The sequence below is a fragment of the Topomyia yanbarensis genome, chromosome 2, assembly GCF_030247195.1.
Source record: "Topomyia yanbarensis strain Yona2022 chromosome 2, ASM3024719v1, whole genome shotgun sequence".
In the NCBI taxonomy this organism is placed as follows: Eukaryota; Metazoa; Arthropoda; class Insecta; order Diptera; family Culicidae; genus Topomyia; species Topomyia yanbarensis.
In genome coordinates, this window is record NC_080671.1 from 179357420 (window position 1) to 179421284 (window position 63865).

Genomic DNA, 63865 nt, shown 5'->3' on the forward strand with positions numbered 1-63865 from the left:
TGAAAATATTGTAGGTGTGAATTTCTAATCTACCCGCCCAGACAGGTGGGGGACTGTTTTATATCACAATTTGTTATGATTTTACTATATCACACACCTGGCATAATAGATAATGAGGGCTCAACTGATATGACCAACATCGCTTGAAGAAAGTTACTGTTATGCTTGCTCTTCGGAGTTGCCTTCCATCAACTATGCGTCTCCACCATCAGAATAAACTGTATACGTTCTAAACACATCTAATGGGATTCAAAAACCACCAGAAATATGAAAACTCTCTCAAAAAATCCACAAGCTAACTCTATTGAGCGGCCCAACTTGCGCGCGCTTTTCAGTTTTTTAGCATCAACGGTGCCGGTGTGTGAGCAAATCGCTTAGCCGGCGCGAAGCTACGCTCGCAATACTCAGCACGACTGTGTACCAGTGAAGACCTGCAACACTCGCTGGTCCAACTGTTTGCCGGGGTCCGCTCGTATAAAAGCGTTAATTGAACGTTCTAGCGCGGATAGTGCGAGTTTGTTTTTTGTCCGACACTGACAACGAGGCTCCAAACGTTGACGAACCGTTCATCCGTCCATCCGCGCGAGTCACCTACGTATATTTGAGAGAATAGTATAACGATAATAATTACGGGAAGTCACGAAAAAAAGTGAGTGAAGGGGGGATCCATCCAAGGACAGAAACATTTGACCGTTGGTTATCGCTATTATGCACCTAGTTAGGTGATGTTCTACAATTAGAAAAAGAAAGAAAAAACTGCGGAATTTTTCTGAGGCGCAGTGCGTTATCAGCGAGAAACTGAAGTGCTGGTAAATTTATTAGGCAGGAGAACAATTGTCAACCGAATCGGTGTGCGGGAGGAGGTGCCTTCTGAAGGCTGATAAGAGCAAAAGTAGATCATTGTTGCGAAACATTTGTTCAGCTAATTGGTGTTCAGAGTTCGGATCGTGTAAGTGGAGTGTGAAATTGTGTTACCAAACGAAAAGTTCTCCAAGAAACAGCATACAGAATCGTGTAACTAAGGTGAGTGGATGGTCTACGTGAATATTTTTCATGCAAAATATCGAGAGATGTGTTACAGATAAGTTCAGTGATTTGGAAAATTTAAACCTAATTGTTTGCTATCGTCGCCAAACATAGTGCAAAAAGTAATAGGCATGATGCACCTTAATAAAAGTATTCTTGTGACGTTCATTAGGTATAATAAATTGTACCTCCAACTTTCTCTTCGGAATGTGATAGTACAATTGCCTTCGGTATAAAATTGAAAATATGAAATTTAAGTTTTTTACACATCTATACAATTTTGAGCGACGTGGATATCTTTGATAATAACTGTAGCTAATCTAACTGAAAACACAAAACTTTTGTTGACTACTAAGTCAACAGTTTTACCTGAAAGTGCTCGGGTAAAATTGTCAATAAATCACATAACCGCAAATAATTTCCCATTATAAGTTGCCAATATCTGATGTTTGAATATTCAACACTCTATTTGCGTCTATAGTAGGTCGGTATGACAATGGATAATATATGGAACATGCATGTTGCTGTTCTATGTTCTTTGCAAACTGTTCTGATGTTCATATTCTCTTCCCATATATATTTCATATTACAACAATACTATACTGATAAAAATGTGTTATGACCAATTTTAAACTAAGAGGAGTTTAAAACAGTACTCTTGCATAGGTATTTCAAAAGAGCAATGGAAACGATAATACCTAATTAGCACGCGAATATTCATAGCCACATACGAGTGAGCTATTGAACATGTAATCAGAGATAAAGGACTATCCCTTCAATTCGATTTATCACTAGCACATCGCAGTAGGGCATTAACCTTAGTTCAGGGCCGGCGAATAATGTGGGTAGTATAGGTAACATCACCCACTCGAAAAACCGAGTGGGTAATTACTTACTCGAGATTTTGGTCGAATTAATTTGAAATCTGCACACATGTGTCACGGGTACACAATACGTGCGTTTGAATTCCTCGATGTACCACGATCCCATCTGTACAAACACACCACAAGTGATTTTGTGTGAATGTAATGCAAGCGTATGTACTGCGAAAATGCGTCAAATCCCCAGTAATAAACCACTATTTTTATGCTCCTTACTACCCACTCGGGCTAAAAGACCGGCTCTGGCTTAGTTTAATTCAATCGCTATTGTCACCATAACCCTTTGTAACTGCTAGTCTGCTATCTCCATTCAACGTAACGGTCAAATGGTCACTTCCCTCAAGCACGAATATTTAACATTTTCTACGCCATTTTATGTATCAAATGTATCGAATGCACAAGTTTAAATACAGCCCATCCATTATATGACGAAAAATTATCGAAATAGAGTGACAACGAGCCAGTTTGCACCATAAGGGACTATTCATAAATTACGTAACGCGAAAATTGCCAAAAATCGACTCCCCCTCTCCCCATGTAACAAATTGTGACAAATTTCTTTATCTCCCCTCCCCTATTACGTAACAAATTCTTCGAATTTTTTTTGTTCAGTAAAAACATGTTACGTAATGATCTAGCTTACTCCCCCTCCCCCATATGTCACAACTTCTCGAACCCCCTCCCCCGTTACGTAATTTATGAATGGTCCCTAATAGACGATTACCGTAAAACGGGGTATCTTTAATCACCGGGGTAAGTTTGATCAAATGACACTTTTTTCAATAACGTACGATAATATGATTCCCTCGAACAAAATCAATGAAACAAAAAATAAACCGTATCCTAAACATGTTCAGCATCTATCGGCAACGGTTATTTCGTCATTTAATGTACCTTTTATAAACACAAATTCAAATTGAAAATGATACAACTCTCATGCATCGTTTCAATCTGTTCAAACAATCCCTTGCATATTAATGAAATCAATCAACTTCAATTGAACTGATCACTTTTTTAGAAACCGTAAATATTTTTGTCTAATAATTCATTTAAAAAATCCGATATTTTTGTTGTTAATTATTTAATTTCGACTATTTTCCTAAAAAAGTTCGATAAAGGTCAGCTGTTTCCTTCTAGACAATTTTGTTCTCGCTCGAGACGCCACAATATCGTGCCATGAAATTGCCTGCAGACATGCAATTTACACAACATTTCAAGCGTTATCTCTCATTTCGATACACATATTTGGCTGATCAAAGTTACCCCGAGAACAAAACATCAAAATTTGCAACAAAGTAATTTTTATAGTAAAACTAAATAAAATACCTAACAATTCGGACACTTTCAATCTATGGAAACCAGTACTTGTTTTAAAAATACAAACAGTTACATCTACTTGAGTTGAAGATAGTTATCGGAAAAACTGGTGAAAAAATGATCAATGTTCCCCCATTTTAAGGTTCCCTACATTTTTCAATTGCTACCAAGCTTCTTAGCCTTTTTACTACAATGCTTGCAAATAGTATGCATCTGTCGATACAGTGAAGTAATAGTAAAAGGGGGATTGAGCAATCAAACATTCCACTAGAAGCTTAAAAAATTTTAAAATGCCTTTTATCTGTCATTAGGGTTTCATGCCTCTTGTAGAAGAGTCTTACTAAACGAAGGTTTGCTAAAGCGACAATATTATCAACACTGTGCAGTATCTACCAAGCGAATGGTATTGGTCTAATTCACGACATTGGTATTGGTCTATTCACGACAGTAGAAATCAGCACTTGATTGACCCTCTAGCAATGAACCGTCAATCTTACAAAGTACGTAATTCTCAAGCACTCTATACAGATGTTCCTCGCGAGGTGAAATTCTCACATTGAAGTTTTTAAAGGATAACTAGACATGAGTGTAAGGTCACTGAGAGCCAGTATATACTCATTCCAAGATCAGTCTGCTTCTTCATCTCGTACAGAAAAGCGCACCACTTGCGAACAGTATACAAACAAAAAATACAACCCACGCCGCGTCGCTCTAACGTGTACGTGTGTCATATAGACACAGCAAAGTTCCGTTACCCCTAATTACGAGTGGAATGAGTGAACCACAAAATAAATTTAGCCCATTACGGGAGAATACGTCTTAGACCCACAGTGCGCCAGGTGGAACAGTTGATTAAGGTAAAAATGGAACTCATTTTTACAGAAATTTCATACATGCAGCTACATCATACGAGACAAGTAATACTAATAACGTTCAACTCCTTATCCGTGGCGTAAAGCTTCGCAGCGAAGAACAACAAGCAACACGACGTCGAATGTGAAAACGATTACAATACAAGATTCATGTCAAAGTATGAAGAAGTGGTATCCATCTCCAACGACACTTGGAGGAACTTTTTCCCTGGCATTCTCAACGGTGTTCGGGTGGTGCGAATGTGGCTGAACCAAACTATCTCGTCTTACGTGACATTCGAGGGCGGATCAACTACAACAGATGTTAACTACATAGAAAGAATCCTATACACATACCATAGACAGACGTCTACATGCCAGTTCTGTAACCGGACTGTATACTACTGTAAAGCATGCACGAAAACAACTAAGGAAAATTCTTCTACTACAACCAACACCACCAAACAGCCTTCGACATCTACTGATACACTACAGATAGCCAGCAAAAAATGCCGGACAAACATGTAACGGTGAAAATTTAAAATCGAATTAGTTTTTTTAATGCCAAATGTCTTTAAAATACATGAAATTTTAGACAAAGATTGACTTTTTTGGACATTGGGGCATTTTTGCTTTTGTCATATAGAAAGATTATGCAATCACTCTAAACATGGCCAACTTAATCCAAACCTATTTTTTTTACTAAGGTAGGTTTTCTATATTTTAAAAGGGGCGTAGCTAGGGGTATGCGGTGAGAGGTTGACCCCCCCCCCCATTACACATTACCCTTTCCAACCCCCGCCGCCCCCGTCAAGTTCCCCCAACCAAGCCTTCCACAGATCCCCCTCAAACGACCATCCACCCTCTTCAGACCCACCCCTCTCTCACACCAATCACCTTCACCCAGTGTCAGGATAGGTAGGGTGGTTCGGTTGTGGGTTATTCACACCCGCATGATAAAATAAGTTAACCGAAAGACAACATCGACTGTTATAGAATTTTTTTTTTGATCGGAATTTCGGTTTTGGAGTTACGGGTTGAAAAGTGATATATAAAGGAGTACCACCATGATGACCAAATGATGCAATACGTATTGAAATATATGCAACATTACTTGAATTTGCGGGTCTAGATCATTAATGACCAATCGAAGTACCTTTGACCACATTGGACGCATATGACGGTTCTTGGTGCCCCGGGGAACTTACCGAATTCCTAAGTTAATGTTCCAAATATTTCTCAGCGGATTCTCGACCGACTTTTACAAGCTTGAATGCTATGACACATTACTTCGATTTGCAGATCTAGATCACTGATGGTCAATCAAAGACTCTTTGAAGTTATTGTCCACTATCGTCAATTCCGGAAGTCCCGGGCTTCGGGCATATTCCTGAATTAGTCATATCGGTTATTCGCTGAAGACTGAACCGATTTTCACAAACCAAGCATCAAGTGGAAGGTATAAAATGCGATTTGCTGCACCTTCGATTAACCTTCCTCTTGATGAGGGTGGTCAAAAAAATCTGTGATTAAATGAACCGCTCGAGAAACACCAAAGAGCCATTTCAACTCATTTAGTCTCAAATAAAACGCACAATATCCCCATCAGCGAATACTGGACTTCATACCGCTCGACTTTCGGTTCCGAAGTTACGATTTGATCTGTGCAGTCACATATAAAATCTAAATTTAAACCGGTATCGCCATCGTACATAAAATGTAAGAATTTTATGACAATGGGAGTCAAATGAATTACATTTGCAGGTCTATGTAACTGATGATCAATCTATGCCTATTTGGGCACATTGACAACCATCCACAGTTCCGAAAGCCCCCGAGGTCTTTTTCCCAATACTACTACAACACTCATTCGGAACATTGGCTTCGTGTTTTGACACGTTGTGCAACCGATTTTATATGTAGAGTACCATTGCAGGTGCTATGGTACTATTCCACTGTAAATGTTCAGTGGTGCGAGTAGCACCTGACCAAACCTATTTGGATTGGTTTAAACCTATTAAACCACATTAAAAAGGATTCGCAATTAAATTGTAAATATCCAGCAATGGAATCATAATTAAGATATTGTCCGTGCTTTTCCAAAGGAGACGCTACGATTATTTTTCCTCGCAGCAATATTTGTAGCCCCTATCGGCGCAAGAGTAGTCGCAATGTATTTCTTATGACAGTTTAATAAAAGGCGTGTGCAATTTTGTATAAAAACCTTATTGTAAAGTAAACATACGAAAACCTGAAACTTTATGAGCACAGTTTTCAGTCAGTTTTATTGACAAATTCAGTTAAAGTTAATAATTAGCACATATTAAATTTGGGCAATACATGTTTTTCGTCATTTTTCAGCATTTATTATTAAATGCGCCAATTCAACGTACAATAAATGAGAAAGGAATTATTGCACCACAAGTTTGTTTTAAATAGGTTTTTATTCTTGTCAGTGAAAGTCAAATGAGAAAGGCTAAAGAATTATAATTGTATTGTTAAAAAGCAATAAATAAAAAAATATCGCTTCAAATCAACAACAAAAATCTTCGAACATGTAGTCGTTTTGGAGATATTAACAGTAACATAATAGACAAAACATAAAGAACCATTACATATTTTTTTTAAATTCGTTTATTTTGCACGGCTCAAGGCGTTAGCTTCACGGAGCCGTGGGTCTTTTATATATTTACATGATGTAACAAAATAAAAATAAAAAACAATTAATACTACCCTACGAGTCTATCCGATCCCGTGCGCGCGACTTGCCATTGCGCGCGGAGATTCGTTTTCGTGTCGGTGAAATATTTGTATCCACGTCAACTGTATCATGGGGGTCAATCATATCTCTGTCGTCGTCGCACATGTCCGGGTCAACAGCGGGGTTACTGCCTTGATGTTCGCGATCAGGTGTTGTTCCTATCTTTTACCCTTTCCGGGTCACGAGCGTGAACCCTTCGTCATTGCTAGTAGCTCCCTCATTGATGGTATTAGCTGTTGAGTTTGTGGTACTTGACGCGGCTTTTGCAGATGTCATTATTGCTTGAACAACAGCCACAAATTTGGCAACCGTTTGTGGCTCAGGGAATGATATTGGAGAATGAGTGTTAGCATTTCTTTCTGTAGATGAGCTTTTCTTAGCGGTTTCTGGGCAAGGTTGTCCATAATGTGCCGTTTGTTCACAGAACTGGTACGTGTTAGTTTGTCCTTGGTATGTACATAGAGTTCGCTGTATAATGGTATCACCCCCTTCTGTTTTGTACTGCAGGGTAAAGTAGGAGGGAATGGGTTGGTCTACCCGCATTCTCACCACAAAAACACCATTTGCAATACCTGGAAAGTAGTTCCTCCACGTGTCTTCCGTAATGGATTCCACTTCTCCGAAATACGACATGAATCTTTTAATGGCCACTTTGCAAGTACGTGGTGCCAAATCATGTAATTTGACTTCCACGTTTCCGTTATCCATATACACAGGGATTTTTTTTTATTTCGATTATAGAGGTTTTAACCTTAAGGTCATTCGCCTCTTCGGGTTAGAAAAATCTCTTATGAAAAATTTCTGACCCTATGTGCGGGGTCGGGACACGAACCCAGGTGCGCTGCGTACAAGGCAATCGATTTACCAATACGCTACGACCACCCCTACACAGGGATCTTGATTTTAGCAGTATCACAATCAAGCACGTATTTCAAGTTGTTTTGCGAAATGAATCTTTTCGCCTGGGCGAATTTGTTGAACGATATCAGCACCGCGTGTCTGACGTGCTCCAACTGGTTGTAGCAGACTTCCGACAACCGAAGCTGCATTTTCACCTTCAGCAATTGTTCTACAGCACCAATACTTGGTCTTATGCGGAAAGACCGGAAGTCAATGACCACCGTGTTAGCCCGAAGAATCACATTTTGTTGATGAGGCTCAGTCATCTTGATAGATCACCACACTAGAATGATAGTAACGGTTCCCTTTGTTCTCAAGACAATGCACACAAGAAAAAAAGCAATTGTTTGCGCTGGCTTGGGTAGCAGCAGAGAGCACACTGGTATTGTGACTGATGCCTCCTCTCAACCACCAAGAGAATAGACTGAACCATCACATATAGTATTCATGAATATGAAATACTAAATTACACCACTAGCTAGGTGGACTAAATAATGTTTTTGAATATTTTTTTCAATAAACCTAAAATACGAATTCCTTTCCCCTAACTCAAATTTAATACACTCGAAGAATCGGATTTGAACGCACCTTCTGTAGCCGAAATGATCTTTCGATGATTGAAATTCGTTCGTTTTATTTTTAATGTAAACAACATAAAAAAAGAAAATGTATCACTTATATTTCATTCAAAATCATAAGATGGGGCAACCGGGCAGGATTCAGTCGAAACCACTTTATTACTCGCACAATCCCAAACGTCCGAAATAATCACTTCGCGCGTGCTCTTATATCGTTCGGTATTTTCACAATGTGAATGCCGCACGAATCAGCTTACGTTTCTTGCATAAGGTAAAAATGTAATAATATACCCCACTCCATAAGAAAACCGGCTATATTCAAACGTTAAATACTATTAGCTCCACTTCTACCCTTTTATTAGTTAGAAATTTTCAAATGATCTTTCTCACTTTTGAAATAGTTCATAGAATAATTACCATTACACAATCGAAGATGTTTAAATTATAGTTTCTCTCTTCATTCGGTGCAAAAACTTTCAATTATGTATAGTATAGTATCTAATTTATTAGTATTCAATATGGTGCTGAAGTACACCTTATCTCGATCAGAAAGCAATAGAAAAATTACAACAGAAGAGAATTTTTGTTAAAAACTGGTCTCGTTAGTAACAGATAACATATAATTATAACAAGTAACAGGGCGAGTTATAGTTTTGAAAATTTTCTGTTATGTGTTTCTGATCGGGAGCCCATGCTCCACAACAAACGGATTACTTACCCCATTCAAATATTTCATTGAAACTTAGTTAGCTCACAATATTTATACATATTCTTACTCGTTCTTCTTGATTGCATAGAAACACTTTTAAAGTAGTACTGCAAAATTACAACAAAACGTCAATGTTGAGGCTTTTGTGTTTATTGTTTTTTGCAGCACAACTGTCAAACTTTCTAAATACGATGGGTCCATGTAATGTTGGTGTCAACAGTCAATTTTACGCTTCAAATGAATCTGTGTTCCTCTAAATAGTATTAATACTAATCAAATATCGTTAAGAAATAATAGAACAGAAACAGATTATCCAAATTAAATTCCAGACTATGAATATTTGGTGCTGGTCTTTGAAATATTCAGATTTTCTAGGATTGGTATTGTATGGATTCGAACAGCTGATTTGATCTGAATAGCCTAGAACATACTGTTTGTAGATATTCTATGAACAACAGCTTTCAGAATGCAGCCTATATTATTATACTGTGCGCATTGGAATTAAAATTATTAGTAATTGCCTATATTACTATTATCTTTGGCGTACCTCAGTACTTGCACATAGTAAAGCAATCAAAACAAAAGTTCGGGTGCGATGAACTAAACGGAAATTTGGATAATATAATGTCACTATATCTTCATAATACTCCCTACATACATCTATATAAACTTTTTTTTTAACACCGACACCGACGACCTTCAAACGTGATCTCAGAAGATTAACAATCAAAACAAAACATGAAGTGGGAAGAATCCAAAGAAGCAGCACAACTGTTGCATGATCACTGGGCGGTGACTATTTTTGTCACGGTCGAAGTGCTCAGTGCCGCTCCTCACATTTTCCGTTTCTTCATTCTATTCGCATCAACAAAAATCTTGTTGATGTTGACCATTGCATTGGATCTTTCGCAAACAAGGTTCCGAAAAAAAACAAAAAGTTCTCATTCGATCAACCTTATCAAAAGTCACAAAATAGAATAATGTTTTTTTTAAGAAGCAAGAATTTGATAATTACGCAAAAGCTAATTAAAAAGCAGGCTAATTTGAATTAGCATCTCAAATGCTAATTTGTAGGACATTAATGTAGCATGCAACGAAACCCGGTATAATCAATTGTTGATAGCACTTTGGTAGGCACCGTCAGCAAAGTGCTAACAAAACAGTAAACGATCTAGAATGCTGGGCACTGGTAAACAAATTCCTACCATTCCACAATCTAATCGAAACTGATTCAGCTAGTGCCAAATCATTATTCAGCACTACTGGAAAAAAATGATGACCTCAGCACGAAATGTATCAGAGTTAATACTGCTAATGCTGCTGTGGTTCATCTGTAACTTAAAGCGAGAAGCAGTTCCCGCCTTTTGGAAAGACCCATTCATGACAAGTCGCTTCTCGAGGCGTCGTTCCATTCCTATGACAACCAATCTCATAAGGAAATGCGAAGGGAAAGTGTGTCAACCAGTTGTTTTGCGCTGGGAGTTGCTAAAAACGAACCCATGATAAACAACCAGATGAGTTCTATAAGGTTTATTCGAGCTATAAAAAATCAAGTCGTGATTGAACGAGAAACATAACTTGGCAAATCCAATCAAAGTGATAATGAACAATCACCTATCGTGATCATATAGCTGACCAGCCATGCAATCTCAGTTCATCAGAATGCGGCTACAGTCACCATTACGGTAGCGGTGGCTAATCGTATGCATCCGGCTGGAAAATCACGAGAGATTGTAGGTGTCCGTATACTACAGTCTTTAGCTGAAATGAAACTTATAGACCGTAATTGGTGGAGGTGTGCTAGAACGGTTAGAACAAACGCTTCCCCAGTTTGCTACCGTCGAAACATTTCATTCGCCGGATTCTTTATAGGAAATAACACATAAATTACTTTTCTACGATTTGCTGTCAGGCACGTAGCCAGAGGGGGGGCTAGGGGGCTAAAGCCCCCCCGAAACTTTTCAAAAATAAATTTAAGAAGCAACATGTTTTTCGGTAACTCGTAAAAAAAATTGTATCTTGTTTGGTTTCAACAAATTAATGGGAGAATGGTGAGGAAGATTGCTATTTCGAGCCACCGAAGACATCGGTCACGATATCTACTCAGTATGCCGAGTCTGATAACACACTTCCTTTCATATTGTGTGACTCGTCGGAAGAACAAAAGAAACTGTTACTTTAATTCTTGCTGGGGTGATCCGTCGGATGAGTGAATCGTAGAAGCAAGAAGTGGTGCTCCAGCCAAACGTGGAGGCTATTGACTTCTGGAATTTTTGCATAACCGAATTTCATGATGGGGAATATTTGCTGAAGGTGAAAATAGAGGTTATGCTTACGAACATCGCCTTTAACGAGTTCTACCTTATCAGGCATTCAGTACTTATGTTACTCAACAAATTAGCCTAGGCGAAACCAGTCATTTTGCAACTTGTAATACGTGGTTGATTCTCATATATATGGATGATGAGAAAATCAATGTTCGTCTACAAGATCTGATACCTCTTACTTGAACCGCGGGCGAACGACCAGGAGGTTAAAGCCCCAATAAACAAACTTAACTTCTTTGCACCGTGGCCATTAAAAGATTCCTGCCACATTTGGAAAAAATGTAATTTATTATAAAGGACTCATCTAGGAATTAGACGGGTAGGGTCAGCTAGGATTTCGTCCTAGCTGACCCTGCACGCACAAAACGCAATGCGATAATATCATCATACACGTTACATCTTTGCACATCCATAGTCTCCAATACGATTACCTGAAAAACAAACAATTGCCAAATTTGTGGCTGCTGTTCATATAATATTGACGGCAAAAACTGCGTCTAGTATCTCAAAATTAACAGTCAGCATCATCATTGAGGAAGTCGACACTGGTGGCCCGTAAGGGGACAAAACAAAAATGAAATCAGACATTCGCGAACTGCCATGTCCATAGCAGTTACCACGATAATAATACGGAAGTGTACAAGATAGATATGAACGACCACCAAGACGCGGTTGGTTATGAAAAATATTTCTCAATCAGTAAACAGGTCAATCGCACGAGATCTGTTGGACAACCATTAGCGTTTTATCATTTTCATTGTTTACATCGTGGAAATATATTAAAGACTCAAGGCTTCATTTAGCTAATGCATTGAACCGACTCAAGTAAACGAATTGTATAATAAAAAATTAGAAGTTTCATAGAAAACTGAGTACAAAAACTGTCCCAAAATTAACATTTATCGCTAGTAATGGTATCAAACAAAACTCATTTTATGCTAGATATTGGCCTGAATAAAGAAAGTTAGTTAAATCATACGCAAATTGAATTTCTGTAATAGATTAGAGCAATGTGCGCTTAATATAAACGTCAAGCATCTTCCAAACTGTTTTCTTACATTCTTTAGCTAAAAATAATTGACACGTATTTTTTGGTTTGGCTAAATATTATATTTTTTTCAAGTTATTCGCTTTTGAACTTTTGAAGTCTATAAAATTGAACATTTTTCAATCACTGATAACTCGGAAACGACTCGATATATGGAAAAAAATATTAAATAAAAAAGTTGCGTTTTCAAATAAGCTTACCAAAAAAAAATCACAATTTTTTTGTTATATAACTTATGAAATTTGCAATTACTTGAAACAAATTGAATTTTTTTAAGGCTGGACCAAATTTTTTATTTATTATTTTATTTAAGTATTAAAATCGTGTTAAAAAGATTGTGTAAAAATTTGGCAGTGGAATTCTTTGCGAGATATTACAATTATAAACATAAAACATGGCAATTTTACACTAAACGCCCAGCGAAAGGCCTGTTATAACTGAAATGTCTCGTAACACTTCGAGTTCCATTCTGAATTTTTCACATAATCTTCTTAATATAGTTATGTAATCAAAATAAATTTGATTTCGGGGGACTTTAGAAAATATTTGCTTTTGACATGAGAATACCCCCAAAAAAGTCTTAAATTTGCAGAATGCGAGTCATTCCACGATTTACAACTATAATTTTAGTTCCCTTCAATTTTTTTGCACTCTTTAGCTGAAAATTATAGACACGATTTTTTTACTTTGGCTGAATTTGATTTTTTTTTCAAGTTATGAGTTTTTGAACTTTATAAAGTACTAGCTAATATCCATCGCATGTTGATGCGACTTTCAACGAAATAGGAGGAAACCATAATTTGTTCCGAAGCGCCTTCTTGTAGGCAGATAATCCCCACCAATAGCACACAAACACGCTCCATAACAAATTCCTACTATGCATAAATTTTTACGGCAATTGGTTAAGCCGTTTGGGAGTCCATAAATCACATACATACAAATATCGACTTTTAATAATATAGTGATTTTTTAAAGTTTTATAAGTTTAATAGAATTGGACATTTTTCATTCCCTCATAACTGAGAAACTATTAGATTTCTGGAAAAAAGCATTAAATAATAAAAGCTGCGTTTTCGGAAGATCTCGGCGGATTTTTTTTGTAATATTTGTTTTTGTTAAATAATTTATGTATTATGCAAATATTAGTAACAAATTTTTTTCAGGGTGGAGCCAAAAAAATCTTTTTAGCTTTTTCAAATAATTTATAATTATATCGAGAAGATTGTGTACAAATTTCAGAAAGAAATTCGAAGTATTTTACGAGATATTTCAATTACAATAGGCCTATCACTAGGCGTTTGGTGTAAAATTGCCTTGTTTTAAGTTTATAATTGTATTTTTTTTTTTTTTTTTTTTTATTTCGATTACAGAGGTTTTAACCTTAAGGTCATTCGCCTCTTCGGGTTAGAAAAATCTCTTGTGAAAAATTTCGAACCCTATGTGCGGGGTCGGGACTCGAACCCAGGTGCGCTGCGTATTTATAATTGTAATATCTCGCAAAGTATTTTGATATCCACTCCCAAATTTTTGCACAATTATTTTAACATGATTTTTAATATTTAAAGAAAATAATAAGTAAAAAATTGGTCCAACTTTAAAAAATTCAATTTGTTTCAAACAATTGCAAATTTCATAAGTTATATAACAAAAAGAAATTGCTATTTTTTTCAGTAAGCTCACAACTTTTTTATTTAATATTTTTTTCCATATATCGAATCGTTTCCGAGTTATAAGTGATTGAAAAATGTTCAATGTTATAAACTTCAAAAGTTCAAAAACTAATAACTTGAAAAAAAGATCATATTTAGCCAAAATAAAAAATACGTGTCAATTACTTTAACTAATGAATGCAAGAAAAAAAATGGAAGGAATTCAAATTTTGATTGTAAATCAGACGTGGAATGACCCATATATTTTGATCCTATTGATCACCAAAGATCCTCCTTCCTAACTGGGGTATGCCAAAAAATTATGTTAGCATGATTCATTAGAACTGGTAATAGTTACAGGACGCCAGATCAAGAAAATAGAAGTTGAACCATCTACAATTCGTTTGCTAAATCAGAAGATTTTGTGCAAATTTCGACATTCTCTTCTATCGAACATTTTATGGATATTTTTCTACTCATTTCGATTTAGCGTCATCTACACCTTTTAAACGTGTAGCTTAGAACACCTTGCGTTTTCCAGCACCGTCAAGGATTGTCATATTCGGTTAGCGCATAAATACTGAGAACTCTAGAATATCCATTGTTGCAACGAGAGTAAATTGTAACTTGTAAATAAAAATAAATAATAAAAATCAAATTAAACATCAATAATTCGTTGATGTACTATAGCCTTTCTTGTGACAAAGAACATGGATTGTCTTAGATTTGGCTTTGTTTTCATTAAGAACTTTTCAAAATTTCGTTTAGTTTCTAGTGACAATATGAAGTAATTAGAACTAAAAGCTTTATGCAGGGGCGGGTAAAGCGTAGTTGGTAAATTGATTACCTTTTACGCAGCTCATCACGGTTCGTTCATCAATCCCGCACATGTAGGGTTAGAAATTTTTCTAAAGAAATTTTCTAACCCAAAAAGAGGCGAATAACCATAAGGTTAAAACCTGTATAATCGAAATAAAAAAGCTTTATACAATAATTTTTTAAGCCCCTCCCGAAATAAACTCCTGGCTACGGGCCTGTTTGCTGTGAGTGTGTTTGATGACGAGCTACCTAGTGAATCAGTGGAATAGATTTCCGATGTTTATAATTGAAATTCCGCTCAATTAAGCTGTCGAAGCCCTATTACATTACGTACTCAAGTACTCACCCAAAAGTCCGATGGCATTGTCGTTTTTGATATTACACTACACCCTTGTAATCAGTAATACAGTGATCATTCATACTCGGGTGTAATCAGTTTATCTATTTGGGGTTGTAGTTTTTTCTCCCACCGTTGGGAAAATCTTGATGAAAATGAATCAACATATTCGGGGCATTGGTGGAGTATTACTGATTGATTTGCATGAAGATTTTTTCAACGGTGTGAGAAAAATTGCTTTTTGTCATTTTCTAAGATGGCCACTGTTCTAAGCTTTCTCAGTTGAACCTTATAGAACAAAAAAAATTAACTTGCAGTTATTCCAAACAATTTTGTTTCGATTTCTCTCGAATATTGCGTAATAGAAAACTCTCATTGGATTTAGTTTTAGTAGTTCACGCAAAAAAATAATGAAATTTAAACGTCATGTAAATCAATACGAATGTAAACATACAAAGATTGAATCAAAACTTTGATTGAAAATTGCGTTAAAATCAATGCACTCAATTGGAGCATCAAAAAGCATACAATTTGACACTTTCATTCGTGTAATATTACATGTCTATCATTTTACAGCAATAAGCGTGTAAAAAATACATTGAAGTGCTTTGGTTTTCCGTTTGGAGAAACTGTAATGTTCAATCCACGTATAGAATTATAATAAAATTCGTTGAAGAAAGCACGACAAGTCGTGTGGATTTTTGGTGGAACTTGATTTTACATTTATATTCATGCAAAATATTTTTTTCTGTGTTGGTGGTAGTTGGTGGAATGCTGAAAAATAAAACTTCTTTTATTTTTATGTGGTGTGGTAGTCTAAGGGGGGGGGGGTGTAATGCGGGGTGATCTGAAGGGGGTTTTAAGGCGGTCATGACGGGGAGGATCAGTGGGTAATCCCTATCCGTATATCCCTAACTAGGCCCCTGTTTAAATTCAGCAACCCTTTCTCAGTCGAAAAGAAATTGCCGGGATTTGGTTGAAGATTTTGAGAATTATTGCATTAGGGATTCCGTGAGAAACCGGCCGACCACAAAATATGCCCATCGTCGATTCGAACTAATTTTTGCAGTTTTTTTCCATTCGTTTGACACAGCTCAATGCGTTAGCTTAGAGGAGCCATGGATCTTTTATATATTTACATGATGTAAAAATAAAAATTATAATAAATTTTTTTTTTAGTCTGTAAGATCCCGTGTGCGCAACTTGCTATTGCGAGCGGAGATCTTTTTTCACAACGAGAAGATGTTCCTTCTCTCGCCAACTTCGGGGTTATCCATGTCTCTCTCGTTGTTGTTTACGTCCGTATCATCATCTTGAATACTGCGATGATGCTCACGATCAGATGTTCTTCCTGGTTTCTTGCCCTTGTGGGTCACGAATGTAAACACTCCATACTTGGTGGTAGTTTTTTCAATGGTTGTATTAGTTGTTAAATTTGAAACTTTTGTAGTTGTTACTATTGCCTTAACTGCAGCCACCAATTTGGCAACCGTTTGTGGTTCAGGTAAAGATATTGGAGCCTGTGTGTTGGCATATCTTTCTGAAGATGAGCTTTCCTCGGCGATTTCTGGGCAGGGTTGCCCGTAATGTGCCGATTCTTTACAGAACTGGCATTATTAGTTTGTCCTTGATATGTACAAAGAGTTCGCTGTGTAATGGTATCTCCCCCTTCTGCTTTGTACTGCAGAGTAAGGTAGGAGGAAATGGATTGGTCTACTCGCATTCTCACCACAAAGACACTATTTGAAATACCTGGGAAGTAGTTTCTCCATGTGTCCTCCGTAATAGATTCCACTACTCCGAAATTCGATGTGAATCTTTTAAATGCCACTTTACAAGTAAGCAGATGATCCACATCGCGAATACTTGGTCTTATGCGAAAAGACCTGAAGTCAATGGCCACTGTGTTAGGCCGAATAATCACGTTTTGTTGATGAGGCTCAGTCATCTATCGGCAGAAGGCTGATAGCACCCAGTCGTCGCCTGTCTAAGGACCAAATGTCATCAATAGACTTAGACTCGCGTAGAGGCATGAGATAGGAAACTTGTGAGAATTTAGTTATCCCACCGTTTGAAGACCTTTTTTTAAATTTTTATATATTGTCAACAAAATCCTAAAGAGAAAAGAAACATTTTGAATGTAATTGCATGATGGAGAACTTAACAATAACTTTATACATGTTTTTAAATTTCACACTAATTGACATACAAAACTGTAATTTTATTACAGAATATAATTCTAAGTAAAAAATTTAAAATCAAAATGCATTTAACAAAAATCTTCCAAAATGCGATAGTTGTCGAGATATTTGGAATTTTGCTCCAACAAAAAAAAAATAATTCGTGTAATTATGGCCTTTTAAAAAGTTATTCGCATTACCCCACCATAAAATGTCAACAATCTAATGTTTATCGTTTTAAAGACGTAAACGAAACTTTTTCAGTGTATTTGGATTGTGGAGAAGCATTCAATAAAAAAGTTTTCTTAAAAACAATTTTCGACATTTAAAAAACATATTGCTGTTGAGGGAAAAACACAAATAACTTTTGAAAAGGTCATATTAAAACAAAATAATTGCGGCTAATAATATCGCTGTTCAAAGCAAGCATTCTAACGATGTCTTTAGGATTGTCAGTTAAATGAAGTGAAATGACAAATGCACCCAGTAAGTGCAGCAGAATCATAAGCCGGAATTCTGGCTGGGTATAGTTAGTATCAAACTCCAGTGACACATCCGATTCAAATTAGAACGGAAGGGGAAAGTACGGATACGGAAAATACGGTGATTATGCCTAGTCAGTCCAGCCTCAGTTGGTATCCAGTGACACATTCGATTCTAAGTAGAATCGGTTATGTCATGCCAGCAGCATTGTATTTCAGAAAGGATTGTGAAAGCTGATTGTATACAAGTTAACAAGTTAACCAGATACACGTAGGCAAACATGTTGTCTCGAAATACAATTGGACACCGTCATTAGGCAGATAACCTAACAACACTCCAGTCGCATTTCCCGCGTTTGTTTTTCACACCTCTTTTACAACGTAGCTCCCTGTTTCGTAGATTTTTAAACTAACAAAGAAAAAATAGACTGTTTTCCAATGGTACGTAGCCCCGCGTAAATTAAGACTTGAGTGTCTATACATATATGTTTAACTCTCAAATTGCTTTGAAGGTAGCATTTGGGTTTTCAACCAGCATCAACTGCGCGGGTGTATACAATTTTCCAATTAATTTTACCTCATCTGCTATACATACATATAACGCTAGCCATGTCATTTAACAGTAATGACGGAGAGCACGTATTGAACCGTGTGTCTCGAGTTTAGAATTTGGAATAAGTCTGTCAAAAGTGTAAATGCAGTACTACAAAACTGTTTGGTGTGCGATTCGCTCGATCAACTGACCGCTATCTCTCTGTTCTGAAAGTCTAACAAGCACCAATTTGTCACCATATGCGGTAAAATATGACACTGATAACATCTCCCTCGCGTACATGACACATTTCCAAGATGGGAGAAATAGGCACTACAAGCCTTCACCTGCATAAATGGTGTTACTAATTATCATTAAAGGATGTGATAATTTACATCATTGACGGCGGCAGCAACAAGCATAACGAGTATCATCTCGTCGGAGCAGGCTTAAATTTGTAATCATGATTATCCTACATATGTATGTACACCATGTAAAGAGTAAAAATACTAAAATGCAAGCACGTGTGATGAATTTCAATACATGAAGTGCATCGCACTTGACTCTGCAAACACATCACCGCAAACGACTAACGCAATGCCATGGCGCGCGTAGCCAATAAGAAGTGTGTTTACCTCGATAAGCATGAATTCGCTTCGAACGAGTAGGATTCCTCCCACTACGTCATTGGACTTCAGTCAGTAAGTTGACAGTAGTATATATGGAACAGACTTAAGCCACTCTCAAGGACGGCTCCATGGGGCTACGATTTATCTGGTTACATTGGGCTCAATCATAAATCAACCGGATGGGGCAATCGTTTGTTTATTAGTTTATAGTCTGTCATGATTACAGCTGGTTGAGTCAATTATTATTGTCACGTTTGTGTGGAATTGGATGCTATTAAATTGGGTTATGACTAATGCCGAAATGTAATAAAACCTTTTGTATCTCATTTAATCAGCTATGAATATGCTTGATCTGAAGTTTGTCAGGAAAAATTGGATGAGATTTGTTTAAAACAATACAACTTACTGGCGCACTTTATTACCTATTAAGTTGTAGTAACAGATTATTCAAACTAATAAATACGATCACAATTGACAATATGTTTGCGTAGTATTTATCATAAACAAATACGCATATTGCTACCTCGCAAATCTTAATACACACTGCAAATATGCTAATTACCACAACACCGCTGTGATTATGTGTAGCGTACATTTGCAATCACGAACATAGGACCGAGATCTTACTTATGATAACAAAAGTCATTCCACTGTAAATACGAAGCGGATAAAAAGCACAGGTTTAGTTACTATTGCGATTGTTCTATTCCAAATACGATTGAAATGCACGAATATGCACAAGGGAAGGAATAAAAAGGGTTGTGAGTTTATTTTCACCCTGTTTCTATTATCATCCTACTCATTTAGAGCCGCTCGGTAGAACAGCGCCTACCATCTTCGTTAAATACGTTGGTTCGAATGGTACGGCGATAATAGGCAATGTAGTATATACAGGTATGGCAAAGATGGCGCTTTGGTATTCGTAAGATGAATCTTACATGAGTGGTGTGAATGATCACAGAATAAATCGACTTGATTTCGTCATACCGTTCGTTCCGCTCCCATTGAATCGAGTGAACGCTCTGACGTCGACCCGTTGTGCTTCTGGATTGTTTACATATTTTTGGTTGCCAACAGTAGGAAACCGTGTGTTCTGCCACACCTATATATATACCTCATTGGATAATAGGGGCAGTTGAATTGAGCTTTCGTTGCGTTCAAACACGAGCATTGATTGAAATAATTCAACATCCTCCCTAATAGGTCCAAAATAGGTTCTTCGCCCTAACTTGTAAGATGAGAACTATAAATCTTTCTACGATTTTGCTTGCATTCCATCGTGGGCATACCTGGATCGATTTGACTCTGCCAAACCGTGAAAACCGTTACAATCTTCATCAATCAAAATGTTGCTCTACCAGGGTGGGTTGAAAACATTTCGTTTATGCAAACAAAACAGGTTCTTATTCGATGTAAAGAAAACGAATATTTCAATTCCAGCCAGTGGGCCTAGAGAGCTCCCGTTATTTATTATATGAGAAGTAATAAGTTCATTCAAATACAATACCGTTGTAGTAAGAGGGAAAAGCTTGCTGGACACAGAAACTCACAGTAAAATGTTGATTCGTTTTGTATTTAGAAACAATGTTTCTCGAGCAATATTGTCTGCCCAAATGAAACATGCAGTCTCATCAGCATCAAACTGAGTAACACACTATAATTAGCAAGTTAACATCCAATAAAATCAATATCGGAAGATCGGTCGCTATCGCAAGGTTGCTAATTACTACCAGTAGACATGCATTCAGTCAATCAATATAATTTGCAAATTAGTACCGGCTCATCACCATTAAGAGCTAGAACTTCCAGACAACGATTTCTGTAGTCGATTGATAAGTTCGTGTTGATGAGTATGAAAATAGAAATAGAAATCTAAAAGTAAGTTGGCAAGGGTGTTTGTGTGCGAAAAATATGAAGAAATATAGTGCGTGTGCATTTCAGTCATGCTGTGAAACTCAAATGATTAGATTTTATTTAGTATCGAAAAGATTTTTAATGCCTTATGATATACAAGTTTGGGGAAATTAACCAGAAAACAAATAAATTTGCACAGTTCTTAAAAGGTTGATATCAAATCTTTTAACCCATTTTACGTTTTTTTTTCAAATAAAGAAAAAACTCCCTTCGTTATAAAATGAAGGTGAACTTATATACCAATTGTCTATGCACGGAAAAAATACCACTTAGGGGCAGACATTCGAATTGGTCAGCTGATAGGTTTAAATCCCTGCACTACTTATCATGCGCAGTGGCAGTTCTTAAACCATAGCTGTACTGTATCATAGAGTTATGCGTGAGTGCCGGAAGCGCTAAGGATGCTAGGTTCAAGTAGCCAGTAGAGCGGAACATTTTTTTATAGATTCCCGCTATTCCACTTGTTCATCATTCCAATTTTCTTTCTTATGTGAGTATACTAATAAATATATAAATAAATAGGATCATTCGTACCGTAACTCTCAGACACTTTGGAAGTGTTTTAATCTCTGAGCAGTTTGTTATCGGAAGCTTTATCTCGGTATTGCTTTGTACTCGTTCTCATGGCTACATTCCTCAACCTTTTGTTCGCGCAGTCAAAGTTAAACAATAGCCAGCAATATAAACTAGATCGGCGCGTCGTTGGACGGAAATTTGAAGATTAGTGTTTTATATCTTTTCTTACACATTTATTACTTTATTCCGACTTGTGCGGGTGCTAATCCCGTGCGCTGACGGTGTCGATGGCTCCCTCTCCGGACGGCCCCCCTCCCGAACTAAAAAATATCCATAACTCGGAACCGGTCCATTTGTGGTCTACTTTCGGCCCAAAACTAAATCTCTGAATAGTTTACAGATTTACAAAGACGTGATAGAACGATCCTCGTCTGTTACTGCAATTTCAAAGATCCGCCCAAACAAGATCAGGGTCCGATATTGCTTGCTGCGACTATAAGGCAAAGACCTTTTCATAGCTTCAATTTTATTCCCCCTAACACCGCCGTTGGGCACCAGCGCCTACACATCATAGAATCCCTGCCTGCACCGCAACTAGTTTTGGCAGACTTTAACTCTCACGGTACGACATGATGATGCCTTCATGATGCCGATTAAACTTCCTTAATTCACGATTTTTGCGATAATATCAATTGGACAATTTTAAACACGGATGAAATGACACAGCTTCCTACTCCACCAGCGTCCGCGATCCCCCTAGATTTGTCCCTCTTATCAACATCGCTGCGGTTAGATTGCACGTGGAAAGTAATCTCGGATCTCCACGATAGCGACCAATCAACAACAGCTCAAGGCCATCGGAATCAATCAACATTTTCTATGACCTCATACGAAACATTGATTGGAAGAGTTATGCTGCCCTGATATCCGACAAAATCGAATCCACTCAATAGATTCTTCCGGAGGAAGCGTACAGCACGAATGATGCTCAGACTAAACCAGTGCCCGGCGCAAACATAGAAAAACGTCCGCAGCGTGTAAGACCTTCCGGACCGAAGGGTTACCCGCTAGATGCGGACAGTACGCAGCGTCAAGAGACGCCGCACAGTGGGGCGAAATTGAAAAAAAGACGGTCAAAAGTCTTTCCTGAGTTTCACAGATGTTTGATGTCTTCTGAAAAGTTTCCTAGGATTACATTCTACATATTTTAGGATACGCACTTTAATTTTGCTTAAGGTGTAACTGTCATTTAAAGAAAAAAAAATTGTCTCGGCACCAAAAAAATATTTTTGCACTTTGACGAACATATCCGCTATCTATATAATTTTTCTTAAGCGATATGTACGTTGCACCTTAAAATCAGTATTTTAACTTTCTCTTCCACATCTTAAGTTTTTAATATCGTCAAAACACATAACTTTTCTGAAGACTCCAATGATGTATGATATGTGCTTCGGGATATAAATCGATTTCTCTAAAAAGTACTCTTTTTCATTATGAAATTTCTCAAAACTGTGAAACTTTGTGAACCAAAACTCAGCATGGTTAGATTCGCCATGTTATGTAGTATATGTAAGTGAAGTATAACAATCCGGAATTTTCGGGTTTTTTTGTTTTCATGCATTTTGGGCCTTTCTATAGATACTGTGAAATATCCATACATTGTACATTATAAATTGCATGAAAACTAAAAAGCCCAAAAAGTCCGGATTATTATACTTCACTTACATATACTACATAACATAGCGAATCTAATCATGCCGAGTTATGGTTCACAAAGTTCCACATTTTTTGATAAATTTTGTAATGAAAAGAGCATTTTGTAGAGAAAAATCGATTTATATCCCGAAGCACATATCATACATCATTGAAGTCTTCAGAAAAGTTATGTGTTTCGACGATATCTAAAACTTTCTAGAACATACCAAAATTTAGTTGTAGAAGACAAAGTTAAAACCTGTTTCAATCCACCTAGCGGTGCAATTATGCCTTTCTCAATCACAAACAGGAGAATTATTGAGTTGTTCATATTCATTAAAAACTGTATGTATAATGTATATATTACATTTTTATTTTACACGACATGACAACTATATACGAGAAAAAAATCATTAGTCGAGTTCTAAAATTTTGTAAAAGAAAAACCAGCCACGGCAATATTAAGTTGAAATATTGAGAAAGGCAAAAAGTGCAAAATCGGCAAAGTCCCAAAAAGTCGATTTTTATGAAATTTGTTTTTTTTTTCTAGTTAACATAAAATCTCGACGTTTCATGCATTTTAAAGATGTTTGGCATCAAAAATACGAAATCGATTTCTGAAAAAAAAGGGCCCCCCTTTGAAAAAAAAATTGAGTTTCGGCTTATATGGGAATTTCATATGTGACCGGACGGTTCAGTCTATATTTCCGGATCCATATAAGCGATCCGTACGAAATTTTACAGACATCTGTGGGGATATTATAGCTATCATGGTAGTCAACGAAAGTTTGGTTGGCCGTCGGTGATCTAGAACAGCAAATTTAAGTTGTTTGAGAGCCATTTTAGCGAAATTTTTACCTTTTTTGCTTTCATCGGAGTATCGGTTTGAATGCAATTTGCTATGTGATCGCACGCCACAACCTGTAACTCCGGAACCGGAATTCGGATCGGAATGAAATTAAATAGCCATTTACGGGGGCGCAATACCTTTCATTTGAGACTAAGTTTGGTTATATCGGTCTGGCCATCTCCGAGAAACCGATGTGACTGTTATTATGAATTTGAATACTTCCGCCGGGGCATCCAGAACCGATGATGGTGGCCAATGTGGCCAAAGAGACTTTGAATGGATGTTAGTGACCTAATACTACAAATCGAAGCAGTTGTGGTCATATTTTGGAAAAAATTTCACCTTTATACATTCATTGTAGAATTTATTAAAATCGACATTTTCTGCGTGATCGTGCTCACCACCCTGTAATTCCGGAACCGGAAGTCGGATCCGTCAGAAACTCAATAGCAGCCTATGGGAACATCGTATCTTTCATTTGAGACTAAGTTTGTCAAAATCGGTTCTGCCATCTCTGAGAAAAAATGAGTGACATTTTTGGTCACATACACACACAGACGCACATACACACATACATACACACGCAACCAGCCCCCTGCCAAGGACGACGTCTCTGTACAACCAGCATCACTGCCATGAAAATCAAAACATTAATTTTAAAACGAATAATCAAAAGCTGTAATTAGTTACTAAATGTTGATTTTCTGAATAATATGGTATTAAAGCACCGCCTACGAGTGGTCAATGGATAGCGGTCTATGAACAGCTGTAACTGTTCCGTAGTATTCCGATCTTAAGGTTGGACAGAGAAAGGGTAAAAATGGAAAACGAAAAAAGCAGTTTTTTTTCCAGACCGTATGTCAGATCTTCATAAAAATCAATCAGCAGTACTGTAGCAACATTCTACATACGCTGATTGATTTTTAGGAAGGTCTGACATACGGTGAGGAAAAAACTGCTATTTTCGTTTACAAATTTTGCGCATTCTCTGTCCAACCTTAATGAAATTTTGAGAAAATTTTCCTCAGCGTAGGGTTACTGTGCCCTAATTCATCTTAGCACCTCTATTCATCCTACCCATTTGAACACATTAGTTAGAGCAGTATCTGCTCTCTCTCTATTCAACGCATTGGCTCAAATGGTAGGACGAATAAGGGTGCGTTGTACTCGACATTTCGCTTTGCTCAAACGGGAGTATTTTACATTTTCCAGGCGAGATTTTTTATTGTACTGCTTATTAGGAACGAAGCAACTTAGCGCATTCCAATCACTGAAAGCCGAGTTATCCGCGAAAGAGTGTGACATCCCGACTAATGAGATGAATAAGGGCTCGTCTACCGTATGTAGTTTCAGAATATCTAATTTACAAAAGTTCGATTTTTTTCATCCTGACAAAAATGTGTAACCACTTAAGGGAAAATTGAATAAAAACAAAACATAAACACCGATTTAACCACTCTAACTTCTCTAAACGTATTCTGTAAGAGTATATGAACAATACTAACTCATTGATAATGCCTGCTGTGCGATATTGCTGTAGTAATAGGAGTTATTCTTATATATAGTAGGTTGGGCCATAATGGGAAAAATATATAGATGGCATATATGTTCAGCAAAGTTGTTCAACATAAATTGCTCTACAAGATTCCGAAGAAAAAAAAATTGTTGTTGACCTAAGAATTTTTTTAAATGGCAGTTGCACCTTAAGCAAAACTAAAGTGCTTACTCTAAAATATGTAAAATGTGAATATTCAAACCGTTGGACTTTGCTAAGAAGGTTTGTTCGGATTCCGCGCAGGCACAGAATAGCTACCGAGTCGCGTCTCCTAGCGATACCGCGAACGAAATACCGTTTTCGATGATGAAATTGACCTGGTTTCTTATCATGCAAAAATAAAGCCTAAGGTATGGATTTTGTTGGCTATTTTCGGCAAATTTAAGACTAAGAGACGCGAAAGCAATGAAATTGATAGACGGATAGGTATTCTAGAGCGAATCAGTTATAAACTTAGAACGGAAAACAAGGACTAGGCAGGCTCATATGGACATGATCGAAAGGAAGTGTGTAGAATCCTTTGCCTTCTGCTAAGTAGGAGTTGGTCGTTGCACCCAAGTCTACCGCATGGTCGTTGATAGAACATAACTCATCATCATGTTTTACCGCCGGCATCCCCGGGTGTACTAAAAACTTTAACCGCGTTTTTCCCGAAACCACTTTTTTGGAAACGTAACTCGATTTGATTTTTGATCGCTTTGAAATTTTCGCAGTATATTCAAAATTTCTTTCTCCAGCGACGTACGTAGGATTTTATTTTTTTATTGCTTAATTTTTTTAAATTAAATTTTATGTAGATTTTTATGATATTTTGGGCTTTTTTGTTTAAAAGTGCACCAAAATCAAAATATCAAAAAAAAAATCCTACGTATGTTGCTTGCTATTGTCATAAGGAATCAGATAAACTTATTTTTTTACTCTATAGGTCAAAAATGACGGGAGATAGTTTTCCGGCCGTAGACCCCTTCCAAAAATCGCGTAGGGGGAAAATGCTGCATAGCCTCAATCTTGTGGCGAAAGTTTTAGAAAAAAAATTTTTTTTCTGATAAATAATGATGTTATAAATTCCTCGAGATCTCGACTCATCTCTTTATTGCGTCAAGAAAAATTTCTGAAATATACCTACTTTTTCGTACTCTACAGTGGTGTAACCCCTTAAAGGTGATTTAAAATTATACGGCGATTAATTTATTCATTTAATGAATAATTTAACTCACGAATCGTTTTGAAACTTGAATGAGATAAAAACGAGGGCAACGTACCAACCATTGCAGTTTGTAGGAGGTTAGTATATAGCGATGGGAGTGGCTTGGCTAAGAAGGTTAATGTCACTTTTTTGGTCCTTGGGGATGGGGCAGAGGTATTGCTCTGGCGAATGAGCCTTGCTTGAAGCGCCTTTACTGGCTCTTAAGAAATTAAAAATGTTAAATGCAAAAAATAGCGCCTTTAAGCTGTATTGGTACCGTGCCTTTTCAAATGAACAGACCGAAGAAAAACATAAATATGTTGGATAAAAATTCAAATAAAGTAAAAAATTAAAAAAAAAAATTAAGTAAGATATAAGATAACAAATAAATAAACGAAAAGAACAGTAAATAGCTAGCCATATTCAAAAAAGGTTTTAATTTAATATTTATCTTTTCGTATTTTAAGTACCACCGTTCATGGTTGATTATTTGATGTTGCACGTTTCAATGTTTGTTAATCGATTAAACTGTACGCACACGAGCTGGCAGGAGACACGCCACAAAAAATATTCACTATGAATTTGGTTCTAGCTATGCCAACGCGGAAACAGCAATACCATTGGAATAGATGGAACAAAATCCATAGTAAATATTTAGTGGCGTGTGTCCTGTCGCCTCATGTGAGAACAGCTTTATTCTCAAGTTTTGTCCCGCTTCTGGAAATTCTTTTCCTTCAACTAAACTTGTTTGAAACATGGTTCAGATCCAAACATAACCATTCGCTAGTTGAAAAACACATGTGAGCACGATCAATCATATCTCCAGTGTCGCTTATAAATTCATTTAGATAAATTGAAAAAAGCTGCCGCGTAATTAACTCAGTACAAAATGATCGAATAAATCACTTACAATTAGCGCTACAGTCAGCCGAGGCAAGGGGCAAATGATGAAAAAATATGTAGCCGCAACTCTCACACCACAATGCGTTGATATTGTAGGCGATTTCAACAATCGAGATGGGAACGCACGGACACTCGCGGTTTAATTGAAATTCTGGCAGGTAGAATCATATTCAATACCTGCTTCGCACGGTCGAGCTACACGCAATTGCCTTACAATTGTTGTGAAAGTTTTCGTTCTAGAATACATTTTATCTAGGGAGTGAAATCAATTTTCAAAACGCACAACGCAAGTCCATACAAGAAAGGCGACGAAAGCTCGCCATCATTTTTTCAGGTCAACACGCTTTGTGGAAATATTAATACAGAATTGTTTTAATCTTAATAACTGTCATATTAGAAATTCAATCAATATTTTGCATAATGTGTTGACTGTTGAGCGCATTTTAGACCAATTCCCATTTCCTTATTTGAACACCTTGGTTGATAGTGTTTGCTTTTTGCTACCTCTTTCCAGCGTATTGGCTCAACTGGTAGAAATCTTCAGGCAAAACAATTACCGACTTATATCACGTAAAGAACATAAATTCATCCTATCATGCTATTTAAAACAAATATGTCTTACATTTCAATTAACGATGGTAGCTCCCGAAACACGAAAAATCTTCTCATTTTTTTCTCTTCCAAACTTATTTTCATTACACCTGTCCAGCATACAACATTTTTATTGAACCTATAGAATCGATAATATTGAAAATAGGAAAATAAAAATTGTGCGTGCAATTGCGAATTTGCCGGCTACAGTACACGGGCAAATAAATTCACCAAAGCCAATGGATACTCATTTGCATTGCGAAAAGGTGAAGCCAGGATGTGCATTCGAGACTTAAATATACACGTATGATACCAATATGCGCACACCTTGATGTCCGCCAACGAATGCTGTTTCGTAGAGTAGGAATAACCTTCGAATTCTCGCAAAGGAATCGTATATGAAAACGCTGTACTATTTGGAGGGATGACAGATAATTTTTGTTCTTTATGTTATTCTAATTCAAATTAGCAACAAAGCAAAACTTTGGTATACTATTACATTACAGAACTATTGGCGTGCGCACAGGGGGTAGGTGTTTAGTAAAACGTGGTGAAACCATAGACTGGAAGCAAAAGGTAACAACTTTGGCAAAGTTTCATCATTTTCGAATGTGGGCCCCTTTTTATACCCGGTTGTGGACCACCATAAAAAATCATTTCCGAAGCAACAGCTTCGCTCAATTCAACTTCAAGCACGTTTCTTAAATCCAGCGCTTCTCGAGATACTAACTTTTCTTCGGTGTAGGCATGCGAGCACGCGAAAAACCAACAAAAGGTGTTCAAAACCAATGGAAAATAGTATTTTGACTACTCCCGAGAATATTGCCGATTAGAATTTGCTATGAAATGTGCTAAAATGTGCAACCATTTTTGTAATTCAAAATGTCTTACTTCACTAACTGCCCGAATAGAAATGCACAACAATATTACAGCACTTTTTTATTTTTACATTACAACGAAAAACAATGTTATTCTGGAAAATTTACAATGGAAAAATAATCACATTTGTTGTTTCTACATCCAATTTCATTGTGAACCCGATTTTTACATGAAAAAAGGGGGGTCGTTAAGGGATGTAACAATGAAAAAGTTGATCTTTTCCCATACATTCTGAAATCAAAAACTTCGATTTACATTGTTTTTCCGTTGTAGATTTTGGAGGCATGAAGGACTGCATCATAAGTACATTGATGTTACAAGAAAAGTTGTTGTTAACAAATAAAACTGTTGTAAATTCAACGTTTCTACGATCAATTTCGACTTTCTATTCGGGTGGGGCTAGGTGATTTTATAAAATCTAAAATATGTAAATAACGAAAGAATGTAAGGTTTGCGCGCTTATAACTCCGCTAGTGATGGATGGATCATTTATACACTAGACGTTAAAAAACCAACAGCTTGAGAAAATTTGAACAACGCTGCAAGATATTTATTATGCACAGACATTTTTATATAAAATGTTTGCAAACTATACAATCCTAACCATCCATTTATTATGCTGTCATTTTTGTGGTTACTTCTTCGTGCACTGTTTCCCGTTTCGGATAACATTTCTGGCTCGACGTCCACATGTCATGTGATACCCGTTTCCCGAATTCTTTCAACTCTTCAGACTTTTACGCAAAATAAAAACCTGTTTTGTTATAACTTTATACATAACGAGACAACAGCAGGGGAAATCCTTTCTGAACGCAGCATTACACATAGCTCTTCTCTGAGGTTAGTTTCAGGCAACAAATTGTATGTCTGATTTGACACAGAACGTCAGAATTACGTCATGCCCATTCATCAACTTTGTTTCTTACTGCCTGTCGAATAAGGTAGATAAACCTTTTTACTACTCAGAATTAAAACATCATTAGAGCTTCACAACAACAGCACATGAAAAATATATTCCCTTTGTATACATCTTACAGATTAGACAGAATGTGTACCTCATACAAAATCGGCATGGAGGAGCTTTCCGGCAAATCCAGTAACATCTGGAAGGCAGTACTAGCGGAATTTATCGGTAAGAGAACCAATATAACAAACTGTCTAGCTTCAATCAGAATAGTTTGATGAGCAAATAACAGCGTGCCTCCCAGTTACTAACACTCCTTTTATTTATTTATCAATTCACCGATGATAGGTATCTTCATACTCAACTTCTTCGGTTGTGCGGCGTGTACCCATGCGGCTGGTGACAAAACACTCATCTCACTCGCCTTCGGACTCAGCGTGTTTATGGTCGTCATGGTAAGGCAACTAACGGTGTGGGTTTAGTTTACTGACAATAATCTGTTGGGTTTTTAATGGGATTAGATTTTCATTGTTTCAGCTTTATTGGTATTTTTGTATGTACTCTAATGAGAACCTTAGGCTGTGCTTACTAATTTATTCTTAACTAATGGTCATAAAAAAGAAATCATCTGTTGTTTCTCGGCATCACACCAAGATCATTTATGACGGCCAAAGATATCGTTATAATAATGATTACACAAAGGCTTTTGCGTAGTATTCCTTTTCAGACCATTTAAATGTAATTTAATGTTATTACCGGTGTTTAACATTCATTTGCCCATGTTGTTTATAAACATTTCTAAGATGCTTGTATAACTATGCTTAGTAACCACAATGCATTATGCAAGGGGAATATATTGGACTTCATTGAGCAACATACGATATGCGATAAAAGGCCTTATTGCTAAATTAATTTAGAAAGGTAGGTTTTAAATATTTTTATAAGACACATCGGAAAATTGTATCTCTGTAGTAAACTTGAGACCATCATACCACAAATTATCGAACGACCGTTCGATATCCAAGATCACCATTGTAAAGAGCATCTTACACGAGCAATATTGACAATAAACCAATTATTGATCAATATATTGATCATGTAAGCACATTTCAAAAATATTGATTTTGTAGGATTCAAATGGGATTGACGTATTGAAGCAGTCTTGTCAATATTTTATTGACAATATTCTTGTCTCGCACAGGATCCGCTTAAAGGGTATCCCACTTCAAATTGCATCACGGATAGAAACGCTGTAGAAAATTACCTAGTGATTCGATCCTTTTCAAACTTTCAGACAAAATATAACCCATTAGTAAGCTTTTGGCATATTTATTTCACTCAACTTCTATACCATAACCGCACGTTCGCACCTTACGCTTCACACTTCACTTTGTCTGTAGACACTTCTTGAGGTAGATCTCCCCGTTTACAGTCCCAGTAGTCACGAACGGTGCACTTCGTTTCCCACATGAGCAGATCGCTTGCCAAATCATATTATGCTATATTTCACCCTAAGGAGGAAAATTTGGTAAAAACCAAAATTTCTCACTAGGGTGAAAATTTGTTGGTAAAAACCAGTCTTTGTACAGGAGGGCACAAATCCTTATTTCATACTATGTTTTGGTTTTTACCAAATTTTCCTCCTTAGGGTGAAATATAGCATAGTGCTTTCGCATAGGCCTGCTAAGCCAAGACAAGTTTCGGCTTCACTTGTGTCTCATCGGCATAAACAGAACTTCTGCTCGAACGGGACATCACGTTTGATCAGTCGTTTGATTGAAACACATAGTGTGTTTTAGTTTTAAGGGATTTGCGTCAAGCCGGCGCTAATCTATTCCGACAATACGTTAGTGTCGGTTTCTGAAGAGGCGAAGCCGAAACGCAACATAGTATGATAGTACAAATCATTTTTATTTATTTCCTTATCTTCGGTATACACCGTACAGACGCATTTTAAAACTATATATTTCTTATTAATATCTTATATCTATGCTTGGAAATGTTAAAATCATACACTGAAGAAGCTTCGTTAAATCTGCGGCAACATCTTTCCAGTGGATTATTTTGTCCATATGAAGTACGGTGTCTAGGGATCCACAACAGAGTGGGGTTACGGAGAACACGAGGAGGCGCATACAAATTAACGCCCGAGAGAAGATCGGGACTATCGATATTACCTGACAGCAAGTCGAAAACAAAAACTCTTTGCAGGAAGATACGGCGAGTCGCCAGAGTCTGCAGACCGAGTAGCATACATCTATCGGCATAAGGAGGCAACACAACTGGATCATTCCATGGAAGTTTCCTGAGGGCGAATCGCACAAAACATCTTTGTATACGCTCTAGTCGGTCAATTTGAACGGCATGGTATGGTGCCCACACTTGCACAGCATACTCCAGAACACTTCTGATCAGGGCACAGTAGAGTGCTTTTAGTGCGTAGAAATCATCGAAGTCCGCCGTGTTCCGCTTTAAGAAGCCCAGCATTCCGAAAGCCTTAGCAGTTGTCGCGGTGATATGGTCGGAAAAGCTCAACTTCCTATCGAAGAGCACTCCCAAGTCACGGATCGAGTCGACGCTTTCAATTGTTCTACCTTTTAGACTGTATTCATAGCGTCCTGGAGTAAGCAAGCGTCCGAAACTGATTACTTTGCATTTATTAACGTTGACTTCCATTCCGTTAAGCGTGCACCATTCTTGAATAGTACAGATATCTTCTTGAAGCACTACGGCGTCAAGTGCAGAAGCGATAGTTCGGAAGATTTTGAGATCGTCCGCGTACAGCAATTTCCCAGACTTGATCCGACTACAGATATCGTTAATAAACAGAATAAAAATAAGCGGGCCCAGATGACTTCCTTGCGGGACACCTGTGGGTGTTCTGAATGTGCTTGAACGCGTGTTTTTTATACTCACGAATGCCGAGCGATCGGAAAGATACGACTGCAACCAGTTAGTCAACCAGGTGGGAAATCCCAAACGCTTTAATTTCAAGATTGCGATGTTGTGCGGTACTTTGTCAAAAGCTTTTGAGAAATCGACGTAAATTGCGTCCACCTGATGACGCTTCTCGACGGCGGGAAACAACTTAGAAGTGTAGGCTATCAGGTTAGAAGTTGTTGATCGTTTTGTGACAAACCCGTGTTGATACTCCGAGATAATGTGGGATGCAGCTGCATACGTGACGTTGTAGACCAGCTTTTCGAGAACTTTGGAGAGACAGTTTAATAATGAGATACCTCTGTAATTTTCGACGTTGTGAATATTTCCAGCCTTGTGAATGGGAACGATAGCAGCTTCTTTCCAGGCGATAGGAAAAATGCCTTCAGCGAGAGAGCGATTGAAAATGATACACACCGGAAGAGACAGCACGTGGGCGCAGCTTTTTATAAATTGGGGCGAGAGATGATCGGGGCCAGGCCCTTTCGACGAATCAACAGCAGTCAGAGCCTTCAAGACGTCAGCTCGGCTTACAGTGAGACGGGGGAGATTTATGTTGTACGATGATAATGTTTCCAAATACTCTTCCGAAGGGACGGTATAGTCGCTTCTAAACACTCCGCGAAAGAAATCAGCAAACAAATTTACGGTATCAGCTGGAGATTGCGCGCTTGCGTTTCCAAGGAAAACGTCAGTGGGAGTACTACCAGATCGTTTTCTGCTGCTAACGAATTTCCAAAATGTTGCGGGGTTATCGCGAAGGCTCTTTTGCACATGATTCAAATACTCACGAAAAGCGGAATTCCGGGCCGTTTCGTATTGCAGCTCTATCCGTCGAAGAGTAACTTTGTTTTCTTCTGACTTATGGCGGAAATACCGCTTGCGTTGTTTTCGCAGTGCATTACGCAAACGGCGAATCTCAGCGTTCCACCATGGAAATTTGAAATCCACCCTCCTGTTGACTCGTTTCAGTGGAACCTTTAGGCGGAGTATGTCATATACTTTGCCATAAAACAGCGCGACTGCTTCGTCAAGCTCATTACAACACATTAAATCGGTCCAGTCGACAGCGGCAATCAGTGCGGAGATTTCGTCAAAGTTGCAACGGTTAAAGTCAAAATCAAGCTCGTCAATCGAATGAAATGAATCATCTCCAGTGTTGGTACGTACATCTAGCCGCAGGACAAACGGTTTGTGGTGAGGATCGACTTTGAGAATAGCAGTCGGAGGTTCAAGCAGCTCTACGATATCCGTGTTGTTTACGAATGCAAGATCGAGGATCCTCCCGTTCACATTCGTCAATGAGCAGATCTGGTACAGACTCCGTTACAGCTATTTCTTGTTCCGAAGAGGCATTAATAGGTAGGTAACATTTTAGATCATTATCGAGCGACCACTGAAGGCGTGGAAGATTGTAGTCTCCAAAGACGAGAACAGTGTCGGTGCTGCCAGCATTGTCTAGAATTCTTTGAACGGCATTCGCGTGCGCGTGATACAAATCCGGATCACTATTTGGCCTGAGATAAACACAGCTAATATATACAGATTGATTCGGGAGCGCGATACGCACGGCGATTTGCTCCAGGCGTTCAATTCCAGATAAGCTTAGCTGCGAGCCTACGAGGTTGTTTTTTACCGCTATTAGGACGCCACCGCCTCGACGCAGATGACTGGTTGTTGAGTTGCGGTCGCAGCGATATATTACGTAGTTTGACGAGAGCTCAGCGTTTAATATGTCTTCGCGCAGCCAGGTTTCCGTAAGGACAATGACGTCGTAGTCACTAGAAGAGAGCGCTAGATGGAATTCTTGTGTTTTCGTTCTCATTCCTCGCACGTTCTGGTAGTAAACGGAAATAAACTGCTCGGAATGTGCGGTAACTTCGGGAAAAGGCGATACAGGATGTGAAACAGGCGATGTAACTAGTTGGGAGGAGGGCGAAGAGCAGTGGAAGTAGTCATTGTTGCTGAGTCGGGCGCATTCGGTTTCCAAAAAACCTTTCTGGAATCCGATTTCTCTTCAAACTCACGATAAGCAATGCCAACTGGCCATGTAGATGCCGTCATAGCCTTTTCTTTGAGATCCGTGGGCATGCCAACTTTGTAGGAGACAAAATTCAGCGTTCTAGGATCTCTGCCACGAGGGACCAACTTGACGACAGTGATGTTCGAATTTCCGAGTTTATCCGCAGCTAGCTTGGTGACGCTTTCATCAGGGACATCGGGCGAAATTCCTGACAGGTACAACCAAAACTTTTTATCTTCACGATTCACAGCGATAGATGGTGTCAATGAGTCGGCGGCATCAGTACCACGTAGCAGCTTAGAAGGATTGGAGCCTGTATCATCGTTGTCTCTCTTTCTTTTAGCAGAATTAAAGGAAAATTGTCGCGGTCCAGGAATCGGCGTTTTTGGTACAGCGTCTATCAACGTTTTGAAGTTGGTCCGAATTTCTTTAATTCCTCCAGTATGTCGTTGCGAATGGAATTTTTAAGCTCCTCGATCACCATTTGGTTTGCGGACTCAACGGACACTAATGCGTTACGAAAACGTGCTTTGTCCATGATATTTTTGCAGGTGTTACACATCCAAAATAAGTTAGACTTGTTAATAACAGCGGCAAATAATTCGTCGTTTAGTCCGCAGCATTTTGCGCAAAATGACGAAGAGCAAAAACCGCCACATTTTACAGCATTACGACCATCGGAAAAATTATCAGTACAACTCTCACAAAATCCAGGCATTTTACGATATGCGGTAGTGTAAGGGTTACTAGTTGAAATGCTCAGTAACAGATGGCGCCACTTACACTCTACAAGATGATGACAGGTATGTTTTTGGGTACGAAATTCACTTAGGTACAAGATCGAAGGAGCGCAAGAAAGTACTAACCAAAACAACTACGAAATTACTTCTCACCTTTCTCGTTCTGGCACCTGGAGTTCAGGAAGGCGGAGGACAACTGATGGATGTATATGTTCTTTCGGTTGGCAGAAATAAAACACAGCAGCGGCGATGATGTTTATTTCTGCTGGATGATGAATTAGCAAATTGATGGGCGGTATTTGGTCGTGTGTTATGTTGATAATTTGTTCAGATGGTGACACTTTTGTAAACTGCGAGTGGAAGTGATGGTGGTGGAGTGGCGAGATGGCGGAGTGGCGAGGTGACGGAGTGGCGAGGTGGCGGTGTAGCGGTGGTATGGCGGTTGTGGCAAATCAGCAAACTGCTTCAGCTTGTCCAGAATACCTTGATTTTGCGGTCCTACCTTGCGTGTGAGCAAAACACCGTCATTCGGCAAGTGAACACGGAGGCTGGATATCAAGTTTGAACCATATTGTTATTGGCAAACTTTGAAAGTTTCTGCTTCCTTACTTCCTCCAGAGCATTAAACTTGTGCTGGGCGGCGAAGAACAGCAGCCCCGGAAGCTACCGGAAGTCCGTCTTGACTAGTCTCATCCATGAAGAGACAATGAGGCTTCGTTAGCATCTGGGTGTACAGTTTCCGGGCCCGTGACTTTCCCACCGTATTTTACCGTTCGGCACGGCTTGGAGCCTTCTGCACTTTGAACGTATGTAGTCCCTCGCGGTCCTTGGCTCTCTGAACGAAAGACTTGGACAGATTAATTCACCGTTAACTGCACGATTCGAAGTTGTTTTCCGATGTTCCGATGAGAGAGTTGAGGATTTTCCAGATGCTTGCGCAAAATCAATTCGCGACGTTGCTTTTGGGGTGACGCTATTTTTGCCATTTCTCGAAAAAGTGACAACGATAAAAATACAGTGTAAACAATACACTCTAATCTACTTCTACTCAAAATTTCAAGAGAAAATACCCAATGCGCTTTTCCGTGATACAATTTGATGTGGAACACCCTTTAGCAATCGCGGAAATCAACTCATTCGGTTGGTTGACTCTATCAAGATGAATGGTGAAACTTTCATTGCAGAACTCAAAATGTCCACCGAAGAAGATACCTGCTCATTGCCGAGATTAATTAATGTTATTGGTAAAACGGTTTTAAAAACCCTTTGGAAAATATGTATTGTTTGTAAAGTCGCCGAATTTCTCAGAATATACTCAAAAATCCAAGCGCTATTATCAAATTTATGTAGCAATATGGAGAAGCTTTCTTCGTCAAGGAGAAATGCAGGATTTTTCCAGGCGTTCGGTTGGCACACCCCGCCCAACAAACAACGAAAGCTGAACAAGCCTTTGATCTGAGTGAATAAGTTGAACAAAAACTGTTCAAGCCAGTATCCAGCTAAATTGTTTGTTGGGCATTCCTTTCTTCATATCCCTGCAACCTGGATTTGCCTATTCTCAGACCACGCTGTGTAATTTTAATAATCAGTCTTCCACGTGTCAATACTGTAAACAATCTGCACGCTACAAAAAGCCCTACGCTACCCAAGATAAAAGTTTCTACCACAACGAAAACAAATTCAGTAGCTTCAGACCAAATTGTTGATCAGCCGGTAATATTTGCTAAACCATCAGTAGACGCAAAAGTAAGCGACGTCATTATCCATCGCTTTAGAGAAAACTACCAGTCCCACCAACGAGAAGACGGAAAACAATTAATATAGAATCAAATCAAAGCATTCAAAAATCTCCAAGATGTCATCAGTCACTATAGTATGGACAAAAGCGACAATCAAGAACCTAGACCATTGTTGCCGTACCGAGTGTTTGCTGTTTCGATGCGATCGTGCTCGACATGGCCATTTAGCATCAAGATTCGATTCAGCGGTATCGGATTGCCACGACGACTTTGCACTGTCACTATATATCGCAAAGATTACTTCGACTCTATCGGAGGCAGCATTCGCCAACCGAGAGCGAACGGGTGTCACGTCACGATTCCTGAGTGAAGCAGTGAGCGGAATCTGTGTTAATGTTGTTGCGCAGGCCGTTGTATGGAAGAGCCACGGAAGATTCGATAGTCAACGAGCATCTCACATCAGAGAATTGGCTTGGTGCTTCAAGAAGATCGACGGGAATGTTGCCGACGGGGGAGGAGAAACCACGAGCCCGTGAGTAACAAATAAGTGGTACCTTTTAAACAAATAGATGTAAGAGAGATAGATCAGGAATGAGGACATTAATAAGGTGGTGCATAAATACATGTTTTGATAGATTCTGCTGTGATTATGATTTGTTGATGCGAGTTTGTCCATGCTAACCAGTGCGATCATGGTGTATTCATTCCCCGTGAGGTCGTAAGCTTTTTACAGCGGTAACAATCATATCGGGAGTGATTAAAAATGAACTCAAGTCCACAGAGTTTTCAGGAACATCAATCAAATCAGTTTCAATTTCCATGCCGGAGGCAGTATTTCTCCGCAAAAATTGAAGCAAAAACCTGCATGACACATACTTTTATATAACCCGGTATTCAATCCACGATACTCATCACTGGATTTTTAAAATTACGCTTTGTTTCCTAACTACGCCAACGATGGTGTTTACGCTACTAAGTGTTGCACTCCTGCTTTAATTCGCGCAGACGTGGTGTTGTCCATCGAGGAGAAATAGGTACTGAGTAAGAGCAGCTAAATCGATTCTGTGATAACAATGCCCTTATTTCATTCGCATCCGCTAAACAGTATGCTTTATAGTTACACACTGATGGTAACGAAAGAAATAAAGGCGAATGTTTTTCGGTCACACAGAAAAAGGTTGAATGAATTTCCAAATAGCTGATGAATTTCCGAAGATAAAAATCTCCAAAATCCAAATATATCTCGTCGATTTTAGTTCTTAATCCCCTGACGTTCTGGTAGTAAACCCAGATTCATCTCTCGTCTAGTAGTAGTTTCAGGTATCATTAAGAGACACTCGGCACTACGTCGACATCATTGGGGTCGATCGCACATCTGTGGAAGAGGCAACTGACTAACTGTCAACTATCACAAGACAAACTACAGGGTGGCTGGCAACGAACGCGGCAGTTCGAACAGTGTTGGTTTCACACTGTAAACCATAACCGCAAGGTATAAAGACATGTTTCGAATAGAACTTTCTACGGTTCGCAAAGTCATCCGAAGCCTACCAACGTGCAGAAAACTTGTTCTGTACAAATCAATGTTTCTCCATGTTGCTCTGTGTGGGCATAAGACACATTGGAGGGACACCCATCGATTGTCCGGCGTTTTTGAGTGAGGAATTCTGCACTATTACTCGAAGGCATACTATAAAATAGAGAATGGCACGAGCTGTATCTAGACATCGAAAGGTGAATGAAACACGAATGAATGAAAATGACGTTCAAGTAAGAGGAGCATCTTCCTCTAATGTGAAAAGTTTTTCAAAAGCCACGAATTCTGGATCCGGAAAAATTCGGAATCCGGAGGGTGCAGCGACAGCGAAAAAGTAGCTAAACCTATCTGTCCGAGATGTCGCAAACAAGCGGGCAGTGTCGTCTACAAATGTGCTAAAAGACTAGCTGAATTATCTACTTTTAAGAATGTAGTGACACCAAATCGGGCGATCACGCAGACTGTACACAACAATGCTGATAAAGTTCGATTGCGAGGTAAAAAAGACGAAACCTACGTCAAGGCAGACGTCAAACAGCTGGAGTTTTCTAAGGAAACTAAAAAGAGAAACGTAGCAACCATTTTCAAGCATATGAAACTTTCGAAGTTAGCTAAGAAATGTATGGTTTGGCAAGCTGTCTGTACCTGTGGCTCGAAATGCGACATTTTTTATGTATTCTGGTTGTAGTTGATAACTGGAAAATCCAACCAGCGACAATCGCATTTTCTCTGGTTCTAAATAATGGAATCACATCGAAAGTAGTGCGCTGTATTCGTACAATAATGCGCTATACATCACACTACTTACGACATCATGGATTACCACTAAACAAGAGAAAAAAACGATTGTTGCTGGTTGGATTTTCCAGGTTTCAACTGTAACGATAATGACGAGGTCGATCAACTCAGTAGTAGTTTTAGGTATAATGCGTTCACATAAAAATAACTTTTCGGAATTTAATTCATAAATTCATAGATCTCAGCAAGCATATGATTAGGGCTCAAAAGCCAAATGTCAAAATTCACTTTGAAGTGAAATTCTGGAGAAACCGTTATTATCCAAACACGGTGTACAGTCATGATTCGCTGGTTGGACACTTTTTAACTGGACTGATTTTTAGTTGGACCTCCGCTAGTTGTACCGTCGTCCAACTAAAAAATATCTGAACTTCAAAATCTCATGTTAAATTGACTTTGGCAATCTATCTAACAATATTTTACACCACTAATGTCTGCTTTGGACAGTTTTTGACATTTGTCAGTCGGTCCAACAGGGTCCAACTAGCGAATTAAATTAGATGGACATAGGCTGTGGCCCAACCAACGAATCACGACTGTATTGGCGTCATTCGTCGCCATCTACAAAAGTTGTGCCTGTGGGTGATGCAAATGTAAACAAATGGTGTTAATTTTTCGTCAGTTTTCAAATGGACCATTTTCAGTTTGAGTTCAGTAAATAAGTGAAAGGGGTTAAAAAGACGCTAAACCAAACCTTTGTCAAAGCTTTTTCGTAGAAAATATGCAATAAAAATTCCACGCTTTAGCATAGGGTTTCCTCTTGGTTAACTGCAAATTGTGATTTTTAATATACAAATATATTGAAACGTCAATTTAATGGTATGAACCAATAGAACATCAGCCCAATAAATCATAACGGATATAGTTAGGTAGTTTTTTTTGCTAGAGAACGTGAAGAAAAGTTCTTATACACTGGTCGAATTTCACTGAAAGCATAACTATTAAAAAACTCGTGGTTCTCAACAGAAATATGAAAATTCGGAATCGACCGAATTTTGACCGGTGTGTATTTCTTCTGATGACAAGCGGAAACATCTACCCAGCCAAAAACTACCTAGATAGCGCTCAACCGCTCAAAACCCACTAGTATTTCTTTCAAGCAAACTATATGCAAGTATATAGTCCTAAAATCTTATTCACCATTACTATGATATCCTCTTCGTGGTTAAAGACATCCGTCTGCTTTGTTAAAAACTGCAGATAACCTGCACATAAGTATATTTTTCATTTTCTTCCATATACATTGATAGCTCCAGGCGGTATAAATATGGCCAACGAAAAATACACATTTCTCCAAAACAAATTAATTGTATTGAGAGAAATTTGTGCCATAAATTGGATACATATTGCTTTTCAATCTGTAAATAAAATTTTGGGCGAAAAGGTGAATTTTCAATACTTTTTATCATTTTGAAAACTTATTCGTTTTTTGCTTCACAAAAATGCGTTATGTTGGGGACCCAAAATAATTATGCTCTACGACGTTTTGCCTTTCTCAATAGAAAGGTATTGCAATTGCTCTGAAAACCGACTTTTTAACGGAGGCCCGGAGGGCCGAGTGACATATACCATTCGATTCAGTTCGTCGAGTTCGGCAAATGTCTGTGTGTGTGTGTGTATGTATGTGTATATGTATGTATGTGTGTGTGTATGTGTGTGTGTATGTGACCAAAAATGTCACTCATTTTTCTCAGAGATGGCTGAACCGATTTTGACAAACTTAGTCTCAAATGAAAGGTGCAACGTTCCCATAGGCTGCTATTGAATTTCTAATGGATCCGACTTCCGGTTCCGGAATTACAGGGTGATAAGTACGAACACGCAGAAAATGTCGATTTTAATAAATTCTGCAATGAATGTATAAAGGTGAAAAATTTTCCAAAATATGACCACAACTGCTTCGATTTGTAGTATTAGGTCACTAACATCCATTCAAAGTCTATTTGGCCACATTGGCCACCATCCTCGGTTCCGGAAGCCCCGGCGGAAGTATCTAAATTCAGAATAACAGTCACATCGGTTTCTCGGAGATGGCTAGACCGATTCGACTAAACTTGGCCTCAAATGAAAGGTATTGCGTCCCCGTAAATGGCTATTTAATTTCATCCCGATTCGACTTCCGGTTCCGGAGTTACAGGTTGTGGCGTGCGATCACATAGCAAATTGTGATTCAAACCGATACTCCGATGAAAGCAAAAAAGGTAAAAATTTCGCTAAAATGTCTCTCAAACAACTTAAATTTGCTGTTCTAGGTCACCGACGGCCAACCAAACTTTCGTTGACTACATTGACCACCACAGACGGTTCCGGAAGTGCCCGGGAAAAGCGGCCATCTTTCAAAATTTACGAACTCACATCAGTTTCCCTGAAATGGTTGGGCCGATTTTCACAAACTTAGTTCCAAATGATAGCTATAATATCCCCATAGATGTCTATAAAATTTCGTACGGATCGCTTATATGGTTCCGAAAATATAGACTAAACCGTCCGGTCACATATGAAATTCCCATATAAACCGGAACTCAATTTTTTTTTCAAGGGGGGGACCACATGAAATTTCAGAAATCGAATTCGTATTTTTGATGCCATACATCTTTAAAATGCATGAAACGTCGAGATTTTATGTTATCTCGAAAAAAATTTTTTTATAAAAATCGACTTTTTGGGACTTTGCCGATTTCGCACCTTTTTGCCTTTCTCAATAGAAAGGTATTGCAATTGCTCTGAAAACCGACTTTTTAACGGAGGCCCGGAGGGCCGAGTGACATATACCATTCGATTCAGTTCGTCGAGTTCGGCAAATGTCTGTGTGTGTGTATGTATGTGTGTATGTATGTATGTGTGTGTGTATGTGTGTGTATGTGACCAAAAATGTCACTCATTTTTCTCAGAGATGGCTGAACCGATTTTGACAAACTTAGTCTCAAATGAAAGGTGCAACGTTCCCATAGGCTGCTATTGAATTTCAAATGGATCCGACTTCCGTTTCCGGAATTACAGGGTGATAAGTACGAACACGCAGAAAATGTCGATTTTAATAAATTCTGCAATGAATGTATAAAGGTGAAAAATTTTCCAAAATATGACCACAACTGCTTCGATTTGTAATATTAGGTCACTAACATCCATTCAAAGTCTATTTGGCCACATTGGCCACCATCCTCGGTTCCGGAAGCCCCGGCGGAAGTATCTAAATTCAGAATAACAGTCACATCGGTTTCTCGGAGATGGCTAGACCGATTCGACTAAACTTGGCCTCAAATGAAAGGTATTGCGTCCCCGTAAATGGCTATTTAATTTCATCCCGATCCGACTTCCGGTTCCGGAGTTACAGGTTGTGGCGTGCGATCACATAGCAAATTGTGATTCAAACCGATACTCCGTTGAAAGCAAAAAAGGTAAAAATTTCGCTAAAATGTCTCTCAAACAACTTAAATTTGCTGTTCTAGGTCACCGACGGCCAACCAAACTTTCGTTGACTACATTGACCACCATAGACGGTTCCGGAAGTGCCCGGGAAAAGCGGCCATCTTTCAAAATTTACGAACTCACATCAGTTTCCCTGAAATGGTTGGGCCGATTTTCACAAACTTAGTTCCAAATGATAGCTATAATATCCCCACAGATGTCTATAAAATTTCGTACGGATCGCTTATATGGGTCCGGAAATATAGACTAAATCGTCCGGTCACATATGAAATTCCCATATAAGCCAGAACTCAATTTTTTTTTCAAAGGGGGACCCCATGAAATTTCAGAAATCGAATTCGTATTTTTGATGCCAAACATCTTTAAAATGCATGAAATGTCGAGATTTTATGTTATCTCGAAAAATTTTTTTTTTGTAAAAATCGACTTTTTGGGACTTTGCCGATTTCGCACCTTTTTTCAGTTCAATATTACCGTGGCTGTTTTTTTTTCAAAATTTTAGAACTCGAACTCTTTTAATGAATATAAACAACGCACACATTCTCGTGATTCATAATTGAGAAAGGCGCAATTGCACCGCTAGGTGGATTAAAATAGGTTTTTCAGTTCAATATTACCGTGGCTGTTTTTTTTTTCAAAATTTTAGAACTCGAACTCTTTTAATGAATATAAACAACGCACACATTCTCGTGATTCATAATTGAGAAAGGCGCAATTGCACCGCTAGGTGGATTAAAATAGGTTTTTTACTCGTTTATTTACCAAATCAGCTCATTAGATGATGTTTGTTTTGATTGGTATTAACAATTTCATATATTTATGAAAAAACCGTTGAAAACGGCACGTTTAAAATTATTCATTTTCCATCATTCATTTGTTTACATGAACTTTACGCACACAATCTGTCAAACTCAGCTTCGTAGTCCCGAATAGCCCAAATAGCACTATAGTTAATGAAAGGGAAAACTTTTCTCTTTTGTTTGCTATCAACTGTTGTACTGGGCGAGTGACGGCTCCTCCGGAATATTCCCAAAGTGAATTTTGAGTTGGCTTTTGAGCCATATTAATACTTTTGTCGAGAGATGTTTGTGTAGTGCTTATTTTGCCCCATGCTCTCTTTACTATTGCCGCCCGCATACATCATACGAATGCTTATTTCACGTCGCTTGAAACATTTTCAGTTATTTTAGTATCCCGTCAGAACACTTGCAGTGTTCCCACTACGGCGTCACACATGCTATAAGCCTGCTGATTACATCACATTAAGATTTAGTATTAGTAATCATCACCGGTCGCGGTTTTTATTTCGAAAAGTAGAATCAAAACACATCTAGTATTTTCACTGGTTTACTAATCCAGTTTTTATTATTTTAGTAGTTCTAAACATGTATTTTGAGTCTAACCACCGTAATTCGAGCAGTATTTACTTGTTTTCAACGACGAAAACCTTATTAACCTTTCAGATTAACAGTTGAGACGAATCTCCCCTAATGTGGAATTGACTTTTTATGATTGACTGTGATCTAACCTTACAAAAAATAGTATAACCAAAGGCGCATTTAGACATTGATTCCGGTATTTGCACAGTTAAAATCTGATTTTTTTGTGATACATGGCGCATACATGATGGATACTAATTACTCATTTCAGTCTAAACTATACTAGCCCTGAATCACAAAACTATGGTAGGTTGCTTTTCTGTGATAGCAATATAAAATAAAACACATATTGTGCATGATTAAACGTGTATTTCTACGTAATATTTTATCACCACATTCCTCAAACAGTAGAATTTGCCTTTGTTATCTTCTGTACTGCATTCAATACAAGTGCAGCATATTATTGACATTCTGCCGAGAAAAGTTTATTGCACTAACTAAATACATGTGAGCACACTTTTCATTTTCATATAGCATACGGTAAATAGCTCCTATTTTATATTATTGTTCGAGTTTCAGAAGCTTAACTATTGCTCTGCTACACACCAAAACGTTTATTAGGTGCCTATTATTCAATAGGCAGACTCTAGTACTACATCGAAAACTTTTATATCACCTTGTATATATATTGTCTCAACCAGTTTAGGGTCTTCCCTGAAAACAAATTCTGCAATCAACTTTTCGTTCAAATAAACTTGATAACTGACATCGGTGCACGCGATTTTAAGATGGAACAATTTGCCCGGCATGAAATCAGTCAGATTCTCCGAACGCTCCTCCCGATCCCATTTGCCGTCGATCCAAGAATTTCGACAAATCACATGCTTGCCACCAACGCTGCCAAATCGTGGGTTCAAATGAAATTGTACGTTTGGATGTGGCCAACAATAGTGATTACTTTGTAAATTGACATAGAAAGAATGCGGCAATAGTTTGATTCGTCCTCGAATGTGCAAATTCTTTCCGTTTGTAAAGGGCTGTGCTAGACGTCCAGTATAAGGCATTATTTTGTAGTTGGAATCTAAGATATCTCCCAGTGCGAAAGTTTCCCTTGAAATTTGCGCAATTTCATCCAGTACAATATCAGGATAGTTTTCGATATATATTTGTTCGACGGCAACATCCTTGACGTCACCTTTTACTTCCAGCGCGCAGATCTTCTTATAAGGCAGTCGATGTTTGAATGCATTGAAATGTCGGCCATTAACACATATTAAAAATTCCTTGTCCGACACCAAAATTTGAATCTTAAATTTTTGGCCTCGGTGCAGATTGAAGGATAGTGGCGAAGCTACTTCTTCCTTGCCCCAAACTCCTTTTATACGACAGTTTCTCACAATATAATTTTGGGGTAGCCTCGGATTGAAGTGCAGTGCTAGATCAGAATTTTTGAGCATAAAATTGATCGAAAATCGTTCACACGTCAGCAGTATACTCCCACTTATCACAAAACTTAAACCGGCAGAGACTTCCGTAATGTTTTCCAGGGTATATACAATTTCCGTCGAAGAACTCTTATCTAAACTGATGGAACCGGGCGACTGTGGCGAATCCTGATACGCATAATCACAACTGTCCAGCGATTCAGTGGACATTTTAACAGCTTCGTTATGTACCTCCTTGCTATATTGTGCTAAATAATAGCGAAATAGTTGCTCTTGTTTTTTGCACTGCAAATATTCTCTACATTCCGCAAAAGAACCACCGGAACGGATGAACACCTCTGCGATCTCGACTAGGTCGTCACCAACACTGAGCAGCAGATAAGCGAGCACTGCCATTTAGAACCAGCCCGTCGTGCTAGCGAGTGAATACATTTTCACACACGTACCTAGCGTTCGGTATTACGGAAACTACTACCATTTGTAACACGACTGGTTGATAATGCAACAAGAAAACCAACACGCAGAATGGAGAAGTTAATGAACATCGATAGAAATGTGACGTGAATTTTAATGTTGATTTATTATGGTTATTTACACTGTACTTGAGATCGTCCTGAAATTTTCAGTCGTACTCGATGATCGGTAGCCTGTTTTTGTTTACCAAATTTAAATGTCGCAAGTTTGACAATTATAGTTTAGGGTGACCAGCTGAAAATCAACAGTAAAGCCTCATTAATTTTATGCCGTTTTTGTTTGAGGCGAAATTGTCAGGTTCTAACCCAAACTGCATCCTAATATCAGTGTCAGTCCCATCCCACCTCAGCTTCTCGCGGCCACTCTCTTGACGTCTTAAGAATGTCGGGTGTTCTTCACTGAATTGAATTCATCCCTCTTGCTGGGCGGATGGTGTGAACGTCTTAGGTGTGAACCACTATCCAGCTTTTTATGTGCCATGGCAATTGGCAATTCACATCGTGCTGCTCGTAACATGTTGAGGGTCCTTGGTTTAACAATAGTCGCTTACGCTGTAGAGATTAGCATAACATAAATCAACGGGATTTGATTTTTTTTTTATCTTAAAATACGTTTATTTAGGCCCAAATGCTGTAGCTTAACGAGGCCGATAATTCATTTTTTTTTATATTACATGTCACATGTTAGTGGGGGAAGGGAAAGCCGTATTTAGGGGCGGCTTGCTCCCCTCTTATGTAAGTAAAGGAAAAAGGTAGGAAGTGGGATACATATTGTGTAATTGACATCGTCGTTTGCTGATTGATCATTGTGGCGGATATGCACACTTTGTTGTAGTGTTGTAGTTTCCAGCCTGTAATCGCAGGGGCGAGGGGAGGGTCGATATTTCGGATAATTATTGGCACTCTATATCATCTGCATGTGCGGTATGTCATGATGTTCTGGATAGACGGTTATCAAGAAGAGTGTGCACCGAAGACTCGTGAAGCAATGCCATATTGTAGATACAGGGATAGGTTGGTGAGATTCTACTGTGAATGAGAGAGGGTAAAATGTATTAAACTTGGACATCAATGGTTTTCAAAAAGATATAGATAAGAAAAATATAGGGGTGGTCACGGCTTGCCAGGACGTCCCGGACTGGCACATAGGGTGATCTACCTCGGGCCCGAAGGGAATCTATTAGTTGGGACCTGGCAACACAGTACTCTGCGCACAGCCAAACAACATGCTCGATGTCGTGATAGCCGTTCTCACAAACACAATGATTATTTTCAGCAAGCCCTATACGACGGAGATGCGCGTCAAACGAGTAATGGTTGGACATGATCCTTGACATCGTACGAATAAAGTCCCGGTTCACATCCAACCCCTTAAACCAACCATTCGTTGATACCTTCGGGATAATGGAATGTAGCCACCGTCCCAGATGCCCATTGCTCCATGAGGTTTGCCAACTATCGAGCGTCCTCTGACGAGAGATACTGAAAAATTCGTTGAAGCAAATTGGTCTTTCGTAAGTGTCGCCTTCTAATGCGCCCACCTTGGCTAAAGAGTCCGCCTTCTCATTGCCCGCAATAGAACAATGTGACGGGACCCAAACCAAGGTAATCTGGTAAGATTTTTCAGATAAAGCACTCAGATATTCCCGTATTTTCCCCAGGAAATACGGTGAGTGCTTTCCAGGCTTCGCCGCACGGATGGCCTCAATGGAGCTGAGACTATCCGAAACGATGAAGTAATGGTCTGAGGGCAGGGTGTCAATGATCCCGAGAGTATACTGAATGGCAGCTAATTCTGCGACGTAAATTGAAGCAGGATCATTGAGTTTGAATGAGGCAGCAAGATTTTCGTTGAAGATACCGAAGCCTGTGGACCCGTCGAGAATTGATCCGTCAGTGTAGAACATTTTGGCGCAGTCGACTTGATGGTATTTGTTATAGAAAATATTTGGGACCACTTGTGGGCGAATATGATCCGGAATTCCACAAATCTCTTCCTTCATGGATGTATCGAAAAATACAGTTGGATCAGAAGTATCTAAGAGATGAGCACGGTTGACGTTATATGTAGATGAATTGATGTTCTGTGCCATGTAATCGAAGTACAAGGACATGAATCGGGTCTGAGAATTAAGCTCGACAAGCCTTTCGCAATTTGCAATCACCAATGGGTTCAGAATATCGCATCGAATGAGCAATCGATATGAGAGGTCCCAGAATCGATTTTTCAGCGGAAGAACGCCCGCCAGCACTTCGAGACTCATCGTATGGGTCGAGTGCATGCAACCCAAGGCAATACGCAAGCAACGATACTGGATTCGCTCCAGTTTGATGAAGTGTATGTTCGCAGCAGAGCGAAAGCAGAACATCCGTACTCCAACACTGATAATATCGTTGTTTGGTACAACCTGATTAGGTCTCCTGGATGGGCACCCCACCATGTTCCAGTTATTGTACGGAAAAAGTTGATCCTTTGTTGGCACTTCTGTTTCAGATACCTAATGTGACATCCCCAGGTACCTTTAGAGTCGAACCATACCCCGAGATATTTGAATGTTGAAGCCTGAGCAATAGTTTGATCCATTAATTGAAGCTGTAGTTGCGCTGGTTCACGCTTTCTAGAAAATACGACTAGCTCAGTTTTCTCCGTGGAGAACTCGATACCCAGTTGGAGAGCCCATGCAGACAAATTGTCCAAGGTATCTTGCAGTGGTCCTTGCAAGTCGACGGCTTTAGGACCTGTAATAGAGACCACACCGTCATCTGCAAGCTGCGTTAGCGTGCAGGAATTGACAAGACATTCGTCAATGTCATTCACGTAAAAATTGTAGAGGAGAGGGCTTAGACATGAGCCCTGGGGAAGGCCCATGTAGCTAAATCGTGATGTCGATAAATCGCCATGCGAGAAATGCATTTGTTTTTCAGACAACAGGTTTAGCAAAAAGTTATTTAAAATTGGCGAAAGACCATGCTGGTGCAACTTCTCATAAAGAATGTTGATCGAAACTGAATCGAAAGCCCCCTTAATATCCAAGAATACTGATGCCATCTGCTCTTTGTTAGCATATGCCATTTGAATTTCTGTTGAGAGCAACGCAAGGCAATCGTTCGTCCCTTTGCCTTTGTGGAAGCCAAATTGTGTATCTGACAGTAAGCCATTTGTTTCGACCCAATTGTCGAGCCGAAACAGGATCATTTTCTCGAACAACTTCCGGATACAGGACAGCATTGCAATCGGACGATACGAATTGTGGTCGGAGGCTGGTTTTCCTGGTTTTTGGATGGCGATTACCCTCACCTGTCTCCAGTCATGTGGGACAATGTTACCCTCAAGAAACCTATTAAATAAATTCAACAAGCGTCTTTCGGCAGAGTCTGGCAGATTCTTCAATAAGTTGAATTTAATTCTATCTGGCCCCGGGGCTTTATTGTTACATGATAAGAGAGCTAGTGAGAACTCCACCATCGTAAACGGTGTTTCGTTCGCGGTATTGTAAGGCGACGCGGCGCGGTAGATTTTCTGTGCCGGGGCGGAATCCGGACAAACCTTCTTGGCGAAATCGAATATCCAACGGTTTGAATATTCCACGCTCTCGTTAGTACTGTTTCGGTTTCGCATACGTCGGGTCGTGCCCCAAAGAGTGCTCATCGATGTTTCTCTTGTTAACCCGTCGACAAACCGGCGCCAGTAACTGCGTTTCTTAGCTTTCATTAAATTTTTCATTCGCTTTTCTAATATCGCGTACACTCGATAACTAGCAACTAACCCGTCGTTCCGGAAAGTTTTATACGCGGCAGCTTTCTCCGCGTACACGTCTGAGCACTCTTTGTCCCACCACGGGTTGGGAGAACGTTTTTGGGTGTTCACGTCGGGTACTCGTTTCGTCTGAGTTTGAATCGCGCTATCGAGAATCGAGTTGGACAAAAACTTATATTCTTCCTCCGGGGGAGGTATCTGTGTTGAATCGATAGTTTTGGATATCTCAGCAGCGTAGCTCTTCCAATCAATGTTTCGTGTGAGGTCATAGGGAACATTGATTGGTGTCGATGGTCTTGAACCAGTGGTGATTGCAATTACAATTGGTAAGTGGTCACTACCGTGGGGATCAGATATTACCTTCCACTTGCAATCTAACCGTAGTGATGTCGAGCATAAAGATATGTCCAGTGCACTTGCTTGCGCAGGTGGTCTAGGAATTCGTGTCATTTCCCCTGTGTTCAGAATTGTCATATTGAAGTTGTCACAAAGGTCTTGAATTGTCGAAGATCGATTATCGTCGTATAGACAGCCCCACCCCGTACCGTGAGAGTTAAAGTCTCCAAGAAGCAGGCAGGGCGAGGGAAGGTGTTCAATCACGTTGGAGAATCTTCGATATCCCATCATGGCCCTAGGAGGAATGTAAATAGAAGCAATGCAAAGATCTTTGCCTTTGATTGTTGTTTGACAAGCGACAACTTCAATGCCTGGCGTCGAAGGGAGGTTGATTCGATTGAAGGAGTAGCACTTTTTGACCCCTAAAAGTACCCCCCCCCCCCATATGAGTCTTCTCGATCCAAGCGGATAATGTTAAAATCGTGGAAGTTGAGGTTTATATTAGAAGTTAGCCATGTTTCACATAGGGAAAATGCATCACAATGATTGTAATTTAGCAAGTGTTTTAATGAATCAATTTTGGGGATAATACTTCTGCAGTTCCACTGTAAAACAGTGATCAGATCCCTGATTCCGTCTAATAAGTTAGCCATCGAAGGATACGATCGCTGTAAGGAGGGGCCATTGTTCAGTCAACTGTTTTAAAAATGTTCTTACTGTTGGTAGAATAGCAACCAGCAAGCTTTTCATAGGATCGGTAATGTTGAAAGCTGTGAATATCCAGTCCACAATGTCAGAAAATTTAAGGAATCCCGTTTTAGGTTGAGTTTCTGACTGTAAAATTGGAGCACTTAGGATTTTTGGTGCCCCGGGGAGTGCTGGGAACTCCTGGTTGTATCTCAATTTCCCAAAACCAGGAGGTATGATCTTCGGATTTGTACCAGCACTTCCAGTTGATGAATTATTTTTATTTTGCACCCTTGTTTGGGACAACCTAGGACCCTTACGAGGAAGTTCAGGTGAGTTTTGATTAGGTCTTTTCCTAGAGTTTCCAAGCGGAGCCAAAGAATGCCCCTCGCAGGCATGGGAAAATTCGTTCACTCGCGCGACTGTTGCTAACTGTGGATCACAAAGTAGTCAAAATTTTGTGCTCACTAATTAACCATACCGAAAGGAGAAGTCTAATAACTTCAGAGCAGGTCACTAGATGGGCAAACTGCGAATCACAAGTGAAGCTTAAAAAATTTAAAAGCAGCGTCAATTCTTCGCTCGTGAATGTTTGTCACGTAGCTTCGCGAAGCTCACAAAGGTTTCTTCATGCATGATTAAAACATAGTACCTATTTTTGCACTGGATTTTTAGCTGACAGATCGCGTTATGGGTAGTTTTGTGATACACTACTAGCAATTTGATCTACTGAAGTTCCTTGCGGCCTATTTGTTAGCAGTGCATTGTTGCAAATTTTTAAAGCCATTGATTATCAGCTAGTTTTAAAATGGTATATGGTTTTCCAAGTATTAATTATATTGTGCGAATATGAAAATGAAATAAAACTGTAAAATGAAAATCCTATGCAAACCGCGAACCGCTCGAGAAGAGCTTCGCGAACGAAGCCATCCGCGTTGCGGAAGGAAAGAATTAAAACACAACTGATGTGCTTCTTCGTTGGTTGTTATAGTTTTGAATCGCATGTGTCCGTAACGACAGGTTGCTAGGTATCATTTTCGAAGCTAACAGAATGCATCACAACTGAAGAAAGCTTGCTTGCGAAGCGCGAACGATCGGTTCACGATGCAATTTTTCCCATGCTTGGCCCCTCGCAAGGGTCGTTAGAGGCGTTATCGTCAGTTGGCAAGAGAGCGAATGGGTTTTCGGAGATAAGTGGAACAGCTCTTTTAAGCATTTCTGCGTAAGAGCGTCTGGAGCGATCTTTGGCGGATCGCTTCAGTTTATCCGCGCGAAGTTTGTACGTTGGGCATGTCAAAAGTGCATGCGGATTCTCCCCACAGTAAACACACTTCTCAGCGGGGCTACTGCAAGTATCATCCGCATGGCGTTCCCCACATTTACCGCACCGTTGCTTGTTGCTACAGTAGGTGGCCGTGTGACCTAGCTGCTTGCAATTGGAACAATTCATGACCCGCGGTACAAACAGGCGTACAGGTAGACGAGCTCCTCCCACTTCAACGTAGCTCGGAAGTGCAGATCCGGCGAAGGTTACGCGAAACGAGTCTGATGGATAGTAATTACCATCTTCGATGGACTTTGAGTGCAATTGCTTGCACTCCAAAATCTTAACTGATTGAAGGTTAGGGTCCTTAAAGCGGCCAGCCCCATCATTCATCAGATCATCGACAGTTAGACCCGCATCACTTACCACACCGTCGATCTCCACATCACGAGAAGGGATGTAGACGCGATACTCCAGCGTAAAGAGGCTATTGCTAACAATATCATTGGCCTGTTTCAAGTCAGTAACGACTACGCGCAGTTTATCTGACTGAACCTTTTTAATCTCGGTTACGGCCGAGTAACGTTTTGTCAGCTCCCGTGCAACAGTTATGCTGTTTAACGGTTTATTTTTGGGCCGAAAGTATACCACCCAAGGACCAGCGGATCCATCCTGGTAAACCTTGACTCGGGGGGGCTGTGAGACATTGGGGGAAAGTGGGGGAAGTGGATCGACCATAACATTATCTGTCTCAGTATCAGATATACGTTCTTCTTCTTCATAATATTCCTCTTCGGAGGGTGATCCTTCTGTTTGTTCCATTTTGTTGCGGGAGCAACACGCTCGACCGCACTGTTTAACTTAAATCAAAATAAAAAATCAAAAGCAATAAAAAGAAAAAAATCGATAAGAAAAGTAAAAAACGAAACACTTCACCAGTTGGTTCCTTACGAGCTGGTAGGTGAATTGATCCTTCGTTTGTTTTATCCGTCACCCGCGTGACCTTCACACAGTAGAGCTGATATAGCTCGTCTAAACAAATCCGTCTTTCAGGCAAGAAAAATGTTTAGTAACGCACTTCACTGCACTACTTTAACTGATATCGCAGGTAACAATTATCACTCGCGGGACTGTTTATTAGTAATGCTTTACTGCAGCCTCTGCCACAGCAAGCACCTTCGTACCACCGAAAAAACTAAACCACACCGGAGAGAACAAAAAGCACTTGTTTCCCGGTACAAAGTTGGGTTACGAATGACGGGATTTGATTGAAAATCATAACATACGCCTTCCATCCAGTAAATAATGTCAAACATTCCGAACGAGGAGTTCGATGCCATTGCTGAGGTAAACAACTATTGTCTAAATAAAAATTACAGAAAAATATTCTGGTTACAGTTGAAAATCGAAATGGTAAACTTGCGCCTTTCGATTTTTCTTCTATTTTCAGGGTGCACACTAAAGTGCAACTGATGTAGATGACGGCCAGTTAATTCTCTAACGTGCACATGGTGCGCATTAGTTGCCCACTCTACAAATAGGGAAAAACGAAAGGCGCGAGTTCAATATTTCGATTTTCAACTGCACCCGGAATACTAACAATATAAAACTGACTTCCATTATGGCACGTAAGTTGTCAAAATGTTGACATATTACGAACTGAGTGGTGTTGGCCACCATTAGAGCCGGATGAGTTTACGAGTGTACATAAAGGCCGAAAATAAATAAATTCAAAAAAATCAATAAGGTCCTACGGGCAGATCACTCTAGGAATAAATAACAAGTTTACATCAAATTAGAGAAAATGCATTTAATTTCCATTTTTGCATGAACTTTGCACTCCCTCGTAGAAAAGTTTGTTATCAAACTCCTTCCCTGAACAACATTGTTCGACATTTTTTTGTACGGTACGTCTTACACGAAACGCAAAATACTTTATGAATTGCATTTATTTGCACTGATTTTTATAAATGCATCACAGGTGATCTGCCCCTAGATCAGATCCAATCCAAGCTGCGAGAATGTTCATCAATATATCATGTTTTATTAAAAACAAACTTTTCGTATGATTAATCTAAGACGAATTACGTCTTACCAAAAAATACCAATAAAATTTGGTTCCAAATAAAAAATAAAAGATATATTATTAGAAGCAATCGAATGAACTAATTTGAACCTCACCAAAGACGCTGGCAACGAGCGCTTCCGAGGAAATACACAATATTCCGCTAATTCATCTTTTGATGACACATTATATTAGAACCGTGTCAATGTAATTAACGGTGGAGTGATAGTGCAATACTCAAAGAATTTATCTACGGCGATAAACCAATTTTTTCTGCATCAATATAGTTATTTACTAATCATAACCACTTATAACTGTATATTGTTCTTTTTTTAGTCTATTGGTCACGTCAGTGGAGGTCATATTAACCCGGCAGTTACTGCAGGTCTATTGGCAGCTGGGAAAGTGAGTATCGTACGTGCCGGCCTATATGTAGCATCTCAATGTGCGGGGGCTGTTGCAGGAACTGCGGCACTCAAGGTGATACGACTACTTCAACTAAATGACTTGTTTCAGAGCACTAATCAATTATTTGCTTCCACAGGCACTTCTGCCAGAGGTGTTCCAGAATGGGCTTGGCAATACGGGTCTTAAAGAGAACGTTCAAGATATGCAAGGCCTAGGTATTGAGTTCTTCTTGGGCTTCATTCTCGTGTTGTGCGTTTTTGGCGTATGCGATGAGAATAAACCAGATTCGCGATTCGTAGCTCCGTTGGCAATTGGTCTTACTGTTACATTAGGTCATCTGGGTGTGGTAGAGTACACCGGATCTAGTATGAACCCCGCGCGTTCCTTCGGAACAGCTTTCATCAACGAAAACTGGACTAATCACTGGGTACGACTTCAAATGATTTTGAAATTCAGAATGATTCTATTTACTTTTTCAACTAGATCTATTGGGCTGGTCCGATCCTTGGTGGCGTCTGTGCCGCTCTCTTATACTGCCAAGTATTCAAAGCTCCCCGTTCAGAGGAACTAACTGCGCCAGAGCGCTACCGAGTTGCAGCAGATGAAAAAGAGGTACGTTCAATATAGCTTATTGTGAAGAGAAACTATTAAATTGTTGGTTTTCCTGAACATCATCTATAGGCTTACCAAACCCACCTTAAGTTGAAATATATAGACGAAGAAGCATAACAGGTATTTCCGGTACCAAAACCAAGATCTATTGTTGACTAAAACTTATAGTATAGCCGAATTTGTTACTACTTAAAATTGGTAATATATGTTTCATTCAACGAAAGATCTGTGACTGTGTTAAATGTTCTTAGCTAACACTTAAAATTGCTAACCATAATCTTCTTAATTTATCCACCACATGTCACTGAAAACATGTATCATTTCTTATTTCAGCTGAAACGCTTGGATGGTATGGCCTAGATCAACTGATCTACTTTGTGTAGCGGAAACAAAGATGTTTCAATTCTACGGAATATTCATTAATCGAATATTTTTTTTATGAAAACGCATTAATTTTAATCTATGCCTAATGATAATTTATGATCTAACAAGCGGAACATTTATATTTAAAATGAGGATTAAAACTATGACAATAAATTTTGATTGTGCCATGAATACACTGATGACAAACATGTACACATATGACGAAATATCACAATCTACATTTTAGTTAGTCGTTTTAAATATGTTATCAACAATAAAAAAAATATGTGAGATATGAGAGACGAAAGATAAAAGATACAGGAAAAGAGAAAAGGAAACATCCATCCACTAATTCCGTCAAAGTTTCAGCCAAATTCACTTAGTCTAGACTTTTACTAGAAGTTCATTCAATAACTTACCAGATATATACAGAAAAAGTGCTAGCATTCTCCGTCGCGAAAACAATAGGAACACTAGCGACAATCCTAATCTTGCATTATGCATCAACTCAAACAACGATACTGAATTTTTCACAGTTTGCTGAGATGTATAGCATCATCCGATACAAGTTGTGATCGGAGGCTGGCTTTTCTGCCCAACAAACATTTCGTGGTTTTATAAACGTTTTAACAGTTGCTTTATTCAGCTCTAGCTGAACATTGGAAGTATACGTGTAATCATATATCGTTTATTCCACCCTTAAACATCCGGGATTTGGAGAATTTATTCAGCTTGTCTGATTAAGACACATGAAAGAACAATTCTTCAGCACGTATACAGCCTGAAGAAAACCACAGTTCAGCTTTATCAATAAACCTTTTCGTTATCGCTATTCAGCTGAGAGAATTATCATAGGAAAATTGTTAAAAAAGACATTTATTTCAAGTTACACACGCCATCAATCTCTTTGGAAGCCATATTCTTTTATTAGTGTTACATTACAGTTAGAGAAAAATTGTATTACCTTGTTGGATATCATATCACGTACCTGGATCCGAACCAGCAACCTGTTGAATACTAAGCACTTACCTTACTGTCTGCACCAATCTTGCATACATCGAATGCTTAAGATTTCACCGATGTACCGACAAGTCTAGGCTGCTGAATAGAGTCTGTACAAAGGCTACAGTAGCCTTCCATAGATTTGAGTGAACCTAGTTGGCTTGGGTTCGAATCCCAACCTACGATATTTTTTTTATTTCAATTTTTTTTATTTAATAATTTTTAGAACATTCGGGAATTTTAAATTAGATAATTTATTTCAAAAATGATGATTATAGGCGTTTTTGTTTCCAAGGTGAGGATTTATGGTTGTCACAAAACATTTAGATAAGTAAAAAATGGGTGTTATATGAAAGTGGTGGTAACTGAATGATGGATTGAAGTCATTCATAATTCTAAGATGGCAATCTCCTCAATTTATTTACCACTTCCTGCCAAATGATTTTCTTTCCATTGTGATTTTTTTGGTAAGCGGAAGTCGCTGTTCGAATTCAATAGTTTATTTATTTATATCAATTAAGTTCGCCAGCGTAAATAATCATTTCATTGTACCGTTGTTTGCAAGTCGATGGATAGAAAAAAATCATGGTAACAATGCTGGTGTCTAAAATTTATAGCAACGTTGGAACAAAAAGTTTCTCTTGTGTTCAATATGAGAATATTCATGTTTCACAGGTAAACAGACCGTTTCGAATTAAAAGGTTAATTTACATAAACGAGGGCGCGTGTGATTTGGTAAGCTTGTACATTGAAAAACTGTAAATCGTGTATTTCCCGTGGTGAAAACTCAATAGATATAAAAAAACTAAATAAACTTTCTTTATTTCTTTATTCATTTATTGATCTATTGCTCCTTAACTGTAATATATGCAAAACATCTCAATTGGAATATACCGAAATAATAAAAAAAAATCCTTCACTTAATAGTAAAAAAAATATTGTGTGTGTATTGGGACTCGAACCCAGGTCGGTTGCCATTCCTCATGATTTGCTAATCGTGCCAATTTTTGTAGTAGTTACAATTACCTTTGTTAAACACATAATTCAGCTAAAAGTCAAAGGTGGTATAACGGCAAATGTAAAGGTAGAAACAACCTCTTGAAGACATGTAGTGCAGCTTAATGATTAAAGGTAATACTATTGGTAACAGCATCGTTTATTCAACTCGCAATTCAGTCTAATTAAGATGGTTGAATAAAAGCTTTAATATTGTCGCTATTACATTTATTAGCAGTATAGTTCAGCCTAGTTGGAACTGGCGAATACTGGATTTTAAATAGGCTGAATAAACTGTTAATGTTTAAATAGTTCAGCGAAAGTTTTATTTAGCTTACATAACCTTTAATCTGCTTTAAATCAACACGTAGTCCTATAGTTCAGCTCCTAATGTTTGTTGGGTGGTTTAGGGATTACGATGACCTCAACTTTTATCCATTTATCAGGGACAATGTTACCCTCAGCAAGTGTAATTTCGAATGGCCTCAGAGTGACAACAAAGCAAATGAGAACTCCATCATCGAAATGATCATTACCGACGCCAGAGAGGTGATTCCACTTATCTGGACTAGATATCGATCCATCAACTCATGAATCGGGGACCAACGACTTTACTTCCCTATTTACCTGTTCGCGTCTTGTTTTGTCTTTTACATTCTTACGTCCGTCTGCAATAGAGCATTTTGTGGCCTGTGCTGATTTCCCAGTCTCTAATCTATGATTCAGATCAGGAAAGCGGTCCACATTTTTTTCTATTCCACAGAAAGGGAAATAAATCGAACATTGATAATGATCCGGGAATCTTGTGCTTAAGCGCCGTATCAAAACTATTTGAGCAGATTGTTTAAGACCTTTTGTTTGTACCAAAACAATCGACAACGGCCAACTTGCTCTCATTCACAACGTATCTGTACATACATTGTGGATAAGGCATCAAGACTCGTCTTCCGGATAGCAAAACACTTTAGAGATGTAGTGTCTTAGATTGGTTTATTGTGCGTTGATCCGCTCAACGCTAGAATCGAGGCTCTCCAATGCCGGTTCTTACACTTTGCTCTTTGACATGTCCCATGGCAATACACATTCCAACTGCTGAGCCGAGCTACGAAAACCGTTGTCAGTACATGCATCTTGATACTCTAAGCATCCGGAGGTACTGGTCTCGTGCCCCATTAGCACAGAGAACACACATCCTTGTTCGAACAAATAAGTTTATAATACTTGTGTAAACATACATGTCCAAATATTTACACATTTGGACATATCGACATAGATTTTTCATTAGGGCTTAAATCGCAAATGTAAACAAACTGCGTTTTCGCTATTACGACATTATGCAACAAAAATACTACAAGATTGAGGTGAAAATTAGTTAAAATGGTTTTTAGTTCGATGTATAATTAAAGAAAACAAAACGGCGAAACATGCATTTTCTTCGAGATTTCGACTTAGGCCCTTCTTCTCATATGAAATATAAAGGCCAAACTTACATTTTTAGACAGAAGCGGGCGTACGGTTATTATTCACAAATAAAAGAATAAACGGCGATTCTGTTATATAAATGATAAGCAATATCTACTATGATCATGTCTACTCGATAGTTGTTGCACATAAACATTCGAATATTTCGATATTTTCATGAAATTTGAAGAAAAGTTTCACGCGCCCTTTCTTTTACATTGGGTTTCTATGCGCCCATTTGCTGAGCCCTATTAAAAGGTATACTGTCAAGCTCGCCCATTTACCCAGCCCTACCCAGCAAGACAGAGTCAGTTTAGCCCAGTAAACGAAATGGCGGACAGGCAGGTTAAACTAGATGCTGGCGATCGGTAGGCTATTGAAACGTTGTTCTAGGCTATTCGCCGTAACTTGCCGTTTACTGTAAAAGTAATGTGGGAGCCCATTTACCGCGCCCTTCTGAAAATTATGTACACGGTTTAGCCCTTCCGCAAATGGTGGTTGCTGAAGGGCGAAATCACGACTGGGATGCAAATTGGGCGTAAGCATTTTTTTAGTTTCTACCCACTAAAAGCACATAGGAATTAAATTCTTTGTTATATTGTCATAAGGTTTAACGAAAAATGCTTTCGGAAAAACACGGTCATAAAGTAATTTATACCTACAATAAAAACTACATTTAGAAAACCTTCGCCAAATATTGAAACTGATTTTTCTCCATTTGAGTACATTGCGACTTAGGCCCTAATGAAAGATCTGTGTCGATATATGTTAAAACACTAGCACCGCCATGCCATCCTATCCCAATTGGAGACATAACTACAGACTAACAGACATAACACTGTGAGGAAATTCCCTTAAAAATATCGATCCTTACAATTTTCCCTGAACACTAGCTCCATCTTTTATTCACAGTCCCAAACACTCATTTACTGGTGGGTTACCCCACAGGTTTGGGAACAATTTTTCAGTAATGGTATATCCCCCATATGCTTCTTCATATGTCAGTGGCGCCATAATTTCAAATGTGGCCACAGTCCCAACTACAAATATATTTAAAATGACCGTTAAATCTGGCGAAGCTTTGTTTTTGAGTGTTATGTCTGTTAGTCTGTGACATAACTATGCCGACCATTTTAAAATCTCCGAAATCTCTCAATTTCAAGCTGTCAATTTAGTCACGCTCACCTACTTGTCTGCCGGAGGGGTTGGCTCTATAACGCCTCGCCCGTATTTGAGCTCTACGTGATAACTCTCTCCGGTGACTACCTTTCAGGAGAACTAGCTACGGTCGCCACAACGATGTTTTGGACTTCAAAGAGTTTTCAATAGAATTGCTACCGCATTTGACTTCCACTTATTCCGCTTCAAACTCAGTTCCGCTTCAAGCAAAAACGACATTAAACTCGGCACTGCGTCGGGTTATATCCCCAACCGTTGTCAGTTCGTTCACATCGACAGGTTGACGCTTGACGGATTGGATCCTGTCTCGGTTTTGTTTCGAGCGGCAGTGGCATTTGTGAAGATCGGCTACACGGAAAAATAAAACAACCCGCAGAATAAGTTCTTTTAACTTCAATTTAGGTAGTTTTGAATCTTGCTTCGCTTTCGCACTTATTAGTAATGTCAAAAACAAAGAGAGAGAGATTCGACTCAGTCGAGGCCTTCCATGGAATAAGGTACTTTTGAGTTGTTTCAGGTATACTCAAAATTAGGTAGATTCAACTTAAATTTTGTCAATGAGTTGTGGTTTTGCCGTGGATAAAGGGAAACTACCTTTAACACGGTTTACCTAATTTTACCTTATTCCACGATACCCCTAGATTGAGTCAAAAGAGCTCAACTTTTGGTAGTTTTTCGTATCCGTGTACCTTTATCACGGTTTACCTAATTTTACCTTATTCCACGATACCCCGAGATTGAGTCAAAAGAGCTCAACTTTTGGTAGTTTTTCGTATCCGTGTAGGATCTGTGGTCGTATGCTTACAAACTAACAGACATAACACTCAAAAACAAAGCTTCGCCCGCTTTAACGATCATTTAAAAAATATTTGTAGTTGGGACTGTGGCCACATTTGAAATTATGGCGCCACTGACATATGAACAAGCATATGGGGGATAGACCACTAGTGAAAAATTGTTCCCAAACCTGAAGGGTGACCCACCAGTAAATGAGTGTTTGGGACTGTGAATAAAAGGTGGAGCTAGAGTCGGATCGATGTTTTTTGAGGGAATTCCCTCATAGTGTTATGTCTGTTAGTCTGTGGTATGCTGACAGGGAAGGGGGACAAACGACGCGCACGTGAAACTGCTAGTGTATCCGACTTGCAGAGTGAATCTTTCGGTATAGTTAATGGTTATTTTGGGCAGCTCAAAATTGTTTCTTGGTTTTCTTTTGTAGGTTCGGTTTCTATACAACTCTCAATTAATATTTTTTCTCAATAAATAATTGTTCGGAAATCAGCCCCAATAAGACTTTAATCTGGCTAGTATCGATGATCACGTGTCACTACGTACTGAAAAGTCGCCGCGTTTGTTTTTATAAATCTAATTTCAAGTTCCGTTATTGCTAACAAGTCCGTGCATAAGATTAGCGATCATTTGTATTTTATTTCAATGTTCGATATTATCGTTCGTATACGTCTATTTCACAAACAGTCCGATATGAAAAATAGGACATACTTTCCTTGATTTAGAACATCTCGAGCTATCATAACTCTTTGGCTGTACAACGTGTTATCACCACAGACTAACAGACATAACACTCAAAAACAAAGCTTTGCCCGCTTTAACGGTATTTTAAATATATTTGTAGTTGGGACTGTGGCCACATTTGAAATTATGGCGCCACTGACATATGAACAAGCATATGGGGGATAGACCACTAGTGAAAAATTGTTCCTAAACCTGTGGGGTAACCCACCAGTAAATGAGTGATTAGGACTGTGAATAAAAGGTGGAGCTAGTGTTCTGGGAAAATTGTCGAATCGATGTTTTTTGAGGGAATTCCCTCATAGTGTTATGTCTGTTAGTCTGTGTTATCACTCGGTAGTTTTCGACCCAATAAATATTTCGTAGAGGAGTAGCGAAATTTGTCTGAATACTGTCGCAATAAATAGTGATCCGGATTTTCCAAGCAATACTCTCACGGTCGGCTGTGTGGAGTTCAAAACTCGAAGACCAACTAAACTACTACCTAATAAACTATGCTTTACAGGTCGCATTGCTTGCCTGGAGCGAATCCTAGACCTTATTCCCTTCCAAACTAACAACTCCGCGACACCTATGGAAGAGTCTGATGAGTCTACCTTCCGTTAAGTAGGTGGAGCATCAACACTTCCCGTCTACCCTATGCTTTATCCTTCCCCGTGAACGATAAAAAATGGAGGTGGCCGGCAATGATGGCTACCATAATTTTGAGCTTTTAATATGGGTCGGATTGGTATGAATTCCCATTTTCTAAGTAACTCTTATTAGATACTCAGCAGTCAAACATAGGAATGAACTAGTACAGTCGTGTTTCGCTGGTTGGTCATTTTTTAACTGCACCACTTTCTAGTTGGTCCTCCGCCAGTTGCACCACATTGTCCAACTAAAAAGCATCTGAATGTCAAAATTTAGTTTCAAATTCACTTTCACAATAAAACTGACAATAATTAGAGATGTGAGCAGATGTATTTCCGGTTCAACTAGCGAAACAAATTCGTTGGTTGGACAGAGGGTGTGGCTAGGGGCAGATCACTTGTGATGCATTTTTAAAAATCAGCGAAACTAAATGCATTTATTTCCATCAAAATAGAAGTTCATAATCGGCCTTATTCTGCGCGGCGTGTGACGTGAGACGACTAAACTCACCTCACTTTATGTGACTTTTCTCACCCGATTCTGAGAGTCGACTCGGGTGAGGTGAGATTCCCCATTGCGGTTAAATGGGCGTCTCACGTCACCCGAAGTGATTCTTCAGAATTGGGTGAGAAAAGTCACGTAGAGTGAGGTGAGATTATTCGTCTCACGTCACACGCTGCGCAGAATAGGGCCGAATGTATTTTGCGTTGCGTGTAAGACGTCAAAACCCTACAGAAAAACTAGCCCTACATTTAACAAAACGTCGAACAAAGTGGATTAGCGTAGGACGTTTGTTAAACAAACTTTTCTGCGAGGCAGTGCAGAGCTGAGGCAAAAATGGAAATTAAATGCATTTTTTTCAATTTGATGCAAATTTGTTATACATTCTTAGAGTGATCTGCCCCTAGGGGTGTGGCCTAACCATCGAATCACGATTGTATTAATTGATGATGTACTAACTTCATTCAAACTAATACAAATAATATTGCTTGAAGATATTTGCAATGCCGTCAATCCAATCAGCCTATGTAAGGGATATTTTTCTTT

At 38.9% G+C, this 63865-nt stretch overlaps 2 protein-coding genes across 3 annotated transcripts; one reads left to right on the forward strand and one right to left on the reverse strand.

Annotated features, from left to right (window-relative positions):
- The first annotated feature begins 422 nt into the window (after positions 1-422).
- Positions 423-56191, forward strand: LOC131682266 (aquaporin AQPAe.a). Of its 2 annotated transcripts, XM_058963624.1 has the most exons (8): positions 423-1023; positions 30156-30250; positions 30371-30477; positions 54971-55114; positions 55179-55469; positions 55526-55654; positions 55724-55774; positions 55988-56191. In XM_058963624.1, the coding sequence occupies exons 2-7, from the start codon at positions 30166-30168 to the stop codon at positions 55769-55771; spliced, it is 804 nt and encodes a 267-aa protein (XP_058819607.1). In that variant the 5' UTR covers positions 423-1023; positions 30156-30165; the 3' UTR covers positions 55772-55774; positions 55988-56191. The 2 variants fall into 2 exon arrangements, with proteins under 2 accessions (XP_058819607.1, XP_058819608.1); XM_058963625.1 differs by lacking the exon at positions 55724-55774 and having other exon boundaries at positions 426-1023.
- Positions 44565-46706, reverse strand: LOC131682265 (32 kDa beta-galactoside-binding lectin-like). Its single transcript, XM_058963623.1, has one exon. It carries the CDS (start codon positions 46446-46448, stop codon positions 45240-45242), a length of 1209 nt encoding a protein of 402 aa, XP_058819606.1. The 5' UTR covers positions 46449-46706; the 3' UTR covers positions 44565-45239.
- Positions 56192-63865: the final 7674 nt, after the last annotated feature.

Coding starts and splice junctions, on each gene's coding strand:
- LOC131682266 (XM_058963624.1), top strand. CDS start 30,166: ATGTGTACCTCATACAAAATCGGCATGGAGGAGCTTTCCGGCAAATCC. Junction 55,115..55,178: donor CAGGAACTGCGGCACTCAAG/GTGATACGACTA, acceptor TTGCTTCCACAG/GCACTTCTGCCAGAGGTGTT. Junction 55,470..55,525: donor AAAACTGGACTAATCACTGG/GTACGACTTCAA, acceptor TTTTTCAACTAG/ATCTATTGGGCTGGTCCGAT.
- LOC131682265 (XM_058963623.1), bottom strand. CDS start 46,448: ATGGCAGTGCTCGCTTATCTGCTGCTCAGTGTTGGTGACGACCTAGTC.